Raw genomic sequence first — 72,089 nt, forward strand, 5'->3', positions numbered from 1 at the left:
GTCACAAATACTCAACATTGTCAACACAACACCTCCACTGCATACTAGAGGACTCAAAATGTTCAGCATATAGAACCTGGTCAATATTCTAACCTTAAGGCAGAAGCTTTTGCCATAAACAAAGAATGCAAGAGCTGAATAGACATAACTCTTGGTTTGACAATAGATATTGTGCAAAATGAGAAATTAGGTCTTACCTACAAATTTGCTTTTATTTAGTCACACTAGACCTTCAAGGGGGTTATGCACTCCTACTAGCAGATGGAGACTAAGAATACACTGATCTTTCAGCAGGCGTAGAAGTGGGCTGTGCAGTGCCCCTGTAAGTTAGTCTACAAATAGCAAAGCAGAACAGACCTATGAGACCACAAACAAGAGAAGGGAACAAGCCTAATAACTGAAACCCCAACCCCCAAAGAAGCTGCAATGACCAGGGCTAGGGTAACCACCCCACCGTCTTGCTATGCTGCTGCCAACGATTAGAACTATGCATTCAACAGAAAACAATACTGTGTTGTAATAGTTTCAATGGTTTTTAATTGTATGCATGTCACCTAAATCCCCGCGCACCAGAAAAAACAGAGACTAATTGACATGGAAGGGAGATACTACCTTAGGCAGATAGGAAGGGACCAATTGCAGCTTCACTTTACCCAGAAAAAAATAGAACTCAAGACAGCACCCGCACCACCATCTTTAATGTGAGATCCTTGAGAATAGCCCAGGACAATGGCTCAAAAGGTGCTGAGACCAGTGCTGACAGCACCATAAGTACATAAGTAATGTCACACTGGGAAAAGACCAAAGGTCCATCGAGCCCAGCATCCTGTCCACAACAGCGGCCAATCCAGGCCAAGGGCACCTGGCGAGCTTCCCAAACATACAAACATTCTATACATGTTATTCTCCGAGGATAGAGAATAGCATTAAGGTTCCAAGGTGGAATGGCTGGGTGGACAGGAAACAGAAGACGCACCCCGCACAGAAAGCACTGCACATCTGGCAGGACCGCCAGGGACTTTCCTCCAGAGATGGCCCTGAAAACAGGCGAGAGCTCCCACCCACACCTTGAGAGATGACCAAGCCAACCCCGACGAAAAACCAGCCTGCAAAGGATCCAGAATAGGAAAGGCCCTCAGGGGCACATCATGACCCAGACACCACCCATCGAAGGGCTGTGTCCTCTGGACAAAATTGACTGCACTGTTAACCAGTCGAACCCTTACCTGGATGATACCTGTGAGCCTCACAAAATTGGCTCCAACCTGACGAGGCTCAGACCCCTGAACGAAGCTTATCCTCCAGAAGACAGGGAACATTAGTGTCCCCCAAACTCTTGATCAGCTTATCCAGTTTGTCGCCAAACAAAAGTGATCCCTTAAAGGGGTAATTGCTCAGCTTGGACTTAGAAGTCACATCAGCCGACCAACCCCCATAGCCAAAGAGACACTGACAGCCATGGATTTAGTGGAGGCACAGAGCAGATCATACAAAGCATCAGGCAAATAGAAGTCCCCACCTTAATTTTGGCTACCTCCTGGTCCACGAGCAACCAGCCCGCCAAACCACGATCAAGCATACACTCAGCCCAGCAGAAGCAAGCCCAGGCTACTGAACCACCACAAACTGCAGCCTGCACTCCCAGGGCCACCACATCAAACCCCTGCTTGAGAAGGAGTTTCCATCCAATGGTCCCGTGGATACTGTAGCACTGTGCCATTAAAAAGAATAGTCTCAATAGACAGTAACTACAGAGACCACTGCATCCTCTTGAGGTGGACGCAAGGGCTCCTGATCCTCCTCAGGAAGAGCATATAGAAGCACCATAGAACTAGCCAAGCGAAAAGGGGCCTCCAGAGCTTTCTGCTGGGTGTGGATAACATCCCAAATATCCTGATGCATCAGGGAAAAAAGTAGAGGATGGGGTGTGTTTGTCTTGGGTGTGACGTGTCCTTTTCTATCCTTGAACTCTCTTTTTCTAGCAAATTCCTGTGTAATAATTTGGTTTGTTTCATCTGATGTATCCAGGTTACCCAAGAGGTGTGGATTCCTTTGAAGGCACAATTCTCAAAGATAGTCCTGTCTGACTACCCTTGTCAACTGCTCCCTTCAGGCCAACTAATCCCATCAGGTAGAGAGATATCCTATCAGACCAGGGAGAAGGTCAAGGCTGCTTGCAACATCTCCCCTTTAGCTGACATTCTAAGTAGGCTTTCAAGCCTAATTTAAGCTAACTTTCAGGTTAAGCTCTGAACGGATCATGACATCCACCACCTCCAAGTCCAAATCCACATGTCGCTTTCTAGAAGACAGGCTGATGACCCTGGGGCCTGCCCCTCTTGCTGAATCCCAGCAGCCACATCCTCTTGACGCTGACAGAAGGCCCTGTACATGGAATCTGGATGAAAATCCACTTTTGGTGGATCTGAACACGGCATCCCCACTGCAGCTAACTCCCTTGCAGCAATGGGATCTAGGCATCGTGGTAAACTGGGAGGCAGGAGAGGATCCAAAATGGAAACCACTAGTCCCACTGAGACACCCACCGCTGGTGAAGCACAGACATGGACGCCAAGGAAGAAGCTGCTTGCTCCCTCAGACAAAACCCACAGCTGCCAGTACCATCCAGAGCCCGGCTTTTAGGGTGCATCACCGTCACAGTGCTGCTGACTGCGTGAGGAAGGCACCACACACACCCACAAGTGCAGGCCCCGAGAAACAGCTGCTCAAGCAGTCTCTCTCAAAAATAGTGCTAAAATAACCCTAAAGCACACCTGCAAATTGAAGCATGGAAAGTAAGTACTGGACTGGCAAGGGATGACTGCAGGAAGACTCCTCTCACTCCTCCCTGTACCCAAGGGTAGCAAAGAAGGATGGAGGAACTAGATCCGGCAGGCCCACAAGGAGGAAGGAGGGGGAAGGGACTCGGCCACACGTGTGGCACCCCCTAGGGTGTAAGAGATCTCCCAAGGACTCAGCTCCTGTCCGGCAAGCAGAAAGTGATCCATCAGAAATTACTTTGTTTTTTGTCATGTTTTTAATTAAAGGATAAACAGCTTGCAACAGAATAAAAGAAAAACCCACACTACCTGCAGTGGTCTCAAGAAATAAAACACAATAGAAATAGCAGAAAGAAGGAAAACACGTCCTCCATTTTTTTTTAAGTACCACCAAAAGGGTCTGCACAGACTTACCATACCTACCATCTGCTGAATAAACTGACTTACAGAGGGACTCTGCACAGCCCACTTGAACGCCTATTGAAAGATCAGTGTATTCTCCGAGGACAAGCAGGCTGCTTGTTCTCACGACTGGGTTGACGTCCGCGGCAGCCCCCACCAACCGGAAGAAGCTTCGCGGGACGGTCGGCACGCAGGCCACGCCCACCGTGCATGCGCGGCCGCCTTCCCGCCCTGTGCGCGACCGCTCCCGCCAGTTACTTTTTTTCCGCGACTGAGAGAGTGGTGCGTTTGCCTCTCTCTCGGTTCAGCCGCCGGATTTTCGACCGCGTTTACGCGGATCGTCGCTTGGATTCCCGTTCGGTTTCCTCTGATTTTGTTTGTATTGTTTAAAGAAAAAAAAAAAAAAAGAAATTTTTTGCGCGTGTGGAGCACGCGCTCCCCTTTTTCCCTCGCTTTCTAGCGGGGACGCCACGTTGCGGCCTAGTGGCCGCTCGGTCGGTTGATTTTTTCGTGGTGTGATTTTAGCCACCATTGCCGACTTTGACTTCGCCGACGCGATTTTTCCGTCGATGTCCTCGAAGGTCCCGAGTGGATTTAAAAAGTGTGGTCGCTGCGGCCGGCCGATCTCGCAGACCGACACCCACGCTTCGTACCGGTATCGATGCCCGAGACATCGGCACCGATGGCAGCGACCCCAGGAGAACAGGTCCCGTCGGCCCGCCGGTGAGAGTGGGGTTGAGAGGCCGCGTGGGCAGTCGGCCCCGGTCACTCCCTCAACTCGTGAGCCACGGGACCGAACCCTGTCGGACCCGGTACCTCGAGACCGAGGGGGATCGACCTCCTCCTCCTCCATGCCCTCCGGCGCCGGTGACGTGCACCGGAAAAAAGATAAGAAGCGCCGTCACCGGGAGCCCTCGGTGCACCCTGAAGAGGAGTCGACGCCGAAGCGTCATCGCAGAGAGGAGAGATCTCCGTCGGTGGTGGAGGTACCGACGCGTCGGGGTTCCGGCACCTCGGTGCCGTCTCCTGGCCCCCAGCAGCTTCTGGCACCGACACCCTTACCGGCCCCACCGCCTTTCCCGGCAGCGGGCCTGGACGAGTGCCTCAGAGCCATCCTTCCGGGGATCCTGGAAGGGCTGATGCGCCAGGCTGTGCCGGCGTCGGGGGTGCTTGCGCCCCCGGCGCCGATGACTGTGGCGCCGGCGAGCTCTAGCCCGGCGCCGGGGCTGTCGACACCGCCGCCGCTTGCGGTGCCGGTCTCGACCGCCACGCAGGTGGAGTCCCCGTCGACGTCGATGGAGGGAGCTCCGTCCCCGCCGGCGCGGGAGTCCACCGCTCGACGACACCGAGACCTTGGTGCCTCGACGTCGAGCCGGGCCCGGTACCGGACTCAGCTACATGAGCTAATGTCCGATACCGAGGATGAGGACTCGTGGGGGGAAGAGGAGGACCCGAGATATTTCTCCTCAGAGGAGTCTACGGGCCTTCCCTCGGACCCCACGCCGTCACCGGAGAGGAAGCTCTCACCTCCTGAGAGTCTCTCCTTTGCCTCCTTTGTGCGGGATATGTCTATAAGCATTCCCTTTCCCGTGGTCTCTGTGGAAGAGCCGAGGGCCGAGATGCTCGAGGTCCTCGACTATCCATCACCACCTAGAGAGTCCTCCACGGTACCGCTGCACAATGTCCTGAAGGAGACGCTGCTTCGGAACTGGGTGCGACCACTAACTAACCCCACCATTCCCAAGAAAGCAGAGTCCCAGTACAGGATCCACTCTGACCCAGAGCTCATGCGGCCCCAGTTGCCCCATGACTCAGCGGTCGTAGATTCTGCTCTCAAGAGGGCACGGAGTTCGAGGGATACCGCCTCGGCGCCCCCGGGGCGGGAGTCTCGCACTCTGGACTCATTTGGGAGGAAGGCCTACCAATCCTCCATGCTCGTGACCCGCATCCAATCTTACCTGCTCTATATGAGCATCCACATGCGGACCAATGTGCAACAGCTGGCGGACCTGGTCGATAAGCTCCCGCCGGAGCAGTCCAGGCCTTATCAGGAGGTGGTCAGGCAGCTGAAGGCGTGCAGAAAGTTCCTGTCCAGGGGGATTTTTGACACCTGTGACGTGGCATCTCGTGCTGCGGCCCAAGGTATAGTGATGCGCAGGCTCTCATGGCTGCGTGCCTCTGACCTGGACAACCGCACCCAGCAGAGACTGGCTGACGTCCCTTGCCGGGGGGATAATATTTTTGGCGAGAAGGTCGAGCAGATGGTTGACCAACTGCATCAGCGGGAAACCGCTCTCGACAAGCTCTCCCACCGGGCGCCTTCAGCACCCGCCCCCGCGGGCGGGCGTTTTTCCCGGGCTCGGCAGGCTGCACCCTATTCTTTTGCGAAGCGTAGGTACAACCAGCCGGCCCGAAGGCCTCGTCAGGCACAGGGACAGCCCCAGCGCGCTCGTTCCCGTCAACAGCGTGCGCCTAAGCAGCCCCCTGCGCCTCCACAGCAAAAGCCGGGGACGGGCTTTTGACTGGATCCATGGGAACATAGCCGCCCTACAAGTGTCCGTACCGGACGACCTGCCGGTCGGAGGGAGGTTAAAATTCTTTCACCAAAGGTGGCCTCTCATAACCTCCGACCAGTGGGTTCTCCAAATAGTGCGGTACGGATACGCCCTGAATTTGGCCTCCCTGCCTCCAAATTGTCCTCCGGGAGCTCAGTCTTTCAGCTCCCATCACAAGCGGGTACTTGCAGAGGAACTCTCCGCCCTTCTCAGCGCCAATGCGGTCGAGCCCGTACCACCCGGGCAGGAAGGGCAGGGATTCTATTCCAGGTACTTCCTTGTGGAAAAGAAAACTGGGGGGATGCGTCCCATCCTAGACCTGAGAGGCCTGAACAAATTCCTGGTCAAAGAAAAGTTCAGGATGCTTTCCTTGGGCACCCTTCTGCCAATGATTCAGAAAAACGATTGGCTATGTTCCCTGGATTTAAAGGACGCATATACTCACATACCGATACTGCCAGCTCACAGACAGTATCTCAGATTCCGCCTGGGCGCACGCCACTTTCAGTATTGTGTGCTGCCATTGGGGCTCGCCTCTGCCCCACGAGTGTTTACCAAGTGCCTCGTGGTGGTAGCGGCCTACCTACGCAAGCTGGGAGTGCACGTGTTCCCATATCTCGACAATTGGCTGGTCAAGAACACCTCGGAGGCAGGAGCCCTCCGGTCCATGCAGTGCACTATTCAACTTCTGGAGCTGCTGGGGTTTGTGATAAATTACCCAAAGTCCCATCTCCAGCCAACTCAGTCTCTGGAATTCATAGGAGCGCTGCTGAATTCCCAGACGGCTCAGGCCTACCTTCCCGAAGCGAGGGCCACCAATCTCTTGGCCCTGGCTTCGCAGACCAGAGCGTCTCAGCAGATCACAGCTCGGCAGATGTTGAGACTTCTGGGTCATATGGCCTCCACAGTTCATGTGACTCCCATGGCTCGTCTTCACATGAGATGTGCTCAATGGACCCTAGCTTCCCAGTGGTTCCAAGCCACCGGGAATCTAGAGGATGTCATCCGCCTCTCCACCAGTTGCCGCACTTCACTGCTCTGGTGGACCATACGGACCAATTTGACCCTGGGACGTCCATTCCAAATTCCGCAGCCCACGAAAGTGCTGACGACGGATGCATCTCGCCTGGGGTGGGGAGCCCATGTCGATGGGCTTCACACCCAGGGTCTGTGGTCCCTCCAGGAAAAGGATCTGCAGATCAACCTCCTGGAGCTCCGAGCGATCTGGAACGCACTGAAGGCTTTCAGAGATCGGCTGTCCTGCCAAATTATCCAAATTCGGACAGACAATCAGGTTGCAATGTATTACGTCAACAAGCAGGGGGGCACCGGATCTCGCCCCCTGTGTCAGGAAGCCGTCGGTATGTGGCGTTGGGCGTGTCGGTTCGGCATGCTTCTCCAAGCCACGTACCTGGCAGGCGTAAACAACAGTCTGGCCGACAGACTGAGCAGAGTCATGCAACCGCACGAGTGGTCGCTCCATTCCAGAGTGGTACGCAAGATCTTCCGAGAGTGGGGCACCCCCTCGGTGGATCTTTTCGCCTCTCAGACCAACCACAAGCTGCCTCTGTTCTGTTCCAGACTTCAGACACACGGCAGGCTAGCGTCAGATGCCTTTCTCCTTCATTGGGGGACCGGCCTCCTGTATGCTTATCCTCCCATACCTTTGGTGGGGAAGACCTTACTGAAGCTCAAGCAAGACCGCGGCACCATGATTCTGATAGCGCCCTTTTGGCCCCGTCAGATCTGGTTCCCTCTTCTTCTGGAGTTGTCCTCCGAAGAACCGTGGAGATTGGAGTGCTTTCCGACTCTCATTTCGCAGAACGACGGAGCGTTGCTGCACCCCAACCTTCAATCCCTGGCTCTCACGGCCTGGATGTTGAGGGCGTAGACTTCGCTGCGTTGGGTCTGTCTGAGGGTGTCTCCCGGGTCTTGCTTGCCTCTAGGAAGGATTCCACTAAAAAGAGTTACTTTTTCAAGTGGAGGAGGTTTGTCGTTTGGTGTGAGAGCAAGGCCCTAGAACCTCGTTCTTGCCCTGCACAGAACCTGCTTGAATACCTTCTGCACTTATCAGAGTCTGGCCTCAAGACCAACTCAGTAAGGAATCACCTTAGGGCGATTAGTGCTTACCATTATCGTGTGGAAGGTAAAGCCATCTCTGGAGAGCCTTTAGTCGTTCGATTCATGAGAGGCTTGCTTTTGTCAAAGCCCCCTATCAAGCCTCCTACTGTGTCATGGGATCTCAACGTCGTCCTCACCCAGCTGATGAAACCTCCTTTTGAGCCACTGAATACCTGCCATCTGAAGTACTTGACCTGGAAGGTCATTTTCTTGGTGGCAGTTACTTCAGCTCGTAGGGTCAGTGAGCTTCAAGCCCTAGTAGCTCATGCTCCATATACTAAATTTCATCACAACAGAGTAGTGCTCCGCACTCACCCAAAGTTCCTGCCGAAGGTGGTGTCGGAGTTCCATCTTAACCAGTCAATTGTCTTGCCAACATTCTTCCCCAGGCCGCATACCCGCCCTGCTGAACGTCAGTTGCACACATTGGACTGCAAGAGAGCATTGGCCTTCTACTTGGAGCGGACACAGCCCAACAGACAGTCCGCCCAATTGTTTATTTCTTTCGACCCTAACAGGCTAGGGGTCGCTGTCGGGAAACGCACCATCTCCAATTGGCTAGCAGATTGCATTTCCTTCACTTACGCCCAGGCTGGGCTGGCTCTTGAGGGTCATGTCACGGCTCATAGTGTCAGAGCCATGGCAGCGTCGGTGGCCCACTTGAAGTCAGCCACTATTGAAGAGATTTGCAAGGCTGCGACGTGGTCATCTGTCCACACATTCACATCACATTACTGCCTCCAGCAGGATACCCGACGCGACAGTCGGTTCGGGCAGTCAGTGTTGCAGAATCTGTTTGGGGTGTAAATCCAACTCCACCCTCCAGGACCCGAATTTATTCTGGTCAGGCTGCACTCTCAGTTAGTTGTTCTTCGTAGGTCAATTTCTGTTGTACCCTCGCCGTTGCGAGGTTCAATTGACCTGGGTTATTGTTTTGAGTGAGCCTGAGAGCTAGGGATACCCCAGTCGTGAGAACAAGCAGCCTGCTTGTCCTCGGAGAAAGGGTATGATACATACCTGTAGCAGTTGTTCTCCGAGGACAGCAGGCTGATTGTTCTCACCTACCCTCCCTCCTCCCCTTTGGAGTTGTGTGTTTCATATTTTATTGCTTGTCATTCAACTGGCGGGAGCGGTCGCGCACGGGCGGGAAGGCGGCCGCGCATGCGCGGTGGGCGTGGCCTGCGTGCCGACCGTCCCGCGAAGCTTCTTCCGGTTGGTGGGGGCTGCCGCGGACGTCAACCCAGTCGTGAGAACAATCAGCCTGCTGTCCTCGGAGAACAACTGCTACAGGTATGTATCATACCCTTTCTCTGTCTCCATCTGTAGGTATAAGCACATAACCCATCTGTGACGGTCTAAAGGGACGCTATGGAACTATAGGATTTCTTAAAATACCCATCTCAATAGAATTAAAGTGACACCTCACTGCATACCAGGTTCTGTAATGGATGCTCATAGGACTACGTGCAGGATAAGTATAAAGCCCTGAAACAAAAAGCAACACTTTCCTCCCAAAAGATTCCAGAATCCTAGCATCCTACGCTGGGGGCGTTAATGCATGGGTTATGGTACCCTTGATCATTTGAGGGTGGATGCAATCACTATGGAATGGTGAGGAACCTTCTGGACTCAGTACGTAGAATCAACCTTCTTAGGTATAGTCTGCACAGCGAGGGGTCTCCCAATTCCAAAGGAACCCACCTCCCACAAGCAGTCCATCTCAGAGACTCAGCAAAATGCTTCTCCCAAAGAAGGCTGTGTCTGTGCCCACCTCAGACTACTAGACTCATGGATCAGATTCTGGATGAGAGCACAGGACAGGTCCCTTCCTGGACCTCCAGGGGAGCATTCTCCCCAAATGGGATGGAGAGGAGCACCGCTTCTTCCGACACTGGCATCAAAGAGCTGACTAATTTTAATTTGAGCATTTGTATTCCTTAACCAATAACAAGTCTAGGCCGATTACAACAAAAAAAGAAATACAATATACAAACAGTAACCAAAACAGAACATACAACATTTGAAAAATAAAAATGATTGAACCCAATTCAAAAATACTCTCTAAACAACCATGTTTTCACAGCACACCTAAAATTCATATAGTTCGTTAGGACTAATATATGATGGCAAAGAGTTCCACAATTCAGAGCCTTTTCCCAATAAAGCTGAATTAAAACTCTTCTTCGGTTGACAATATAGACTTCGGAGGGATTGTTAATCTAATATCGTTGAGTGACCTAAAGGTTCTTTTTGGTTGATAGAATTCAGAAGATAAGCAGGACCTTGACCATATAAAACCTTGAAAATCAAGGTCAGTAGGCTTGAACTCTACCCCAGCCTCACAAGGGAGCCAATGAAATTTCTTCAAATACGGTGTAGCAGGCTCAAACTGAGCAGCTTTGCAGCAGCATTTTGAACAAGCTACAATTTTTCAGTTGCCGACGTGGCAGTCCTAAATACACAATATTGCTGTAGTCTGACAGACATACGCAGCACTGTGTATATTATATGCAGACACCTTCTCTGGCCTTAGTGGGCTCACAAGCTAAGAGGAGGTTTTTTTTGTGCCTGGGGCAATAGAGGGTGAAATGACTTGCCCAGGGTCACAAACAGCTGCAGTGGGAACCAAACCCAGATCCCCAGGATTTCAGCCTGCTGCACTAACCCCTGGCAGTTAGGTTTTCAAGATATCCAAAATGAATACTCATGACAGAGATCTGCACGCACTGCTTCCTTGGTATGCAAATCAGTCTCATAAATATCCATTGTGGATATCATGAAAACCTGACTGGCTGGGGTGCCACCAGGACTAGATTTGGGAACTATTGCATTTCATAACACCATAGACTGGACAACCACCTGGAAGAGGAAAGGGGCCAAAAAATGCTTGATCAGCCACAACACTTTCAAGTTTAAAAAACTATTTACAGACCACGCTATTCACTAGTGTGGACATTGTTAATCCAGAATCAATCAGAACCCCCAATAATGTTATCTAATCCCTAATGGGAACCTCTTTCCCCAGCCACCTTAAATTACATTTGTGGTTGAGAATGGAGTCAGCATATCCAACTCAAAGAACATTTGTTTTATCAGGATTAATTTTTTTTAATTAAGCAAGTACATTCAAGTATATAAGACATCAAAAACTGTACTCATAAAATCATATGCTAAATCCACAACAGAAACAAATGAAAACATGGGCCTCCAGGCTCAGCTGGGGCCTTGATGCCCAGGTGTCACACTGAGCCAATATACAGAAGCTTAGCTGAAATTGGGTGGCGGAGCAGTTGGGGGGAAGAGGGGGTGGTGGTTGGGAGGCGAGAATAGGGGAGGGCAGACTTGTACGGTCTGTACCAGAGCCGGTGATGGGAGGCGGGAAATACTGCTGGGCAGACTTATATGGTCTGTGCCCTGAAAAGGACAGGTACAAATTCAAGGTAAGGTATACACATATTCCCCTTGTTTAAAATTGTACAGCGCTGCGTAACCCTAGCAGCGCTATAGTTATTTATTTATTTATTTAATTGCATTTGTATCCCACATTTTCCCACCTATTTGCGGGCTCAGTGTGGCTTACAATACATTGTAAATGATGGAAATACAGTTTGTTACATTACGATTATGGGTTACATTGTGAATAGTTAAGGAAGACAGAGTCAGATCAATCACCTTTGGGGCGTAGAAACTAAAGGATATGACGTTGGGGAATTACTACGCTGATCTACTAATAGCAAGAGAGCGATGGGGTAGACATTTTTTATCTGTGGGTAGATTGTTGAATGGGAGAGAGTACGGGGAAGTGGAGTACATGGGGTAATATCTTGAGGCGTTGTTATGGTGTATATGGGAAATGCTAAGTAGTAGTAGTAGTAGTAGAGTTTGTCTTGGGCAGACTGGATGGACCATGCAGGTCTTTTTCTGCAGTCATCTACTATGTTACAACTCCAAATCTTCCTACAATAGAACCCGGAGCCATTCTTCAGCAGCAGTCAAGGTGGGGCCGATGGTGTCCTTCCCCATGTTTAAACTTGTACAGCGCTGCCTAACCCTGGCAGCGCTATAGAAATGCTAAGTAGTAGTAGTAGTAGAAGACAGTGGAGCAGAATCGGAGGGCTGGTCTCAGCTTCGAGGAAGCTGTTGCATGGGCACTGTCTCCTCTTGGCACCGATATTTCTCAGGTACTAGCAATGCTAGTGTCTCAAAGCTTCTAGCATCGTGCTTTGAAGAGGTCCAATGTTGATGCTTCTTTATCTCCGCTCGATGTATGACACTGGGGTTCCTTATTGGTAGCATTGCCCCAGTGTCCAATGCAGCTACGTCAACCATGGGGATGTCTCTAATGCCGATGTCAATGGACCAGAATGTTTCTTTTTTTGTTTTGTTACATTTGTTCCCTGCACTTTCCCTCTCATCGCAGGCTCAATGCAGCTTACATATTGTATACAGGTACTTATTTGTACCTGGGGTAATGGAGGATTAAGTGACTTGCCCAGAGTCACAAGGAGCTGCCTGTGCCTGAAGTGGGAATCGAACTCAGTTCCTCAGTTCCCCAGGACCAAACTCCACCACCCTAACCACTAGGCCACTCCTCAAGGTCATTTTCTATATTTTAGGACAGAGAGTTTACAACTAGAGGCATTGTGATCAGGTTCTAGGCATGGTAAGCAGCAGTTGTGAGGGTCAGTCACAGTTATGACCTTGTGCACAGAGAACACTTTTAAAACCACTGGGAATTTTTAGGGACATGGGGCAAAAATAGCTGCAGCAAACTCAAAGCCCAACCAGGAAGCTCAGGTCTAAGTGAGTCACTGAGCCATAACAAAAAAATAAAGGATACTTGAAGGGTTGGCAAAAATAAGGAAAAACTAAAAAGGAGACATAAGGTCCTATGTACTCACACTGCAAGAAAGGAATAGCACATAACAAAAAATCATGCCGAGAGTGGAAAAAAAAATGTGACTTCTCTGCTCCATGGAAAGAGAAAGACTACAGGTTCTGCGAGATTAAGGCAGGCAGGAAGGCACCCATGCATATGTGCTACGGCTGCTAAAGGCTTCCGGTACAAGCAGAACCCTGACAAACGGCTGTGCCGGTACTTGTCCTCAGAGAATAGGGGGCAGAAAGTGGACAGTCCTGCGCTAATCAGTTAGTGGAGCTACATTACTACACGTTAACTGGTTGGCATACAGATAGCATGCGAGCCCTTACTGCCCATAAAATTGTGTAAATTGTTTAAATGGCAAACAGCGCATACCCATTAATAGAAAAATAACAAAAAAGGTGTGGTTAAAATGGCCTTAGTGAGTAAGGCCAGTCTAGATTTAACTGGCGTTAGGAGATAAGAGTTAATTGGCTTCGTAGAACCTGAGGAAATAGGTTGGGGCACTGGCAGTAATTCAGTCGACCAGCAAAACTGGAGGCCACAATATCATGTGCGGTAGACAAGTATTTGAATCTGACATAAGTCAACAGTGTTGATCCATTAACACAAGCTGATGCGCTCGGTTATTCTGTTGACATTGCTCAGAATAGTCCCCGATATCACTGCCTGCAAGCTCTTTCTCATCATCTGGAGTAGATGAATGTAAGATCCCAAAGTCAGCCTTTGTAGTTCAGATTCATTGTAAAGTAAGAATGTGCAAAGGTTACGGACACTTTATTTATAACAAGAAAAAGCTAATCAGTGGAATAGTAGAGCTACTTTAGAAAGAAATAGAGCATGATCAAGGTTAAAAAATTCAGCCAACAAGAAGCTGGTGCTGTTTCCAACTGAAATTACTGGACTGAAACACAGATGACTAAGAAAACACGAAGCAAGCAATAATACCAGATTATATACATGTGTTCTGCATTAGACCACAACTGAAAAAAGAGCAGCCTCCTCCTTCTGTGAATCGCTTTGGATAGCTCTGTAACATGCAACACGATAAATGATTGTCAGCTGGAAAGGACAGCACCACAGCACTTTAGAAGTCTCAGAATCACCTCATTTTAATGGAATCGTATCACAGCGAACAGAGGTCCTCAGATTCATGCAAGACTAAGAACGGAGATCTAACTGAAAAGAAGCTGCAATGTACTTCCTCACTGTTCCTTCTTCTCTGTACTCCTTGGGTGAAATTCCTTCAAATGAATCCAGATAATAGGAGCTGGAATCAATGAAGGAAGAAGGGCTTAAGTGAAAAGGGCTCCTGGGCTTGGTACTGACGTTAAAGGATGCCCAATAGTGGGATCAAGCAGGACATCTAACATTTGAGACAGAAGACACAGAGTAGAGGAGGTATGACGTCTCTCAGTAGGCTGTGACACAAAAGAGACGGGAGTGGGTACACGTGTCCTTGGAGTTAGCACTTGCCATCTTCAGTGTTTGAAATACATAACTTTCTTTCCATAGCGAACGTTATTCTTCATAATAGGGTCTCCAACTGGCATGCGCACTTTACACCACTTCAACCCTTTTTTCAGGATGGGTTTTACACTACTTACAGACCACCTTGTGAGGTACCTGGAAGAGAAGAGACCAAAACATCCTTTAAGTGGCATCAGAAAGGGATAAAACAGTGACAGTAACACATTTGGCCTATCTAGTCTGTCCAAGAACTTAAACACTAACCAAAGCGCCTTAAAATGACCCGAGACTTCACGGGCAACCAATGCAGACTCCAAATAAAGGACTTATATGGTCCAGTCGAGTTTTGCAAAATATTAACCTAGCAGCTGAGTTCTCAATCATTTGAATTTTAGAAAGTTGCTTAGAAGAAAGACTCAAATGTAACGAATTACCATAATGCCCATTTCCCCCTATTTGGCTGAAGTTGTCATCAGTTTAGGCACAGACTAAGGTAATTATGATACCTACACATAGCCCAAAGGTTCTATTTTTTTTATTTCTGGGCTCTAGGGCAGCAGGGGTCTGGAATTCAGCACCGTCAGATGACATCCCCATTGTGTGGCTCACTTTATCCTGCTGTTCATGGAGGAATACCCATTGGCAGGTAAGCAACTCTGCTTTACACACAGTGCATAATTCAGCCCTGGAATTTGTTGCAGGAGATGTGGTAAAAGCCGTTAGTGTATCTGGGTTTTAAAAAAGGTTTGGACAAATTCCTGGAGCACAAGTCCATAAGGCACTATTAAGAAGTGGTAGAGTTCCTCAATATCTCTGAAATATGCATCATGAATCTAGCTACTTTTTGGGATCCTGCCAGTTACTCCTGACCTGGATTTAGAAACAGGATACTAAGCTTGATGGCCTTTTGGTATGACCCATTATGGCCATGCATGACAAAATAAAAATTATTATTATTAGCTTTTGTATAGTGCTACCAGACACACGCAGCGCTAAACACCTGATACAAAGAGACAGTCCCTGCTCAAAAGAGCTTACAAAAAAATAGTTTTAAATCCTCTAGCAGTTGGCTTTATGGAATATCATCTATTCCTAGAAAGAGTAAATAAGCATTCCCTATTAACCTGCTCCATCTCGTGCATGATGCTGTAAACGTCCATCTTATCTCCTCTTGGTCATCTCTTCTTCAAGCTGAAGAGATTTAACCTGTTTAGCTTTTCATAAGGAAGCTGCTTCATCCCCTTTTTTGTTGTCTTCCTCCAACTCTCCATGAAATATAACCTCAGTGTGCACAGAAAGAACTCACTCACCTATTAAGTGGGAATGTCTGTTTCTTTGGCTTCTGTCCCTCAAGAAGAATGGGTCTATGGTTTGGCAGGAGACCTAAGGAAAGATTCAGAGGACACTCATAATTCTTTCAGAACCAATACCGAAGGGTAAGGGTAAGCATTTACGATGTCAAGGTAGTGCTTACCTAATAAATCACAGCAGAAAGCCTTTTAAAAAAGGGTCAAGCATGAGTATATGGAGGTTATCTGGAACTATAAAAATGATCTATATAATGCTCCTCAATTCACAGTACATACTGCATTTATGTTGAGGGAGGAAGCGACTCTTAGGCAGTTAAGAGGAATCTGAAAACATATTTCTTTCAACAAGCTTTTGGGTTAGCTGACTAGAGTAGATATCAACTTACGCCTGCAGGTTGGTGATATGAGTATTTGCTTTTGTTTGTGGAAGTGCGACTGTGGTCTGTCCTATTTTATACTGGAGTACTTTTCTAATTTTTATTATTATTATTTTTTTATTGAGAACCACTCTGACTAGTTACTTAGAAGAGTGGTATATCAAGTGAATTCTGGTTCTCTGAAGAGCTCCTCTCTTCATGAGCTTGGGATAATTCTTATATTGGTCCAATGGAAGGTAAGATACTTCTCCTCTCCTAAGCTTCCAGTCCCAGAAGTAGAACATTTGAAAGTCATATAAACACAGAATATCACAGCAGAAAAAGATCATACAGCCTATTCAATCTGCCCATCCAAATCAACAGCCCAATCTCTACAACTTCCTCTTCTCATCAGTGCTTGCCCCATGCTTTCTTACATTGATACTTATCTACCACATTCAATGGGAGGCTTATCCATGTATCCATTCCTTTTCAATAAAGAAATATTTCTCTAGGTTACTCTGGAGTCTGCCCCTTTTCACCCTCATCCTATGACCCTCATACCAGAGCTTCCAGTCAATTGAAAGAGGCCTGCCTCCTGTGAATTTATATCAAGAAAGTATTTAAATATCTCTACCATAACTCCCCTCTCCTGCTTTTCCCCCCAAAGTATACATGTGGAGGGGCATAATAGCCCAAGTTGTCATGAAGGCGTCCTCACAGGACGGCCTCGTAAAGGGGCGGGGTAACCCATATTATTGAAACAAGATGGGCGTCCATCTTTTGTTTCGATAACATGGTCGGGGACACCCAAATCATGAAATTTAGGTCGACCTTAGAGATGGTTGTCCTCAGGTCATTTTTGAGATGGTCGTCCCCGGTTTTTGGCGATAATGGAAAGGACACCCATCTCAAAAATGACCAAATCCAAGCTATTTGGTCGTGGGAGGAGCCAGTATTCGTAGTGCACTGGTCCCCCTCACATGCCAGGACAGCAACCGGGCACTCTAAGGGGCACTGCAGTGGACTTCATAAATTGCTCCCAGCTGCATAGCTCTCTTATCTTCTGTGCTGAGCCTTCCAAACCCTCCCCCAAACCCACTCCCAACAACTGTACACCACTACCATAGCCCTAAGGGGTGAAGGGGGCACCTACATGTTGGTACAGTGGGTTTTGGGGGGGGGGGGGTTGGAGGGCTCAACATTTACCACCACAAGTGTAAGAGGTAGGGGGGGATGGGCCTGGGTCCGCTTACCTGAAGTGCACTGCACCCACTAAAAACTGCTCCAGGGACCTGCATACTGCTGTGATGGAGCTGGGTATGACATTTGAGGCTGGCAAAAAATATTGTTAAAGTTTTTTTTAGGGTGGGAGGGGGTTAGTGACCACTGGGGGACTAAGGGGAGGTCATCCCCGATTCCCTCCGGTGGTCATCTGGTCAGTTTGGGCACCTTTTTGAGGCTTGGTTGCATGAAAAAAGGGACCAAGTAAAGTCGGCCAAATGCTTGTCAGGCACACCTTTCATTTTTCCATTATCGGCCGAGGATGCCCATGTGTTAAGCACGCCCCAGTTCCGCCTTCGCTATGCTTGCAACACGCCCCTGTGAACTTTGGTTGTCCCCGCGACGGTGGTCATCTGGTCAGTTCGGGCACCTTTTCAAGGCTTGGTCGTGAAAAAAATGGACCACGTAAAGTCGGCCAAATGCTTGTCTGGGATGCCCCTTTTTTCCCATTATTGGCCGAGGACGCCCATCTCTAAATCACGCCCCAGTCCCGCCTTCGGTACGGTGTCGACACGCCCCCGTGATTTTTGGTCGTCCCCGCAACGGACGCCCAAAATCGACTTTCGATTATGCCAATTTGGGCGACCTTGAGAGAAGGACGCCCATCTCCCGATTTGTGTTAGAAGATGGGCGTCCTTCTTTTTCGAAAATTCACCAGATAATCTGTCATCGTATGCTTTATGACCACTTTAATAGTCACCCTCTAGACTGACTCCATCCTCAAAGTAACTAAGATCCTCTCAAAGAGTAGCCCTAACCACAACTTCTCAAAAGGAAATCATGTGGTGTGACACCTGCCAACGAGCCTTCTCCGGAGTAGCCTGTCTGTGAAAGCTTAGTGCTTCTACCAAGCCTTTAATGGATGGGCAACCTCAATCCTCGAGGGCCACAATCCAGTCTGGTTTCCAGGATTTCCTCAATGACTATGCATGAGATTTATTTGTATGCATTGTAGGGTTGCCAACTAGATCCAGATTTGCCTGACAAAGTTGATCCAGTCCTGGGCTTACCCACTGCATTAAGAAAAGCAAGGCTGTAAGTTCCTGCATGCATTGGGGTAAGCTCAGGAGTGGATCAACCCTGTAGGACAAATCTGGATCTAGTTGACAACGCTATGTTAATAGTAGATGATGGCAGAAAAAGACCTGCACGGTCCATCCAGTCTGCCCAACAGGATAAACTCATATGTGCTACTTTTTGTGTATATCTTACCTTGATTTGTATCTGTCATTTTCAGGGCACGGACCATATAAGTCTGCCCAGCACTATCCCCGCCTCCCACCACCGGCTCTGGCACAGACCGTAGAAGTCTTGCCCAGCACTAGCCCCGCCTCCCCCTACCGGCTCTGCCACTCAATCTTGGCTAAGCTTCTGAGGATCCATTCCGTCTGAACAGGATTCCTTTATGTTTATCCCACGCATGTTTGAATTCTGTTACCGTTTTCATCTCCACCACCTCCCGCGGGAGGGCATTCCAAGTATCCACCAATCCATGAAAAAATACTTCCTGACATTTTTCTTGAGCCTGCCCCCCTTCAATCTCATTTCATGCCCTCTAGTTCTACCGCCTTCCCATCTACAAAAAAGGTTCATTTGCAGATTAATACCTTTCAAATATCTGAACGTCTGTATCATATCACCCGTTTCTCCTTTCCTCCAGGGTATACATGTTCAGGTCAGCAAGTTTCTCCTCACACGTCTTGTAACGCAAATCCCATACCATTCTCGTAGCTTTTCTTTGAACCATTTCAATTCTTTTTACATCCTTAGCAAGATACGGCCTCCAAAACTGAACACAATACTCCAGGTGGAGCCTCACCAACGACTCATACAGGGGCATCAAAACCTCCTTTCTTCTTCTGGTCACACCTCTCTCTATACAGCCTAGAAACCTTCTAGTTACGGCCACCGCCTTGTCACACTGTTTCGTCGCCTTCAGATCCTCAGATACTATCACCCCCAAGATCCCTCTCCCCGTCCGTATCAGACTCTCACCGCCTAACACATACGTCTCCCGTGGATTTCTACTCCGTAAGTGCATCACTTTGCATTTCTTCGCATTGAATTTTAATTGCTAAACCTTAGACCATTCTACTAGCTTCCGCAGATCCTTTTTCATGTTTTCCACTCCCTCCCGGGTGTCCACTCTGTTACAAATCTTAGTATCATCTGCAAAAAGGCAAACTTTACCTTCAAACCCTTCGGCAATGTCACTCACAAATATATTGAACAGAATCGGCCCCAGCACCAATCCCTGAGGCACTCCACTTACTCACCTTTCCCTCATCCGAGCGAATTCCATTAACCACCACCCTCTGGCATCTGTCCGTCAACCAGTTTTGAACGTGTGATCTCCAGAATTGCATACAGTACTGCAAATGACGTTTCACCAATCCATTGGGACTGTTCTTTCAGTCAGCAGTTTTTATCTGTGGTCTGATCCTGCTTTGCCAGTCTTCTATATATTAGGGCATTTTCCCTGTTTTTTTAAAAAGACCTGCAGTTACTGCTGTGTTCTCCTTATTTTTGGTAAGAGATTCACATCTACCCGTTCCACCCCACTCATTTTATAGACCTCCCCTCAGCTGTCTTTTCTCCATGCGGGTGAGCCCTAGCCGCTTTAGCCTATCCTCATAGGGAAGTCGTCCCATCCCCTTTATCATTTTTGTCGCCCTTCTCTGCAGCTTTTCTAATTCCACTATATCTTTTTTGAGATGCAGTGACCAGAACTGCACACAATATTCGAGGTACAGTCGTACCATGGAGCAATAATACAAAGGCATTAGAATGTCCTCATTTTTCTTTTCCATTCTTTTCCTAATAATTCCCAATGTTCTTTTTGCTTTCTTAGCCTCCATCGCACACTGAGCAGAGAGTTTCAACGTATCATCAATGATGACACCTAGATCCCTTTCCTGGTCAGTGACTCCTAATGTGGAACCTTGCATTACATAGCTATAGTTCGGGTTCCTCTTTCCCACATCCATCACTTTGCACTTGCTTCCATTAAATGTCATCTGCCATTTAGATGCCCAGTATCGTAAGGTCCTCTTGTAATTTTTCACAATCCTCTTGCGATTTAACCACTTTGAATAACTTTGTGTCGTTAGCAAATTTATTTACCTCACTAGTTACTCTCATCTCTAGATCATTTATAAATATGTTAAAAGCAGCAGTCCCAGCACAGACCCGAGGAACCCCACTATCTACCCTTCTCCATTAAGAATACTGACCATTTAACCCTACTCTCTGTTTTCTATCTTTTAACCAGTTTTTAATCCACAATAGAACACTACCTCCTATACCATGACTCTCCAATTTCCTCTGTGTCAGCCATTATCTACAAACGGAGAAGACCTGGAATAGCGGTGAATCTTTTCATGAGTGGCTAGCCTGTCAAAATTATTCCAAGAGCACAGTGAGTGCTCATCCAGGAAGTCACAAAACATTTCAGAAGAATATCTAAAGAACTGCCAGCCCCCTCTAGCCTTAGTGAAGGTCAGCATTCATGACTCCATAATAACAGACTAGGCAAAAATGGGAATCACAGGAGAGTAGCAAGATGGAAACACCTGTTATCCAGGAGTAACACTAATGCTCATCTCACATTTGCAAATATGGGATTCAGAAGGAGAGGAGCAAGATGGAAACACCTGCTATCCAACAATAACGTTCATGCTCATCTTACATTTGCAAAAACGCACCTGACGATCCCCAAACCTTTTGGGATAATGTTGTATGGACAGATGTCAAATGTGCACTCTTTGGACAGAATAGGTCCCATTATATCTGGTGTAAAAGAAATTTAGGGGTTCAGGTTGACTCAAAACACTTATACGGTCTGTGCCAGGGCTGGTGGTTGGGAGGCGGGGATAGTGCTGGGCAGACTTATACGGTCTGTGCCAGAGCTGGTGGTGGGAGGCGGGACTGGTAGTTGGGAGGCGGGGATCGTGCTGGGCAGACTTATACGGTCTGTGCCAGAGCCGGTGGTGGGAGGCGGGGCTGGTGGCTGGGAGGCGGGGATAGTGCTGAACAAGAAACCAAAAAGTCTTAATTGCGTAAGTTTTCCCAGCATATCAAAATTAATTCAGTTTCCAAAAGCTGCCACACACAAGCAAATAGGTTATGATTCAAGGGTCTTTTAAAAAGTGTGGTAAATTTTGCACTTACTGTACGGTTAGCGCTAAAATTACCATGCAGTAAACACAGGGGGCATGGCCACAATCTGCCTGGCATTTATCACAGAGGGCACACTGGTAACAGCATTGCATTCACATGGTGGCAGAATAGCGCAGAGTACCCCCCTATCCACACAGCATGCAATGTGGTGCAAGCCCAGGAAATAAACATGTACCACTGCTACGTCAGATGACCCACCCACCGTCTGATCCCCCACCCAACACTCCAATAGCACAGTGATGTCCCCTGATTTTCCTGCAACCCCTTCCCATAGTCACAAATACCTACTGATCCCCCCCACCTGTTCAAAATTCCCCAGGTAGCTTGCCCCCCCCCCCCCCACCTGATTCCCTCCCTGGAACCTACTGAGGGTCACCCTAGTGGTTCAGTGGTACCCTGGTAGCAGCCGAGCCCCTTTATGCTGCCTAGGATTGCACCAGGATCCAAAATGGCCATCAAGACTCCTGTTTGTACCAGCTATCGGACAGGCAGAGGATCGGCAGTTATTGTGACTGTGTGAGAGGGGAGGGCTCAGACTGTGCTGATGGATTCAGTGTGTTGCAATGATTGGGCCAATAGTGCACTTGCATTTACTTCCTCCTTTTGAGGTTGGCGTTAAGTTCAGCTGTGCTACTGGCAGATGTGACAGCTCACAACTGGCCACACCTCTGCCCACTCATGTCACAGCCAGATCCCACCCACTCCTGTGTTAGGCAGCTATGCTTGGAGTGGAGGAGTGGCCTAGTGGTTAGGGTGGCGGACTTTGGTCCTGGGGAACTGAGTTTGATTCCCAGTTCAGGCACAGGCAGCTCCTTGTGACTCTGGGCAAGTCACTTAACCCTCCATTGCCCCATGTAAGCCGCATTGAGCCTGCCATGAGTGGGAAAGCGCAGGGTACAAATGTAACAAAAATAAAATAGATACTATTGGAGATTCTACATGGAATGTTGCTATTCCACTAGCAACATTCCATGTAGAAGGCTGCGCAGGCTTCTGTTTCTGTGAGTCTGACGTCCTGCACGTCAGACATAGTAACATAGTAGAAGCAGAAGCCTGCGCGGCCACATTGGTGATCTGCAAGGGCCGACTTCTACATGGAATAGCAACATTCCATGTAGAATCTCAAATAGTAGCAACAGTGGAGGAGTGGCCTAGTGGTTAGGGTGGTGGACTTTGGTCCTGGGGAACTGAGTTTGATTCCCACTTCAGGCACAGGCAGCTCCTTCCCACTCTGGGCAAGTCACCTAACCCTCCATTGCCCCATGTAAGCCGCATTGAGCCTACCATGAGTGGGAAAGCGCAAGGTACAAATGTAAGAAAAATAAATAAATTTACTGCAGCAGCTGCCTTTTTAACGCAGGAGACAGTAACGCCGGTTTGCTTAGTAAAAGGGCCCCGTTTGTTGTCTTAAGAAGGGAGAATCTGAGAACTGGTATGCACTGTGTATAAACAGTACTATGTTTTTGATGGGCGTACTTTCCCAGCGGGCGTGTGGTGGAGCATGCAACTAGGCGCATAAATTATAATTCAACAATGTACCATTTGTATCAGCCATAGGGCAGGTGTCATGGACTCCGCCTTAAACGTAGGCATGTTTTACTAGTATTCAGTAGAAAGAACAGGCTTGAAATAGGCAGCTGCTTATCCTTTTATTCTAGGTGCCTGCCCTGTTATTCCATTACCCTATTTGTAATGAACAGAGAGAAGCTGCAGGAATATGAAGTTCACCTTTACCTGCTCTGTGTGCCATCTTGACACAGATTGCTATCTTCCTGTGTTCCTCAAAGCAGAGCTGTGTGACGCGTCGGGGGAGCATCCCTCCATCTGAACGGATGAACTGACTGAGGAGCAGGACATCCTAAAGAGAGCAGGAAAGTGTAGCAGTTGAGAGCAGATATGATGGATCCTAACATACTTCACCTGTACTCCACCTTGCTGCAATACCGTAGACCCTATAAGGTTCGTAAGCTTGTCTAAATACATTTTGGAGTCAACTGGACAAACCCCTACAATTAACATGTGCCCCCTTAGCTCAGAGGATTTATTTTGTCTCTTTATTCAGCTGGAAGGAAAAGAAAAGTGGCGATGAGGAAGGTCCTGATCTGCACTTTTACTTTTGCCGGTCAGTGCTGGCCAGACAAAGCTGACTATCAAGCTCATTTTCAAAGCACTTAGCCTCCCAAAGTTCCATAGAAACCTATGGAACTTAGCCTCCCAAAGTGCTTTGAAAATATGCCTCCAGGTATATCTGAAGAGCCAGCTAAAGTTCACTGGACGTAGCTGGCCCGATACTGACCTCTGTTATCTCCAATTTTTATTTTAAATTTCTCATTGCTCAAAAGCCTTTGGTCATGTCCCAGGCTGCTCTTATTGCCTCCTATCATTTCCATTGAGAGGCTGTTCTATGCCACCCTTCCCAAGAAAGAAAGTGTCCTTATGTTATTTCCAACTTGTTCAGCTACATATCACAAGCCCTTCCTTTAGAAACTGTTTATTTCTTACAAATTGCTTGCCTCGTGTACTGTTTCCACCACTAAGGTATATCTTTTTGACATATAGGATTAGATGCTATATATCACGCCTGAACAATTCGGCGCTGAAAAATGATACGCCAAGTGCCTGTCCGCGCAACTAAATTTAGTCACAGGTAGTTACGCCAAGTAAAATTTGGTGTAAAAGATGCCTAAATTAGATGCAGATCAAGTGTATTCTATAATAAAGCGCAATAGATTTTTGAAACGCCCACAACCCGCCCATTCTGTGCTCGTGGCCACGTCCCCTTTTCAGCTATGTGACTTAGAATTTATGCACACCACTTTACAGAATGCGGTTAGACAGTTGTATACAAACTAACTAATGCCAATTAGTTTCAATAATTGCTAGTGCACACGCAAATCCAGAATACGACTGGATTTGTATGAGCAACTTAAGTCACACTATATAGAATCTGGGGGGACAGCCTCTTTCTCCTGCTGTAAAAGAGTTAGGGTCTAGACCTCCAAGTGGCCTCCCCCCTTTTGTTTGTTTTGGCAGTTACACCTCTCATTATTCATCTGAACAGTCAACTGGCTCTCCCCACTGCAATCTCCCAGTTTGACCATCCTGAAGTTATCAGATACATCAATGTCAAAGATTTAAGCTCAACCGGATTGGTATATTACCCCCTTTGTCTGCACCAAAACAGGCTCCAATTTCCTGTAAAAAGGCAGAACTACATCTCCAAGAATGCAATGACTCGGCCCTTTGCATTCAATTTTTATTTATGACATTTGTACCCCACATTATCCCAAACGTTCGGGTTCAATGTGGCTCACAATCAAGTAGAACAACTGACAACGTGTCCAGATTACATTAGACATTCTTTCAGAAACTTGTGCGAATGCAATGTAACTAACAAAATAGAATGCAGTAGAATCAACAGGAACAGTACGTCTTGAAGACTATACAGTGAATCGGTTGCTTTTGTCAATGGGAGATGATCTTACCAAGTGAGTTTTTAGCAATTTGCAAATATGAAATAGTCAGTTGTTTTGACATAATCGACTGGGAAAGGAATTCCATCTTTCAGTACATTGGTAAGAGAATCCAGAATTGTTTTATATTGAAGTTTATTACAATTTGGGGAGTGGAGAACGAGAAAGTCTTTAGAATATTTCGATGCATTACGTTCTGGCAACTCAGTGAGGTTCTGCATATAAAATGGAGGACCATAAATAATTTGATAAGCAAATACACATATCGGAAGCCAGTATAATTTTAGTAATAAGGTAGTCACTTTAGAATAGCGGGGAGCCATCACAATGTGGGCTGCTGTGTTCTGGGCTGTTAGTTATTTTCTGAGTAGTGATATTTTTAGTCCAGCATAGATTGAATTACAGTAGTCAAATTTAGATAATACTAGTGATTGAATTAAGGATTTGAAGATTGAGCTTGAGGTCTCAGTCTTTTTAATTTCCATAGTGATTTGAAGACATTAGATACTACTTTGGTTGAAGTGATAGATGTTATCAATAGTTACTCCTAGGATTTTCATATTGGACTCTAGTGGGTATGTTATTTTATTGGCAAAGTTCTTGGTTTGTACTGGGTGAAAACTATTTGGGGAATTTAGTTTTTTTCCCCCCCTATTAAGTTTCAATTTGAAGTTATTGGCCCAGGTTTCCATTAGATCAAGACCAGATTTGATTTTTGTCAAGATTTCTTTGATGTTCTTGACAAAAGGGATAAAGATGGTAACATCATCAGCGTACATGATGATATTGAATAATATGGGGGAAAGAGGGGAACCCTGTGGAACACCACAATTGGGAGACCAAGGAGAGGAGATTAGGTCCGACTGTTTTACATGGTAATATCTTTACATGAGAAAACCCCTGATCCACTGGAGTATTTTGCTACATATCCCAAAGTGGTCCAGTATGTTTAGTAAAATATCATAATCAACTGTATCAAAAGCATTGGACAGGTCGGAACTGTAGGATGATAATTTTCCTACCCTTGCTTAATTCTGTTCTGAAATTTGCCATTAGAGTAGTTAACTTTTATTCACATATGTCTGATTTACAAAATGCGGGATTTCAAACACTAAAGTGGATAAAATATAAAATCCATACGATCCTCGGTCTCCTTTTTCACCTACTTATCAGCTTTCCACTTCCTCCCATCCCCACCCCTCTCTCATTCCTTCTCCATCCTCCTCTTGCCTGAATTTCACTCTTTCCAGTCTCCCATTTCCAGCCCCTGCTTCTCATCTCTTCCCCACCTCCAGTCCCTTTCTTCTATCTTACCCCCTTATTCAGGTTCCCATTCCTCCTTTTACCTCCTCTATTTCCACCCTCTCTCACCTATGCCACCTTCTTTTATCCCTCAAACACTCTTTCCCCTTTCCCCAGCAGCCACTGTCTCCATCTCTTCTCCCATAGTTCCTTCTCCATTTCCCCAGCATCCACTCACCTCCTCCAATAGTCTTCTACCCTATCTTTCTTCCACCTTAACCCCAGCATCCGTCTCCGCCTCTCCAACTTCACCTTCCCCTCTCACATGCCCACATTTCTTCCCCCCCCCCCACATCTGTCCTCCTTCTCCTTCTCTCACCCAAATGCCCTCCTCCTGTCTCCTGCATCAGTCCCATCTCCAAACCCCAGCTCTCACTTGCCCCCATGTTAACCCCCAACCCCAGCTTCAGACTGGGCTTAATCAGCCCCCTTCTCTTATCTGCCCAGCACCACTAAATCCACTACAGAGAAGGGAGCTGCTTTCTGTGAGAAGCTAGGACACACCAAATGGATGATGCTCATATACGAGACACACTGCATACATGACCCTCAGGGACCTTTGGTCAGACACAAGATAGCAGTTCTGATGAGTTAAATGTATCCATGCTCTGTAACCACAAAAGTCCAACCTCCCTCCACCAAATGCAGAGCATAACTAAGACATTTCTCCACAGAAGTCACAATACAATTATTCCGATTCCCATGTCACTGGAGTAATAGCAAAATAAATCTCCAACAGGCACATTGTGAAATGCAAAACCTAAGAAAATTCAAATCCAACATACATTTAGCAAACATGTGATAGAAAAGAAGAACTAATGCTATGATTTAAACAGCAAGAAACCTACATATTACTCCTGGGGAGATTTGGCGCAAACTAAAAAATTCTACACAAACATTTTGGAAATGCGGTGCACATTATTTAAAAACTAGCAAAAAAAGCCCGTTTTCATTGAAATGAAACAGGGGCTAGCAAGGTAATCACCCTGTGCCATTAATGTTTTTAAGAGAAGTTCCAGCGTCCCCCCTCCCTCCTAATTCCAGGGTCCCTCCCTCCCTCTTCCCTCCCAGTTCCAGGATCCCCCCTCCCTCCCTCCCAGTTCCAGGGTCGTCGTCTCTCCCTCCCAGTTCCAGGCCCCCCCCCCCCTCCGAATTTTAAAAGTCATTCTGACTTACCTCGTCGGGGTTATGGTGGCCGGTATCAATGGTAAAAAGTGTGCAGGCTCGGCACTTACTTCAGTTTTCCCTTCTCTGTCTCTCCTGTTTCCACAAGGGCGGGACCAGAGCTGAGAAACAGTGAAGGGAAAACTGAAGTGCCGAGCCTGCACGCTTTTTACCGCGCGAGGTAAGTCAGGATGAGTTTTAAAATTCGGAGGGAGGGGGCCTGGAACTGGAAGGGAGGGATGACGACCCTGGAATTGGGAGGGAGGGAGGGGGACCCTGGAATTGGGAGGGAGGGAGGACGGACGACGACCCTGGAAATCGGAGGGAGGGAACGAACTTCCGGTGGGTGAATATGCAGCCTTCCCTTCCCTCCCCTCCGAGGGCGGGGCACTGAGAGCGAGAGCGAGGCCTGTGGTTGGTCCCTGCTCCTTCTGACGTCGCGTTTCTTTCCCTGGCAATTATACAGAGTTCCCTCGAGGGCGGGGCAGTGATCGGGAGTGCGATTATGAACCCTACGAACACTACACGGCTTCACTGCCACGCTGCCATGGAGTCAGCTTCAGAACGTTGGAGGTGCAAATTATTATATTAGATTCTGCATCTTTATTTGTAATTTTTTTGTACAGAATTTTCCCCGTCGTAAGGCCTACCTACAGTTTCTTCCTACGCCAGTAATATTGCTCTTCAGATTCCAGGTTACCCAGATCTCTCACTCCGGCTTAGCTTCAGGTTCCACCCTCCCTACCCTGATGTAGCTTGAACCCTTTCCGTTCCCACAGCTTTCTCTGCCCACTAGTTCTTTCACTCCCCTTAGCGCCAACGTCTACCTCTCTGTATTCTTTCTCTCCTTGCCTCAACATTACCATGTTTTCCTCCTGGATAATGAACAAACAAGTAGCTGCACATCAGACCACTTCCTCCCCCTCTGTTGGCCTGAGCCCACTGTTTATTTGAACCATGTGGGACTCTGTACAGCAGTTGTGCTCAGACCAGCAGAGGAGGAGGAGGAGGAAGTGGTCTGATGCACAGCCGCTTGTTTCTTCTTTATGCCACATGATATGGAAAACAGGGTAAGCCAGTAGGGGAGGGGAGATTTGTACAAGCAGTCTGTGGGTGTAACATAGTAACACAGTAGATGACGGCAGAAAAAGACCTGCACGGTCCATCCAGTCTGCCCAAGAAGATAAATTCATATGTGCTACTTTTTTATTTGTACTGTCCTCTTCAGTGCACAGACCGTACAAGTCTGGCCAGCCCTATCCCCGCCTCCCAACCACCAGCTCTGGCACAGACCGTATAAGTCTGCCCAGCACTAGCCCCGCCTCCCAACCACCAGCTCTGGCACAGACCCTATAAGTCTGCCCAGCACTATCCCCGCCTCCCAACTACCAGTCCCGCCTCCCAACCACCAGCTCTGGCACAGACCATATAAGTCTGCCCAGCACTATCCCTGTCTCCCACCACAGACCGTATAAGTCTGCCCAGCACTAGCCCCGCCTCCCAACCACCAGCTCTGGCACCCATTCTAGGCTAAGCTCCTGAGGATCCCTTCCTTTTACACAGGATTCCTTTATGTTTATCCCACGCATGTTTGAATTCCGTTACCGTTTTCATCTCCACCACCTCCCGCGGGAGGGCATTCCAAGCATCCACCACCCTCTCCGTGAAAAAATACTTCCTGACATTCTTCTTGAGTCTGCCCCCCTTCAATCTCATTTCATGCCCTCTCGTTCTACCACCTTCCCATCTCCGGAAAAGGTTCGTTTGCGGATTAATACCTTTCAAATATTTGAACGTCTGTATCACATCACCCCTGTTCCTCCTTTCCTCCAGGGTATACATGTTCAGGGTGTGTGCTACAAGAGGAGGGGGATCAGAAACCAGACAATTTTTCCGACTTCTGTTGCTTCCTGTGCAAAATTCTGAAAGGCAAATATAGAATTCTGCGCAAATTCTGCATTGTATTGTGGTGCACAATTCCCCCCAGGAGTAACCTATGAATAGGCAGCACTACAAATATTACACTGGGCCCTAAAATACCAAAACGCCTACTACAAGTAAAACAGAAAAAGTAGGACTGTTACAGATCTTAACACATACGCAAAACACAAACAGACCCTCATCAAATACAGAACAAGGTATCCCAAATTACAGATAGAAATAGGAAGACAAAAATTGAAATGGGAACCCCCCAAAATTAAGCTCAGTATATACTGCAAGACTGGAGAAACAAAAACAAAATGTATTTTCTTTTGTACTGAACACAATACACCGACACACGCTTCCAAAAGTAGAATATTCTGCTTAATAAATTAAAAATAAAACACTTTTTTCTACCTTCGTGTCTGGGCATTTTATTTTTCTATCACATTGGTCCCAATTTCGATTTTCTGCTTTCCTGTCTTCTGCTAATTCTGTTTCCAGCAGCCACTGTCCATTTGTTATTTATCCTCTCTCCTCCTGTCTTGTTCCATTCCCTTAATATACCTGTCACAGACATATTGATCCTTCTTTAAAAGCTCTATCCTTTTTTTTTCCTTTTCTGCCTCTGTCCACTCAGATTTCTCCCTCTTAGAAAGTTGATAAGTAGATGAAAGGCGTAGACTATCTCCTTCTCTCATTCCATAGCCCTCTCATTTCCCATCCATCTATTTCCTTTTATCTTTCAACTGCTCCACATTACATTTTTACACTCTGCACTCACTATCTTCTTGTTACTCATCTCCTTGACAACCCTCCTATGGCCTCTCCCACATGGAAACACCATTCCTATCAACTCCCATCCCTACAGCGCAGGTACTTACCTGAAGCAGATGTTCTCCGAGGACAGCAGGCTTTATGTACTCACAAGTGGGTGACACTTACCCACTTCTCCCGGCCCAGAATTTACCAAAGAGTAACGAGAGCTTTGTGGAGCACGAGATATTCATGCATGCATGCACAAGTGCCTTCCCACCCACTGAGAGAACGCAGTCTCCTCAGTTTAATACTACAGCAAAAAATAAAGTAAAAAAAACTACAAAGGACACAACTCCAAGGGGAGGTGGGAGGGATTGTGAGAATATAAAGCCTGCAGTTCTCGGAGAACACCTGCGCTTTCTCCAAGGACAAGCAGGCTTATAATTCTCACAAGTGGGGAATCCCTAGCATCCAAGCTCACCAAAAACAATAAACACTGGTCAATTGGGCCTCACAACGGTGAGGACACAACACAGATTAACCTGAATAAGAGTACAGCCTGAAACAGAATTAAACAGGCCTAGGAGGGTGGAGTTGGATTCTAGAACAATCCAAGCTGTGCAACCTGTTTTCACCAGGATGGGAATGAGATCGGGGAAAGAATGTTGACAAGACAATCGACTGGTTCAGATGGAACTCCAACACCACTTTCGGCAGGAACTTAGGGTGCGTGCGGAGGACTACTCTGTTGTGATGAAACTTAGTATAAGGTACATTCACTACTAAGGCCTGAAGTTCACTGACCCTATGAGTTGAAGTAACAGCCACCAAGAAAATGACCTTCAAGGTCAAGAACTTCAGATGGCAGGAATTCAGTGGCTCAAAAGGCGCTTTCATCAGCTGGGTGAGAACAACGTTGAGATCCCATAACACCGGTGGACGTATAACTCAAGCTAAGCTTTAATAAACAACCCTTCCAGAGTGTTAGTCCTGCCAAAAGCTTCATTAGCCCTATGGATGTTAGTAGTAAGTAGAATAAGGATTGACTGCAAGTTTACTAAAGCAATGGCTAGCATCTATCAAGCCTAGAGAAATGACCTAACCTTATCTGCCAAGTTGGGAAAAACAGCTGGAGGAGGCTTGTTGGTGTAACAGATTTATGTGCACTAATTGAGAAAATATGTCCTGAGCAGGAATTAACAGCATGAAATACTAACACCCGAACGTTGTCAGGATTCAGCCCTGAAATCCAAACAGTAGCACCATACAGAAAGTCAAAAAGACGTTGGTATATAAAAAAAATTAAAACAAAACTCTGCATCAGGCAGAGAGGACATGAAAAAATGCCCAAACCTAAAGTAATTTCCCCATAGCACCGTAAGGCCCCACCTCCCCATTCCCTTGGGTGCAGCAGCACATGGGAGAAACAGGAAGAAGAGCACGTAGGGTCTCTGGTCATTACTCTTGGTATGTGCGCTGCCCTCCAATACCCAGCTCAAAGGTAGCAGGAGAACACACGCTCATGTCACTGCCTCTGTGCCATCGCAGAGTCCGGGCTTACCTGAAACATCCATCAGCGAAAGTGGTGATGGCTGATGCAGGAAGCTGCATCGCAACACAAGACCCGAAAGAGAGAAGATCCTGGAGCAAGCCTGTGACTACTACTACTACTACTAACTAGCATTTCTAAAGCGCTACTAGGGTTACGCAGCACTGTACAATTTAAACATAAACATAGAAGGACGGTCCCTGCTCAAAGAGCTTACAATCTAAAAGACAAGAGAACAATCTAAAGACAAGTGTACAATCTAGAGGACGAGTTAATCTGATAGGGTGGATAGATCGGGGCATTCTATATTTCTCAAGCGGTTAGGCGCCGAAGGCAGCATTGAAGAGGTGAGTTTTAAGCAGAGATTTGAAGATGGGTAGGGAGGGGGCATGGCGTATGGGTAAAGGAAGATTGTTCCAGGCATGGGGTGAGGCAAGGCAGAATGAGCGGAGCCTGGAGTTGGCAGTGGTGGAGAAGGGTACTGAGAGAAGGGCTTTGTCCTATGAGCGGAGGTTACGGGCGGGAACATAGGGGGAGATGAGGGTGGAGACGTAGTGAGGAGCCGCAGACTGAGTGCATTTGTAGGTAAGGAGGAGGAGCTTGAATTGTATGCGATAGCTGATCGGAAGCCAATGAAGTGATTTGTTGGCTCTGCTGACGGGAAGGAGGGAGGAAGGCAGGCACGGAGATGCTGGACCAGGAATGGTAACTGCAACTGTTTTGGAGGGGGGGGGGGGGGGGGGTGGTTAACCGCAGGAACAAAGCCTTTTACCGCTCCCGCATCCACGGTAAATGGCCAGATTATTTTTTCTTTTAGCATGGATTACTGTGGTTTACTGCAGCTCCCTGTCCCCACGTCATTCTCTAAATTTCTGTTTCTTTAACTGTTACTGCACTGCTTATAGATTCTGCCTTTCTTAGGTTTCCATTTCAGTTCTTGTCTGTCTGTTTCTAACTTATGGCATCTTATTCTGTTGGATGAGGATCTGTCCTTGGTGGATTTTGTTAGTGTGGAATTCATCTCTGTTGTCACCTGTGTAAATAAGGTATTTTCTAGAATGAGGATGGGGTTGAGATGGGGAACGGGGTGAAGCTAGGAGGCAGAGTGAGGACTGGGGGCATGTGCTAAGGTCTCAAAGATTGCTGCCACTTGGCGCCCCAGTTTCGAGAAGCCCTCATTTTCTCTCTCGATCTAGTGCATGTTTTTCAAATGTGGCCCCGAGATCACAGAACCAGTTGTTTCTTTTACAGAAAATGAAGAATTATACATCTGGAAACTTGATTCCTTGCTATGTCCAGACTTTCAAGCAGGTATTGCAGTTGGGACAATATATGAGAACATTTCAACTTAAATACAAATATTGCATATGAAACTATGAGACACCATTGTCAAACTTTTTCTATATGTGCAGTTCCAGTGAATGACCGAACCAGACTGTCAGTGGTGCATCTTAACATCCTTACAAACGGCCCTGGCATACTGAGATTCTTTGTTCCCTCTATCAAGTGCTTAATCCATGGTTTCCCAATAGGCTGCAGGAGTCAGACTGGTTGAGAAACTGCAAAACTGAAAAGAAAACTGAAGTTTCAAAAGTGTTTTTTCTCCCTTAAGTGTCTTTAGTGCTACAGCGGTTTAATCTGGCTGTCTTGAGCTGACCAGGCTTTCTTCATATAACCTAATTACGCTTAATTTATTGTTCTTTAAACGCCAGCTCCTCATCACAATATAAATCTCTATATACAAAGTTTCTTTGGGAAGGATACGGTGTCAGACTTGTGCAGTTCTTATAGGTCCCAGTGGAGCGCACTCAGAATGAATGCCATGTAAACAAACGAGTTTTTCCTGGAAAAAGGTTTTTTGGGCTGCTGCTGCGTGTACACAGTGCAGGAAGGGCTTCTAGACATGCACTGACCACCACTTGTACAGTTTGCCAGACATTTCTTGTAGGTCTGCTTTAATGGCCACTGAGCAACTGATACCCACCTATGGGTGTGGTGAGGCAATAAGAGGTATATTACGGGAAAGTAGCATTTCAACTAGATTTATCCGAGGGTAACATTTAATAGGTATTTTCCAGTTGCCATGGCACGATAGCTACATGCTGCAAAACATACTCTGAAATAGACTGACCATAAAAGACATACAAACTGAGGTAAGATATTGTGGAAAGGCCCCGTTCATTTCTGTATCTAAGCAGCATTTCAGTACCGCTAAAGGACAGGTGGGGTGATCTGCTAATTAGAGCAGTGAACTGAGAACCAAGGAAGCCAGGACTCCACTTCCAAATCTGTTAGCAATGTGCCTTACAGCTAACTTCACACCCTCAAATCACCTTAGGTACAAATTTAAGATTGTAAGCCCTTTGAGAGAAGGAAATACCAACTGTGCCTGAATTGCAACTCACTTTTAGCTTGGATTTGGAAAGGCAAGTAATCAAACTCAAACCTATTAGTGCAGGTTTACAAACTGGAGGTAACACAACCTAATACTCCTTTCATGAGGTCAGTGAGAATGAACCAGCACTGTAAACAAACTGTAAACTAAAAACGGAATATGGAAGGAAAGATGTTCACAAAGGTGAGGGGAACAGCACACTTTACAGTCACAGAAGTCTGGTTTCTCAATCCTTAGGAAACAAAGAAGTGTGTTTTCAAAGCACAAAGTTATATAGTAAACCTTTGTAAGTCTAAGTGTTTTGGAAAATGAGCCCCAAAGTCTATAAGTCCTGTTGTGTTTGTTACTCGGTGATCATGGGATTTCTGGGAAGTTTCAGTCCCCTTTGGTATCCTGATCATAAATTTACCAATCTCACCTGGAAACTGTGCCTCGGCAGTCACAGGACCTCCTTGTTCTCGGCGATGCATTCTTTTAACTGTCATATTTTCTGTATTCAATGGCATATACCATGACTGTTCCTCCATGAGCACTAAGGCTTTAGGGAGGTTATGTGCCCTCCCCTTGTCCCTTTTCACCCATTACGTCCCTCACCCATAACTGTCTTGTCTGTCTGTATTATTTAGATTGTAAGCTCTTTTGAGCAGGGACTGTCTCTTTGTATCAGGTGTTCAGCGCTGCCTGCGTCTGGTAGCGCTATACAAATGCTAATAATGTGCAGGCCTCCTATGTATTACATTTACCCAGTCAATATCGGGGTAATTGAAATCACCCATTATTATTGTGTTGCCCAGTTTGTTTGCATCCCTAATTTCCTTTAACATTTCTGCATCCAGGCGGACGGTAGTACACTCCTATCACTATCCTTTTCCCCTTGACACATGCGACAGTGGGTTTGGCCAGTTGATCCTCCAGAACCTCTTTGGGGGTTAGAATCCAACTCCATCCCCCTAGGGCCATTTCTTTTCTGTTCTAGGTTACCTTCCAAAAATAACAATATATTTTAAAAAAGGCTTCTTGTTGGCAGCATCTTGTTCTCTGTTTTCTCCTGGTTTTTTTTTTTTCTGTTAAAGGTGTTCTCTAACTAGTGAGGTCCCATTGCTGTCCAACTTGTCCTGAAAGAAAAGAGTTGTTTACTGGTGGCGTGTGTTTTCTGTGGATAACAGGATACAAGTTCTCGCTTTTCCACTCGCCTTCTCAGAAGCTATAGTCTACTCAAGCAGAATTGGTAGACTGAGTTAAAGTAAGTAACTTATTTCTCTGCCCTATGTAGTTCTTGCTTGGGTTTTCTACAGGTTACAGGGAAATAAGAGCTACATTGAAGATTCCCCCATACCTGTGGACAATAGGTGTACAATCAGTAGTGCAGTTCATTTAGATACCAGTTACTACTTGTTAGCTATTTGTTACTATTTGTGGAGTGGAGGAGTGGCCTAGTGGTTAGGGTGGTGGACTTTGGTCCTGGGGAACTGAGGAACTGAGTTCAATTCCCACTTCAGGCACAGGCAGCTCCTTGTGACTCTGGGCAAGTCACTTAACCCTCCATTGCCCCATGTAAGCCGCATTGAGCCTGCCATGAGTGGGAAAGCGCAGGGTACAAATGTAACAAAAATAAAATAGATACTATTGGAGACTCTACATGGAATGTTGCTACTATTGGAGATTCTACATGGAATGTTGCTATTCCACTAGCAACATTCCATGTAGAAGCCTGCGCGGCCACATTGGTGATCTGCAAGGGCCGACTTCTACATGGAATGTAGTGGAATAGCAAAATTCCATGTAGAATCTCAAATAGTAGCAACAGTGGAGGAGTGGCCTAGTGGTTAGGGTGGTGGACTTTAGTCCTGAGGAACTGAGTTCAATTCCCACTTCAGGCACAGGCAGCTCCTTGTGACTCTGGGCAAGTCACTTAACCCTCCATTGCCCCATGTAAGCCGCATTGAGCCTGCCATGAGTGGGAAAGCGCAGGGTACAAATGTAACAAAAATAAAATAGATGCTATTGATCTGGATCCAAGATGGCGACGTCGTGAATTCAATCACCAGACGTGCTACAACCTACCTCCGTTAGAGCTGAGGAAGGTGTTTTGCCGGTCGATTGCGATGGGCAAACGGAGAGGCAGAGTCAGGGAGGTTCCCTCTACCCCTGGCGAAACCCCCCAACTTCAGCAAGCAACGCTGGAACGGTATGGAATCGCGTTGGGTCCCGAGATGGTGTCAACTCCTGCTGCCGGAGCTAGCGCGTTGACGCTAGCCAACAGTATAGACGGGGCTTCCTTGAGCCCCGTCGAACGTGCGGCTCCCCCGCAACCCGGACGAGAAAGTACTCCATCAAGTCCTGCCACACTACTCCCAGGAGGAGAACGGAGTGAACGGAGAGGGAACTTGCTGGAGACAGAAGGAAAACTGGACGATAACAACCTGGGTGAACCAGCTTTTAATTTCAGCCCTGTAGTAAGATCTAAAACAGTGAGTACCTTGGACCAGGTTGTTAAAGCTCCCCTCCCGGATTTTCTAACGGGACAAACGGAAAAACCAGCTGTAGTGACCCTAGAGTCACTGTGGGACTTAACTTCCAACATGCACTCCTCACTACAAACTTTAGTTAAAAAAAATACTGAGACAATTAAGATTCTGGCTGAGACTGCGTTGGCACAATTGCAAACTAATGATCTCCATACCATTGAAGTTAAAGCTCTGACTGAAAGAAATGAGAAAGTTGAGCTTATGGGTCAAGCTTTTTTAAAGGATAAGATCTTTACTTCAAGGCGATTGGAGTATTTAGAAAATCACTCTAAAAGATTGAACTTACGTTTCATAAATTTTCCCAAATCACCGCTTGTTACTCCATTGCAAATGGTTAGGAAATACTTGATTGAGATATTAGGTATGTCTGAGAATTCATTGCCTCCAATAACTCGGGCTTTTTATTTGCAACCAAACACTAAAGATGTAAAGGAAAATTCGCAAGCCCAGAAGGAGGAGGCAATGAATCTCACTACTTTTCTTGAATCATCACTTGAGGTGATAACTCAAAGAATAACCTTGTTAACTACCTTTGCACTGGAATTAGATAGAGACGCAGTGCTCAGACTCTCTCTTAGACATCTAGATTCTTTATTTTTGGGTTCAAAGATACGAGTGTACCCGGATTTATCTAGGGATACACAAAAGAGACGCAAGATATTTTTAACCTTGCGCCCTAGGGTGCTTGCAATAGGTGCTAATTTCCTGTTAAGATTTCCCTGTATAAGTAGAGTATTGCACCAGTCTAAATCTTACCAGTTCTTTGAACCCAGTCAGTTGGAGGATTTCCTGATAAGTAGAGAGGAGGTTAATGTGGTAATATAGTCACATATGTAATACTGTATGACAGCTTAGAGTGACCACTTGGGACAAGATGTTTTCTTTAATTAGTTTTACCTCTGTTTAATTTCTCTTTCTTGGATCGTTTCTTTAATAGTATTGTGGACGATAAAAATGAAACCTTAGATTTGAATTTATCTTTATTCTTTATTGTATTACTTATTTGTGTAAACACTCATAAGAGTTATTATGATTGTTAAAAATTAATAAAGAGAAATAAAAAAAAAAAAATAGATGCTATTGGAGATTCTACATGGAATGTTGCTACTATTGGAGATTCTACATGGAATGTTGCTACTATTGGAGATTCTACATGGATTGTTGCTACTATTGGAGATTCTACATGGATTGTTGCTATTCCACTAGCAACATTCCATGTAGAAGGCTGCGCAGGCTTCTGTTTCTGTGAGTCTGACGTCCTGCACGTACATGCAGGACGTCAGACTCACAGAAGCAGAAGCCTGCGCGGCCACATTGGTGATCTGCAAGGGCCGACTTCTACATGGAATGTTGCTAGTGGGACTCTGGGCAAGTCACTTAACCCTCCATTGCCCCATGTAAGCCGCATTGAGCCTGCCATGAGTGGGAAAGCGCAGGGTACAAATGTAAGAAAAAAAAAAAACGATTTTTGAAAGAATCAAGGCTTGGATCAGTTTTTGCAGGTCATCAATAGAAAAATATGATCACACATGGCACGAAAATCTAAGATTAAGATAAATAGATGTCAATTTCTTAATATGAATATCACCATTTAAATAAAGAGTCTAATCAGACTCCTAAGCTCTTTACAGTCTTCTGAACAGTTTAATGTTCTAATGTAGGAATAACAGTATTTTATAGACCTCTATCATATTTCCCCTCAGTCATCTTCTCCAAGCTGAAGAGAACCAGCTGCTTTAGACTTTCCTCATAGAGAAGTTGTCCCATCCCTTTATCATTTTCATCACCCTTCTCTGTTCCTTTTCTATTCCGCTATATCTCCGAGATGCGGTGACCAGAATTTCACACAATATTTCAGGTGTAGTCGCACCATGGAACGATACATAGTAACATAGTAGATGACGGCAGAAAAAGACCTGCATGGTCCATCCAGTCTGCCCAACAAGACAAACTCATATGTGCTACTTTTTGTGTATACCCTACTTTGATTTGTACCTGTGCTCTTCAGGGCACAGACCATATAAGTCTGCCCAGCACTATCCCTGCCTCCCACCACCGGCTCTGGCACAGACCGTATAAGTCTGCCCAGCACTATCCCCGCCTTCCAACCACCAGCCCTGCCTCCCACCACCGGCTCTGGCACAGACCGTATAAGTCTGCCCTGCACTATCCCCGCCTCCCAACCATGGCTCTGGCACAGGCACAGACCGTATAAGTCTGCCCAGCACTATACTCACCTCCCAGCCCTGCCTCCCAACCCCGGCTCTGGCACAGACCGTACAAGTCTGTCCAGCATTATCCCCGCCTCCCAACCACCAGTCCCGCTTCCCACCACTGGCTCTGGCACAGACCGTATAAGTCTGCCAAGCACTATCCCCGCCTCCCAAACACTGGCTCTGGCACAGACCGTGTAAGTCTGCCCAGCACTATCCCCGCCTCCCAACCACCAGCCCTGCCTCCCACCACCGGCTCTGGCACAGACCGTATAAGTCTGCCCTGCACTATCCCCGCTTCCCAACCTCCAGTCCTGCCTCCCACCACCGGCTCTGGCACAGACCGTATAAGTCTGCCCTGCACTATCCCCGCCTCCCAACCATGGCTCTGGCACAGGCACAGACCGTATAAGTCTGCCCAGCACTATCCTCACCTCCCAGCCCTGCCTCCCAACCCCGGCTCTGGCACAGACCGTACAAGTCTGTCCAGCATTATCCCCGCCTCCCAACCACCAGTCCCGCTTCCCACCACTGGCTCTGGCACAGACCGTATAAGTCTGCCCAGCACTATCCCCGCCTCCCAAACACTGGCTCTGGCACAGACCGTGTAAGTCTGCCCAGCACTATCCCCGCCTCCCAACCACCAGCCCCGCCTCCCGATCTTGACTAAGCTCCTGAGGATCCATTCCTTCGGCACAGGATTCCTTTAAGCTTATCCCACGCATGTTTGAATTCCGTTGTAACATTCTCATTTTTATTTTCCATTCCTTTCCTAATAATTCCTAACATTCTGTTTGCTCTTTTAGCAGCTGCTGCTTCACACTGAGCAGAGGGTTTCAAAGTATCATCAACGATGACACCTAGATCCTTTTCCTAGGCAGTTACTCCTAACGTGGAACTTTGCATCACGTAGCTACGGTTTGGGTTCCTCTTTGTACACACAGAAGAAACAAATCTCCGCAAAAGTATACAGTACGAAGCAAAACTGCGAAGATGACTCAAAAACAATGGACAACGCTTCAGCTAAGAAAAACTGTTCAAGGATGGTGGAGACTCAACAGCTGTGTTTTGGTCAGCTAGGCCTGCATCAGGAGTCTCTTGCTCATAAACTGCAGGTTCATTCTCAAAGTTTTGTTTTGTATTTTTATCTAGAATAGATTTTGTTTAGGCGCACCAGGAGTATCAATTTGTTGTTTAAATACACAGACAACGAAAAATATCTTCATTGGATGATCTTACTTGATACAAGAGACTCCTGATTCAGATCTAGCTGGTTGAAACACAGCTATGTCGAGTCTCCACCATGCTTAATAAACAGCTTTTCTTATCTGAAGAGTTGTCCGTCGTTTTTGAGTCATCTTCATTGTTTTGCTTCATATTGGGTTCCTCTTTCCCACATGCATCACTTTGCACTTGCTCACATTAAATGTCTTCTGCCATTTGGATGCCCAGTCTCCTAGTCTCATAAGGTCCTCTTACAATTCTTCACAATCCTCTTATGATTTAACAACTTGAATAACTGTGTCTAAATTAATCAGCTCACTTGTTGGTCCCATTTCTAGATCATTTATAAATGTGTTAAAAAGCAACGGTCCCAGCACAGACCCCTGGGGAACCCCGCTATCTACCCTTCTCCACTGAGAATACTGAACATTTAACCCTACTCTCTGTTTTCTATCCTTTAATCAATACACAATAGGACACTGTCTCCTATCTCATTTTTTAAATTTCATTTATATCCCACTTATCATCTGAGTTACAGATACAACAATAAAAAAAAAGAAACCAAATATAATTAACACTAATTCCAACTTAAATTCAGAACCACATTAAGTATAGGCCTGTGCAAACAACTGTTTCTTAAAATTAGATATTGATACCATACGAAGATGTTCTAATTTTCTCAGGAGACGTTCATGAGGTGCTTTGTCAAATAAACAGGGAAAAAAGGAAATAGATTCCCTCATAGAAAATGTCAGTAAGACAAGAAGTAGGGAAGGACCAATGGACAACCAATATGCGAACAGCGTCCCAGAGGTAAAATATCAAACTTTATTGATATGTACAAAGAGGCACTTGAAGTTAGACAACATGAATCTTTGTTGCCTCTACCTTTCAAAAAGGTCACATATATTGCGTCATACAGAAGGTCTACGGTACACACTTAACTGCTGAGAGAGTTGCGTAATATCCCTCTGGAGGGATGGTCTCCAGCACCAGACAATATTACACCTGTTTCACTAATGTGTGTCTTTCTACTAGTTATGCTTGTCCCTGTGCATCTTAGCATCTCTCAAGCATGCTGCACTTTTAACATGTTTGCAAACGTTCAAAAATAGATGGGTCTGAATTGTATGGCTGGAATCATAGGAGCCAACTTTTCTAAATTATTGGGGATGCTATCCCCAACGGAAATTAACCCTCCCCGGACAGAATCAAGGAGTTTGTTCAATATTGGGGTTATTCAAGCACCCTCAGAGCCAGCTCCTATGGCTGTGATGAGGCAGTGCAGAATTCTGCAGAAATCACCTTGGCTCCCAAGTCTCTTTTCATTCTTTTCCTTTGCATGTATGCTTTCAGAAAGCAATTCAGGGTACGCTAGCTGCTGTATGCTTCAATCTTTTCCATTCTGACTGCAGAGTCAACAACCAGACTAGAATTTCCCCCATCTCCTCTGACAGGCCCTGTGCCTGCAATAACACTTACTGAGTAATCGTATTTATGTTTCAGATTCCAGCGGCAGATCGGACACTGGCCTGAAGGATTGGGAGGAAGAACAGGAATCTTTACATCCTCTTTAATTCTGCCTTCAATCTAGGAAATAAAGAAAGATCAAACTGCATTATCGGTTGCACAGGATAAACAACAGTATAAAAAAAGCTAGGAGAGGACGCAACCCACATTCTAGAGTATAAAACTTAGGGGACAGTACTGCCCATTGTCCCTGACCTTAGCCTGTAGGTGGGCTTTTGAAGTTACTACTTGAATTTTCCTGTTTGAATAAATATTTTTCATGTTGTTAAAACCTCTTGTCAACCACTATGTTATCCAAGTCTATCAATGAGGCTGTCTCTTCCTATAATACTATATTCTCCTTTGCTCTGGATACTCTCGCTTCTCCCACTTCCAGTTCTGTAAGGCATACCAAACCCCTGCCTTGGCTAACCACTACAATCCACTACCTACGTTTCTGTGCCCGAGCTGCCGAACACCTTTGGCTGAAATCCAGTGCCCATTGCTGACTTCATAAATTTCAAATCCTTGCTGACTTCCTTCCAGTCTGCTCTTTCACTTGCCAAACAGGACTTCTCCTTCCCTCAGTCCATTCTCTCAACCCCTGCCTCCTTTTGGAGTGGAGGAGTAGCCTAGTGGTTAGTGCAGTGGACTTTGATCCTAGGGAACTGAGTTCAATTCCCACTGCAGCTCCTTGTGACTCTGGACAAGTCACTTAACCCTCCATTGCCCCTGGTACAAAATAAGTACCTGAATATATGTAAACCGCTTTGAATGTAGTTGCAAAAACCTCAGAAAGGCAGTATATCAAGTCCCATTTCCTTTTTCTTCCTCACCTGAAATCATTGAAGAGAAAACTGCAGATTTTCTTTCCTCCTCTCCTGTTATCCATTCTGTCATAGCCTCAGTCTTTCACTTTCCACTGCAACTATTCCTGATGCCTTTAAACATGCTGTAGTTACAGCACTCCTCAAAAAAAACCTTCATTGGGCCCTACCTGTTCTTTTTTTTTTTTTTTGTTACATTTGTACCCCGCGCTTTCCCACTCATGGCAGGCTCAATGCGGCTTACATGGGGCAATGGAGGGTTAAGTGACTTGCCCAGAGTCACAAGGAGCTGCCTGTGCCTGAAGTGGGAATCAAACTCAATTCCCCAGGACCAAAGTCCACCACCCTAACCACTAGGCCACTCCTCCACTGTTGCTACTATTTGAGAATCTATTCCATTAGCAACATTCCATGTAGAAGTCGGCCCTTGCAGATCACCAATGTGGCCGCGCAGGCTTCTGCTTCTGTGAGTCTGACGTCCTGCACATACATGCAGGACGTCAGACTCACAGAAACAGAAGCCTGCGCAGCCTTCTACATGGAATGTTGCTAGTGGAATAGCAACATTCCATGTAGAATCTCCAATAGTATCTATTTTATTTTTGTTACATTTGTACCCTGCGCTTTCCCACTCATGGCAGGCTCAATGCGGCTTACATGGGGCAATGGAGGGTTAAGTGACTTGCCCAGAGTCACAAGGAGCTGCCTGTGCCTAAAGTGGGAATCAAACTCAGTTCCTCAGTTCCCCAGGACCAAAGTCCACCACCCTAACCACTAGGCCACTCCTCCACTGTTGCTACTATTTGAGATTCTACAAGGAATGTTGCTACTATTGGAGATTCTACATGGAATGTTGCCACTAGTGGAGATTCTACATGGAATGTTGCTATTCCACTAGCAACATTCCATGTAGAAGTTGGCCCTTGCAGATCACCAATGTGGCCGCGCAGGCTTCTGCTTCTGTGAGTCTGACGTCCTGCACGTCAGACTCACAGAAACAGAAGCCTGCGCAGCCTTCTACATGGAATGTTGCTAGTGGAATAGCAACATTCCATGTAGAATCTCCAATAGAAGCAACATTCCATGTAGAATCTCCAATAGTATCTATTTTATTTTTGTTACATTTGTACCCCACGCTTTCCCACTCATGGCAGGCTCAATGCGGCTTACATGGGGTAATGGAGGGTTAAGTGACTTGCCCAGAGTCACAAGGAGCTGCCTGTGCCTGAAGTGGGAATCAAACTCAATTCCCCAGGACCAAAGTCCACCACCCTAACCACTAGGCCACTCCTCCACTTCTTCCAACTATCGCCCCATCTCCCTCCTCCCTTTTCTATCCAAAATACTGGAACGTGTTGTTCACTGCTATTGTCTTCACTTTCTTTCATTTCAAGCAATTCTTGATCCACTTCAATCTGGCTTTTGCCCTCTTCATTCAACTGAAACAGCACTTGCTAAAGTCTCCAATAACCTGTTCCTGGCCAGTTGCAAAGGTCTCTATCCTCATCCTTCTCTACCTGCTGCTATTGACACTGTTGATCACCGCCTACTCCTTGATACGCTGTCCTCACTTGGATTTCAGGGCTCTGTTCTTTCCTGGTTTTCTTCTTATCTCTCCCATCGCACTTTTAGTGTATACTCTGGCAGACCCTCCTCCACTTCTATCCCACTATCGTTGGTGTACCTCAGGGCTCTGTCTTGGGACCTCTTCTTTTAAGAAACATGACGGCAGATAAAGGCCATATGACCCATCCAGTCTGCCCATCCTCTGCAACCCCTAATTCTTCCTGCTCCTAAGTGATCCCACATGCTTATTCCATGCCTTTTAAAATTCTGGAACAGTCCTCAAGTCCACCACCTCCGCCGGGAGGCCATCCCACGCCTCTCCACCACCCTTTCTGTGAAATAAAACTTCCTTTGGTTACTCCTAAGCCTATTCCCTCTTAACTTCATCATTTGCTGTAATATATGGGATTGAAGGTCAGCTGGGGATGGAATGAGTGGAATGTTTTGGCTGTAATTATGTGTTGATATTCTCTGTTATGGGAAACAGGCTAGTTGTTTAAGGGATGCCAGCACCTCTGGGAAAGGCACCTTCAACCTGTGCAGGTCTGGGGGAGTTATTCTCTGTTATGGTGGTTGTTTAAGGGATGCCAGCACATCTGGGAAAGGCACCTTCAACCTGTGCAAGTCTGGGGGAGTTATTCTCTGTTATGGGAAACAGGCTGGTTGTTTAAGGGATGCCAGCTCGTGCAAGTCTGGGAAAGGCACCTTTGTTTCACACTATAAAAGAGGGGGGAGCATGGGACCTTCTTTAGAAGCTTGCCTGAACATAGGGACGCCTTGTTCAGTGAAGGGTATTTCCCTGCAATCTCTGAGGAAGAGCTAGTGCTTCCCTGGTGGTCTTCCCAGATGCTGACTGAATTGCAGGTGCTGTAAGTATCTTGGTGTATGTGTTCACATATGTATCACCAATAAAAGCGATATACCGCATATTGTGTCTGGTGGCTTTTGTGTTGTCATAAGCACAGCGCCCCCTAGTGTTACATATGCCCCCTCATTCCAGAGCTCTCCTTCATTTGAAAAAGGCTCTCTTTCTGTACATAAATGCCCTTGAGATATTTAAACGTTTCTATCATGTCTCCTCTCTCCCTCCTCTCTTCCAGCGTATACATGTTGAGGTTCATAAGCCTGTCCCTATAATTTTTGCATTCAAGATCGCTTACTAATTTCGTAGCTGCTTCTTCCTTTGGTACTTGATCTCAACCCATGGTGTTCAGTACTATGCTGATGACTGCCAGATCTACCTCTCCACACCAGAAATTCCAGCAGGAATCCAGGCCCACGTATCAGCCTAACAAAACTGTTATCACCCCTCACTTAAGACTACTGCAACTTGCTTCTCACAGTTCTCCCACTAAGCCATCTATCTCCCCTTCAATCTGTTCAAAATTCTGCTGCACGACTTATATTCCGTCAGTGTCATTATGCTCATATTAGCCCTTTCTTCAAGTCACTTCATTGGCTCTCTATCTGTTTCTTCATACACTTCAAACGCCTCTTATTGACTTACAAGTGCATTCACTCTGCAGCTTCTCAGTACCTCTCCACTCTCATCTCTCCCTACATTCCTCCCCGGGAACTCCGTTCACTGGGTAAATCTCTCTTATCTGCAACCTTCTCCTCCACTGCTAACTCCAGACTCCGTTCCTTTTATCTTGCTGCTCAATATCCCTGGAATAGGCTTCCTGAGCCAGTATGTCAAGCTCCAGCTCTGGCCGTCTTCAAATCCAGGCAAAAAGCCCACTTTTTTGATGCTGCTTTTAAACCCCTATTCACGTGTACAGTACCCATGTATGTTTTATCATTCCCACCTTAGAAATTCCCTTATCCATTATTTGTCCTGTTTGTCTGTCCTAATTAGATTGTAAGCTCTTTTGAGTAGGGACTGTCTCTTCATGTTCAAGCGTACAGCACTGCATACGTCAAGTCACACTACAGAAATGATAAACAGTAGTAGCCTGGTGTGAGAGGAAGGGATGGAGGTAGGTGTTGAAAGGAGGGAGGAGTTTAGGTTGTCTACATGGGAGAAGTTTGTTCTGGGGTTGCGGGGTTTGAGGGTGGGCGGTAATTTGGACCCAATACTTCTATCTTGTGTTAAGCACCAACGTCATGGTTTGTTGCCGTTGGCTTATACTTTAGTTTGAAAGAGTTTGGAGAAAGGGGTTGCCAGTTATAGGCCCATATCTAATTTGGGTATGCTAGTCAAGCTGGCAGTTGGTGGATTTTCTGGATAATGTGGGGGCATTAAGCCCCTATCAGTCTGGTTTTTGCGAAGAGTATGGGACTGAGACAGTGTTAGTTCAGTTTTTACGTGATGTTCGTGCTCAGCTGGATAAGGGTAAGGTTGCCTTGACGGTGTCATTGAACCTTACTGTTGCATTTGATGTGTTAGATCCTGTTACTTTTGCAGTGATTGGTTGACCTGGGGTTAGATGGTTTTCTTCTTTTCCCCAGAATCATTTTGTTCAACTGTCCACGAGTTGCAGTGTGGAGTGCCCCAAGACTCTGCTTTATCCCCAGTGCTGTTTAATTTGTTTTTGGCTCCCTTGGTGCAAGTAATTCAGCAATTGGTTGTAAGTGTTTATGTGTAAGTTGATGATGTATTGCACTGGAGGAATGTGGAGAAAACTACAGCATGTTGGCTGACTGGGCATTTGCCAAGCCCTGGGGTTCTGCCACAATTCTTGCAGGATAAGGTGCAGGTACCTGGGAGTTTGGATTGTAACATAGTAGATGACGGCAGAAAAAAGACCTGCACGGTCCATCCAGTCTGCCCAACAAGATAAACTCACATGTGCTACTTTTTGTGTATACCTTACCTTGATTTGTACCTGCCATATCAGGGCACAGACCGTATAAGTCTGCCCAGCACTATCCCCACCTCCCAACCACCAGCCCCGCCTCTCACCACCGGTTCTGGCACAGACCGTATAAGTCTGCCCAGCACTATCCCCGCCTCCAAACCACCAGTCCCGCCTCCCACCACCGGTTCTGGCACAGACCGTCTAAGTCTGCCCAGCACCATCCCCTTCTAGCTAGGGCCACCGCCTTGTCACACTGTTTTGTCGCCTTCAAATCCTCAGATACTATCACCCCAAGATCCCTCTCCCCATCTGTACCTATCAGACTCTCCCCACCTAACACATACGTCTCCCGTGGATTTGTACTCCCTAAGTGCATCACTTTGCATTTCTTCACATTGAATTTTAATTGCCAAACCTTAGACCATTCTTCTACCTTCCGTAGGTCCTTTTTCATGTTTTCCACTCCCTTCGGGGTGTCCACTCTGTTACAGATCTTAGTATCATCACCCTGGTTTATTATTTGAATGAGACGTTTCAGGGGTGGTGCGATCAGGGTTTTCCTCATTGAGGTGGTTGAAAGCTGTACGTCCTTACTTTGAGGAGCCTATGCTGCAAGCATTTCTACATTCTTTTGTTTCTAAACTAAATTACGGTAATATGGTTTACATGGGCGTGCCTCATTAGGTGTTGCGATGGTTAGATACAGTTCAGAATGAAGGAATTGTGTTAAATTTCATTGGCTTCCCGTGGAATATAGGCCAGGGTTTATTTGACTTCCTTGCTCCAGTCTTATGATCCCTTCTAGGGATGCATGCATTACTTGCTCTCTCGCCCCAGGCGCAAGCTTGCCTTTTTGTGGAATCAATTACCATTCGAAATTCGGAAGGAACAATCTCAAACAACGTAAGGTCAAGTTGAAAATCTTTTTTCTAAATTGCTAGGATTGTGAGTCCATCTGGGACAGAAAATTACCTGCAAAAACAGTACATGTAAACCGCCTTGACTGTATTTACAGAAAGGTGGTATATCACGTGTAGAATAAACAAACATAATTGCACTCAGAGAATAGTCAGTCTGTAATTTTTGTGTACTTTTGTCAACCTTGTGTGTTCAGAAATGTGTTAATGCTGAATGTTCTTGTGAGAAAATGCTATCCTATTTTAAATGGTTTTCTTTTTCACCAGTTTATTTTATTCTACACCACTGACTTGTTTTTGACAAAACGGGTGGTATATCAAATGTCTTAAACTATTGAACTACTTATTCTTTCTGTTAACTTTCCTTCAATGTGCATTTTCTATTCCCGTTACTGCAGCACAGTATTATCAGTGCTTCAGACAATCAATATGTTTTCATGTGTTTTGGACCTCCAGAAGCCCCTTGTGAACTGTCTTCCAGAAGTATTCACTTGTAATAGGATACAAGTTCCCCAATTATGAGCCCACCATTACATTGCACAGTCTTTGGCCGTTTTCAAGTCCAAACTTAAAGCCCACCTCTTTACCACTGCTTCTGACTCCTAACCACTACTCACTTGCCCTGTCCTTATCCTCACCTCCTTATTCCCTTGCCCTTAATCATTCTGTCTGTTTACCTGTCTTAACTAGATTGTAAGCTCTTTGAGCAGGGACTGTCTTTTTGTGTATGGTGTACAGCGCTGCGTATGCCTTGTAGCGCTATAGAAATTATAAATAGTAGTAGTAGTGTGTTAACATCAAACAGGAGGTTTCATGCAGCTGTGAAATCCCCTTACAGAGATAAGGTGGTCCGATGTACAAGCGTTTAAACGAGAAGCCCCAATCTAATTGGTTATGAGTCTGATAATAGTCCCATGTAATCTTAAATTCATTAGCAGGAAAGTGCTGGGTCGAGTACGAATCACAGTCACAGCTATCTGAATGGATGTGCTATATTTCTCTGTATTCCCTTGTACTGGAATTCCTGTGGGAATTTCTGGTATAGAGAGGTAAATCTGGGAGTCATCAGCATAAAAGTGATACTGAAAACCATGGGATGAGATCAAGGGACACGCAAGACAGCAAGACCATGGCTTTCTACAGCAGAAGCATGGATTAGATTTCAACTGGCTTTCAACCCTCAATCCCCCAGCAGTCTTTGGAAAGCCACAAAAGATCTGTCTTTATGGGGGCTCTCTTTGCATATGTACTTTGCAGTCTAGGACTGCAGTAAGATGGAATGAATGAAGTGTTACTAACACAATAATTACAATGTTTACCTGCCAGCTCCTTATACATCACTCCCTGACCCCTCAGTCAATCCCCCACACCATTACCTTTAAACAGGAATGCCTTATGAGAGAGTAAACAGACAAACATTCCAGCCATACCAATAGAACACTCATGTAAACATATCCCACCACTGCCGAAAAACACAGCGAAAACAACAGCGGAGAAGCAGAAATGCATATGGAGATGCTTGCACAGAGCTCAAGAGTACACCTGTAGCTCTTTTTCCCTTCAGATGGCCTGATTTACTCAAAGCAGCTTCAGCATTAGAAAAATCTGTTTGGGAATAAGATGTAAGATTCAGCAACACTTGGGTCCCCTGAATGTCATGATCATTGCTCTCCATCCTCTGAAAGGCAGGAAACACTCGCTGCATGGAAGTCACTTATTTGACCAAGTCTGAGAGTTATCACTGGTAAGACACATACTCTGTCCCAGTGGTGTAGGAAGGGGGGCGGTGGGGCAGTCCGCCCCGGGTGCACGCCACTGGGGGAGGGGGTGTCGGCTCCGCTGGTTCCCTGCTCCCTCTGCCCCGGAACAGGTTACTTCCTGTTCCGGGGCAGAGAGAGCAAGGAACCAGTGGAGCCCACGCAGCTCCCAGCGACGTGCACTCGGAGGCGGATCGGCCCTCTCGCCCGCCCCTCGCTTCCTAATTAAAGTAAGAATGCGCTCCGGAGAAGGGAGGGTGCATGCCGAGGGGTGTGTGCGTGCAGCGGTGACCCGCCCTGGGTGTCAGCTGCCCTCGCTACGGCACTGCTCTGTCCCACTTCATAACCGATCTATGGTTGTACACTGGTCTCGCCTAGCATTCCACACATATTTGGTGTAACAGCCATGGGATCTCATTCTGCTCATGGGTGCTAACTCCCTTTTTCTCTCTTTCTAGAGCCATCTGGTATTTATTATGTCTGATCCCTTGTCTAGGATCTCAGCAGGACCTCTCTAAGGCAGAGGTTTTCAACCCAGTCTTCAGGACATACCAAATCTTTCAGGACATCCGCAGTGAATATACACGAGATAGATTTGCATACAATGCAGGTTGTACATGCAAATTTATCATATGCATACTCATTATGGGTATCCTGAAATCCTGATTGGCTAGGTCTGCCCCAAGGACTGGTGCTGATGTAGGGCTCACAGATCGTCTGTAAGAAGTTCCACGTCATAAAGAACCAGTTGAAACCTGGACTGGCTCAACTCATTACATCTATTCATTTGCAGCTAGGGTTTGTCTAGGACACAAAAGACTGTAAATTATAGAGACTGTGTTGTGGGCAGGAACCTTCTGAAAGCTCAGGATTGGCAGCAATCTAATAGCCTCAGAGAGAATGAGATGGGGACAAACAGGGAAAGTCGCTCAGGGAGAGCAGGAGTCTGGTAGGAATACGTACAACTGTTGTCTTCCCTTCTGTAACTTCCACAACTGTGGGGGGGAAAAAAGAGAGAGAAAACATCAATATTCTGGTCTTTCTTGCACCCTCCCCTTTTCAAGTAACTAGTAGCTTTAGAGGGAGCAATAGGTGCAGAGCTGCCAAGTTACCCATTCCAGGATTTCTGCCAACCTCATCCTGGTGCATTATGGGACCTGCAGCACTGATTTCAATGGACTACAAGTCCCACACTGCTTTGGGATGTAAGTTTAAAACAAAAAGTCTCCCTCCTGGAATGGGTAACTGAGCCCGAGCTAAAGAGCTGGATTCCTCGTCCACCCTGCAACATCCATAGCTGAACCAGTGCAAGGACGAGACCCCTTCAGCCCCTCCCCGAACAATCTCTTGAAATGGCTGCCTCGCCTGCCTGCTGCGATTAGACCCCCCTTCCCCCTTCCTCACCCTCTCTCAGCCCACGCGCCGCCGTCACTCTCACGCCGCTGCTCGCTAGGAGCCCTGGAAAAAAACGGCGCCAAGAGAAGCAGAGCCCAAGGCGCGCCGCCATCTTGCAACCGCCGCTACTGCTTCCGCTTCCGGCGCCGGCCCGGAAGTGAGCGAGCCTAGAGCGATGCAGCGCCGCCATCTTGGATTCGGGCACAGGAGACTTTCAGGCTTTCAGGGAAGAACCAACCCAGTGCTTACTGAGAAGAAAGGGCTGGGGCAACAGCATAACCAGAACCTCCCGTGCTGCCCCGTCGCTCCCACAACACACACCAGAGAGTAGCAACAACACCATACCGAAGAGATGGCCCTGTACCCCCAAGAAGCAACATCCTACCCCAAATGACAGTCCTCTACCTCCAGGAAGCAACATCCTACCCGAAAATGTGGTTCTCCACTCCCAGGAAGCAACATCCTGCCTAAGAGATCAGCCCTATACCCCAAGAAGCAACATCCGACCCCAAATGACAACCCTCTACCTCCAAGAAGCAACATCCTACTCAAAAATGTGGTTCTCCACTCCCAGGAAGCAACATCCTACCCTAAATGACAGTCCTCTACCTCCAGGAAGCAACATCCTACCCAAAAATGTGGTTCTCCACTGCCAGGAAGCAACATCCTACCCGAAAATGTGGTTCTCCACTCCCAGGAAGCAACATCCTGCCTAAGAGATCAGCCCTATACCCCAAGAAGCAACATCCGACCCCAAATGACAACCCTCTACCTCCAAGAAGCAACATCCTACTCAAAAATGTGGTTCTCCACTCCCAGGAAGCAACATCCTACCCTAAATGACAGTCCTCTACCTCCAGGAAGCAACATCCTACCCCAAAAATGTGGTTCTCCACTGCCAGGAAGCAACATCCTACCCGAAAATGTGGTTCTCCACTCCCAGGAAGCAACATCCTGCCTAAGAGATCAGCCCTATACCCCAAGAAGCAACATCCGACCCCAAATGACAACCCTCTACCTCCAAGAAGCAACATCCTACTCAAAAATGTGGTTCTCCACTCCCAGGAAGCAACATCCTACCCAAAAATGTGGTTCTCCACTGCCAGGAAGCAACATCCTACCCGAAAATGTGGTTCTCCACTCCCAGGAAGCAACATCCTGCCTAAGAGATCAGCCCTATACCCCAAGAAGCAACATCCGACCCCAAATGACAACCCTCTACCTCCAAGAAGCAACATCCTACTCAAAAATGTGGTTCTCCACTGCCAGGAAGCAACATCCTGGCTAAAGAGATCAGCCCTATACCCCTAAAAAGCAACATCCTATCCCAAATGACAACTCTCTACCTCTAGGAAGCAATATCTTACTCAAAATTAAATATGGGTCTCTTACCTCTATCTTGCCTCTATCTTGGAGGCCGTACCTTGCGAAGGATGTAAAAAGAATTGAAGCGGTGCAAAGAAAAGCTACGAGAATGGTAAGGGATTTGCGTTACAAGACGTATGAGGAGAGACTGGATGACCTGAACATGTATACTCTGGAAGAAAGGAGAAACAGGGGTGATATGATACAGACTTTCAAATATTTGAAAAGTATTAATCTGCAAACGAACCTTTTCCGGAGGTGCGAAGGCAGTAGAACGAGAGGACATGAAATGAGATTGAAGGGGGGCAGACTCAAGAAAAATGTCAGGAAGTATTTTTTCACGGAGAGAGTAGTGGATGCTTGGAATGCCCTCCCGCGGGAGGTGGTGGAAATGAAAACGGTAACAGAATTCAAACACGTGTGGGATAAACATAAAGGAATCCTATTCAGAAGGAATGGATCCTAAGGAGCTTAGCCGAGATTGGGTGGCAGAGCCAGCCGGTGGTGGGAGGCGAGGATAGTGCTGGGCAGACTTATACGGTCTGTGCCAGAGCCAGTGGTGGGAGGCGGGGCTGGTGGTTGGGAGGCGGGGATAGTGCTGGACAGACTTACACGGTCTGTGCCCTGAAGAGGACAGGTCCAAATCAAAGTAGGGTATACACAAAAAGTAGCACATATGAGTTTGTCTTGTTGGGCAGACTGGATGGACCATGCAGGTCTTTTTCTGCCGTCATTTACTATGTTACTATCTTGTTGATAATAAAAGGAACACTATCTGCCCTAAAAAGTTGTTTTGTGGCTCTACATGAGGAATTGTGATATTGAACCCACTTTGGGTTCAGATCTGCCCAAAATTGTGGCATCATCTGCTGCTGTGGCTGGCAGGGGTCCCCAAGCCAGTGGAAGATGTCTTCTGGTAGAGGTTTGGCAGTTGGTATGTTCCATAGGATGCCACCGAGTTGGCCCTCTCCCCATGCATGATTGTTTTTTGCACATGCACAAAAACTGGCAGGTCGATGCTCAAAAGTCATCGTCAACAGCCGTTTGTGTTTATCGCTGCGGCTGAACTTACCAAACGAGGAATAGCAGTTGATGATCAAAGGAAATTGCACGCAAATGAAATGAGCAGAAAGTGTGTGTGCAGTTCATAGGGAAAGCTCTTAGCACATGTTCAGAACAGTCTCACTGTAAGCATCAATGTTCTGTACATGCCCAGGAAATGGAAATGGCAACAGCTGCGTCATAGGCGTACGTCATAGGTATCAATTGTAAAATCATGCCGTATGGTGTTCAAGTGTAGCTCCTCGATAGCCGTTCTGGTCAAGTGATAATCATCCTCCACTTTTTGGTCCACCATATCTTTTAAGGACATCCGTGTGCGATGCACACGTTGCTGAGGACAGACATCCAGAGGCCTTATTAGTGGCTGCTGTACCTCCCTCCTTTCCTCGTTGTCCTCTCTCCTCAGCTCACCATATTCATACTCCTGTAGAAAGCGCAGGATAAAACTTCCATTCATGTCTAGTTGCAGCAGGATGCATGCACAAGGTACATATGCAAGACAAATATACAAGATACACAGACTTGTATGAACGGGTTTCTCTTGCAGCAAAGTTTTATAGTGAGAGAAGCCAATCTCAAAGATCTTTGTGGTAGTCTGGGAACCTCGAGAGAGATCCTGCCATAAAGCAAACCATTTTTTGCATGCGTCATTGACAGACATCATCCAGCTTATTTTTGAAGGAGAAAGACGCCCATATTTCAACCCAAATCGGGAGATGGGCACTTTTCTCTCATGGGCGCCCAAATTGGTATAATCGAAAGCCAATTTTGGGTGCCTCCAACTGCAGTCTGTCGCAGAAATGGACAAAGTTGACGGGGGCATGTCGGAGGCGTGGTGAAGGCAGGACTGGGGCGTGTTTATCGGCCGAGGAGAGATGGGCGCGCTTGGCCGATAATGGAAAAAATAAGGCGGCAGAAGCGAGAATTTGGGCCACTTTTTTGGGCCCTTTTTTTTCACGAACAAGTCCCCCAAAAGTGCCCCAACTGCCCAGATGACCACCGGAGGGAATCGGGGATGACCTCCCCTGACTCTCCCAGTGGTCACTAACCCCCTCCCACCAAAAAAACAACAACTTTAAAATCTTTTTTTTCCAGCCTGTATGCCAGCCTCAAATGTCATACCCAGCTCCATCACAGCAGTATGCAGGTCCCTGGAGCAGTTGTTAGTAGGTGCAGTGGACTTCAGGCAGGTGGACCCAGGCCCATCCCCCCCCCCCCACCTGTTACACTTGTGCTGCTAAATGAGAGCACTCCAAACCGCCCCCAAAACCCACTGTACCCACATCTAGGTGCCCCCCTTCAGCCATAAGTGCTATGGTAATGGTGTAGAGTTGTGGGGAGTGGGTTTTGGGGGGCTCAGCACCCAAGGTAAGGGAGCTATGGACTTGGGAGGTATTTTAATTTTATTTTTTAATTGTTACAAGTGCCCCCTAGGGTGCCCGGTTGGTGTCCTGGCATGTGAGAGGGACCAGTGCACTACAAATCCTGGCCCCTCCCACGACCAAATGCTTTGGATTTGTTCGTTTTTGAGCTGGGCGCCTTCAGTTCCCATTATCGCTGAAAACCGATACCGCCCAGTTTTCAAATTGTTATGAAAAGAATGATACAGATCCAAAGAACACAGGACAGATGGGAGAGAACCAAAAAATGGGGAGCTTGATAAATAACAAGTTAACGTTTATGTCTAAGTCCTGAAAAAGAAGGTAGAAACAAGTGAAATGGATCTCTAGTTCTGTTAGCAGTAGGACATAAAAAAGAACTAAGAATAAAAGCCAGAACAAAACAATCAAACATTTTGCATATTATGCAAGACAATTTAAACAGACCACGGGCATGAAATGGCAGCCAATGAATGAAGGGAAATAAGTGTACTATATATGTGTAAATTCGGTGTAATTCCCCTAGTCTACAGGGTTATTCTTATTGTACCCCGCTTAGAATCTGAATTAGAATTTATCAATTTATAAGAACTACATAGCATAGAATAGCATAGGGATTAGAGCGAGAGCCTGGAATACAGGTTGGTGTGGGGGGGGGGGGGTGGAGGGGGGAGATGAGAGCAAATACCTAGGATTGTGCTGTGGAGGTGGGGGAAGGAAGAGGAAAAGACAAATGGCCCAGGGATCAAGCTGTAGTAAAGGAGAGAGAACCAGGGATCATGCTGGGGGCGGGAGAGGGACAGAAGCTGGTACCATGCTGGGGGGAGGGGGGGGAGAAGAGAGAACCGGAGACTGTGTTAAAGCGAGGGTAAGGAAAAAGGCCCACAATTGAAAGACAGGGAGGGTGGCAGCATCATAGACTGAGGGGAGGAGGGGGAACATGGATCAAATTGGGTAGCACCAATAAAGTAACATAGTAGATGACGGCAGAAAAAGACCTGTACGATCCACCCAGTCTGCCCAACAAGATAAACTCACATGTGCCATTTTTTGTGTATACCTTACCTTGATTTGTACCTGTCTTTTTCAGGGCACAGACCGTATAAGTCTGCCCAGCACTATCCCCGCCTCCCAACCACCAGCCCTGCCTCCCACCACCGGCTCTGGCACAGACCATATAAGTCTGCCCAGCACTATCCCCGCCTCCCAACCACCAGCCCCGCCTCCCACCACCGGCTCTGGCACAGACCATATAAGTCTGCCCAGCACTATCCCCGCCTCCCAACCACCAGCCCCGCCTCCCACCACCGGCTCTGGCACAGACCGTATAAGTCTGCCCAGCACTATCCCCACCTCCCAACCACCAGCCCTGCCTCCCACCACCGGCTAAGCTTCTGGGGATCCCTTCCTTCTAAGCAGGATTCCTTTATGTGTATAATTTCAAAAACTGATATACATAAATATAGAGGCTTCATTTATATATACTGGAAGTTTTAGGAGTAGCCTATTGGTTAGTGCAGTGGACTTTGATCCTGGGGAACTGAGTTCAATTCCCACTGCAGCTCCTTGTGACTCTGGGCAAGTCACTTAACCCTCCATTGCCCCTGGTACAAAATAAGTACCTGAATATATGTAAACCGCTTTGAATGTAGTTGCAAAAACCTCAGAAAGGCGGTATATCAACCCCATTTCCCTTTCCCCCTTTCCCTTATGACATCACAATATCAGAAGTGAGCCAAGTATCGGGCGATCAAGCCATTGTGACATCACTGATGAGGTTGGCTCTTATTGGTGGAATGAGTGGAGGAGTAGCCTAGTGGTTAGTGCAGCGGACTCTGATTCTGGGGAACTGGGTTCAATTCCCACTGCAGCTCCTTGTGACTCTGGGTAAGTCACTTAACCCTCCATTGCCCCTGGTACAAAATAAGTACCTGAATATATGTAAATCGCTTTGAATGTAGTTGCAAAATACCACAGAAAGGCAGTATATCAAGTCCCATTTCCCCAGTGGCGTACCTAGGGTAGTTGACACCCGGGGCCGGTCATTTTTTAACACCCCCCCTCCAAAATCTAGTACTAGGCATGCCGAGAATACAAAACACTCAGGACCTATAGAGCAATTCTAGCATACCATAAGCAGTAATTTCTACAAGTCACACAAGGAAAAGGAAAGCATCTTAAACACTACAGTGAGCACTAGAACATCAATTCACCTACTGTAAAACGAAACCAGGCAGAATAACACAGATCGTCCATCTTACACAGTCAATGCCAACCGAAAGCCGTGTCTTTTTCACAAACACAGATACACCCTAATCCACTATAGAATAAGCAATAATAACCTTTCTATTTAGACAAAAATTAAACTGAACCCCCAAGATGCCAGACTCTGCATACAATGCAACACCACAGAAACAGAAAATGTCCCCTAGTACTGTGCAAAATATAAAGACAGCAGATGTAAATTTGAAAAAACTAACAAGTACCAATCACCACTTTACAAATTAACAAATAGAAATAAAACAAATATAGAAAATAAAATAATACCATTTTATTGGACTAATACATTTAGCTTTCAGAGGCCAAAACATCCTTCCTCAGGTCAATACAGTATAGTGCTGTTACAATATCCTATCCGGACCTGCGGAAGGGGGTTTTGTTCTCCGAAAGTTAGCCAAAATGTATTAAAATTAGTCCAATAAAAAGATTATAAGTACATAAGTACATAAGTAGTGCCATACTGGGAAAGACCAAAGGTCCATCTAGCCCAGCATCCTGTCACCGACAGTGGCCAATCCAGGTCAAGGGCACCTGGCACGCTCCCTAAACGTAAAAACATTCCAGACAAGATTATACCTAAAAATGAGGAATTTTTCCAGTCCATTTAATAGCGGTCTATGGACTTGTCCTTTAGGAATCTATCTAACCCCTTTTTAAACTCCGTCAAGCTAACCGCCCGTACCACGTTCTCCGGCAATGAATTCCAGAGTCTAATTACACGTTGGGTGAAGAAAAATTTTCTCCGATTCGTTTTAAATTTACCACACTGTAGCTTCAACTCATGCCCTCTAGTCCTAGTATTTTTGGATAGCGTGAACAGTCGCTTCACATCCACCCGATCCATTCCACTCATTATTTTATACACTTCTATCATATCTCCCCTCAGCCGTCTCTTCTCCAAGCTGAAAAGCCCTAGCCTTCTCAGCCTCTCTTCATAGGAAAGTCGTCCCATCCCCACTATCATTTTCGTCGCCCTTCGCTGTACCTTTTCCAATTCTACTATATCTTTTTTGAGATACGGAGACCAGTACTGAACACAATACTCCAGGTGCGGTCGCACCATGGAGCGATACAACGGCATTATAACATCCGCACACCTGGACTCCATACCCTTCTTAATAACACCCAACATTCTATTCGCTTTCCTAGCCGCAGCAGCACACTGAGCAGAAGGTTTCAGCGTATTACCTTATTTACATGTTCTATTATAAACATTAACACAGCTACAATACTACTTTATCCTAAAGCAAAAAAAAAATAAAAATATATATTACAGTTTGTTGTCTCTGGTTTCTGCTTTCCTCATCTTCTTTTCACTGTCTTCCTTCCATCCAGCATCTGTCTTTGTTCTCTCTCTGCCATCCAGTGTCTGCCCTCTCTCCCTGCCCCTTCCATCTACATCTGCCCTCTATCTCTGCCCCTTCCATCCACCATCTGCCCCTGTCTGCCCTCTCTCTCCCCCTTCCATCCACTGTCTGCCCTTTCCCTTCCATCCACTGTCTGCCCTTTCTCTCTGCCCCTTCAAACCATCATTTGCCCTCCCTCTCCCATCCATCCAGGGTCTGCCCTCCCTCTCCTCCCCCTTCCATCCAGGATCTGTCCCCTCTCTCTGCCCCTTTTTTTCAGCCCCCAGTTCTAGCCCCACTATCCCACCAGTCCCCAGTTTCAGCCCCAGTCCTTTTCTCCCACCAGTCCCGAGCTTTAGCCCCCAGCCACTTCTCCCTGTCCTCTTTTTATCCCCCAGTTTCAACCCCAGCCCTTTTCTCTCACCAGTCCTGAGCTTCAGCCCCAGCCACTTCTCCCTGTCTCCTTTTCAGCCCCCAGTCCCCACAATTTCAGCCCCTGCCGCCTTTCAGCCCCCAGTCCCAGTATTAGCCCCCTTATCCCACCTACCCTCCTTTCAGCCCCCAGTTTCAGCCCCCTTCATCCACATGCCTTGCCCCCCTATTCAGCCCGGACCCATTCTCCCACCTGACCCAGGCATGCCCCATTTTCCGTCATGACCCCTTCTCAGACCCCAGGTTCTAGCCTCCTCCCATTTGATAACTCCCCACCCCATCTGAGAACCCCCACTCCAGTCCCTTCTCCCATCTGAGAACCCCCACCCCACCCCAGTCCTTCTCCATTTGAGAATCCCCAGAACACCCCCTCTCCTCTCCATCTGAGAACCCCCCTCCCCACCCCAGTCCCCTTCTCCCATCGGAAACCCCTTCCCCACGTCCCCTTCTCCATCTGAAACCCCCTCCCCATCTAAGAACCCCACAACACCCCTCTCCCAATCTGAGAACCCCCTCCCTACCCCAGTCCCCCTTCTCCCATATAAAACCCCCTCCCCTCCCCATCTGAGAACCCCCACACACCCCTTCCCCTTGAGAACCCCCTCCCCACTCAGTCCTTTTCTCCCATCTGAAACCCCCTCCCCTCCCCATGTGAGAACCCCCACAACACCCCTCTCCCATCTGAGAACCCCCTCCCCACTCAGTCCCCTTCTCCCATATGAAAACCCCCTCCCCTCCCCATGTGAGAACCCCACAACACCCCTCTACCATCTGAGAACCCCCTCCCCACTCAGTCCCCTTCTCCCATATGAAAACCCCCTCCCCTCCCCTCCCCATGTGAGAACCCCCCACAACACCCCTCTCCCATCTGAGAACCCCCTCCCCACTCAGTCCCCTTCTCCCATATGAAAACCCCCTCCCCTCCCCATGTGAGAACCCCCACAACACCCCTCTCCCATCTGAAAACCCCCCTCCCCACTCAGTCCCCTTCTCCCATATGAAACCCCCCACAACACGCCCATCTGAGAACCCCCTCCCCACTCAGTCCCCTTCTCCCATATGAAAACCCCCTCCCCTCCCATGTGAGAACCCCCACAACACCCCTCTCCCATCTGAGAACCCCCTCCCCACTCAGTCCCCTTCTCCCATCTGAAAACCCCCTCCCCTCCCCATCCCATGTGAGAACCCCCACCCCTCTCCCATCTGAGGAGCCCACCCCGACCCGACTCTCCTGCTCCCACCCTACCTTTAAAAAAAATTTTTTTTTGAAGCGTCGTTGCAGGCAGCGCCTTGCGTCTGCCCTGCTTGTTGTAAAAGAAGTAAATCTCTTTGCTTCGTCGTCGTCGGGCCTCATTATGTCCCGCCCTCCTCTGAGGTAATTCCGCAAGGGCGGGACATAGTGAGGCCCGACAACGACGAAGCAAAGAGATTTACTTCTTTTACAACAAGCAGGGCAGACGCAAGGCGCTGCCTGCAACGACGCTTCAAAATAGTTTTTAAAAGGTAAAGTGGGAGCAGCGGGAGCAAAGCGGATCACCCCCCACTCACTGACACCCGGGGCGGACCGCCCCCCACCGCCCCCCCCCCCCCCCTTGGTACGCCACTGCATTTCCCTTCCCTTTTAAAGACAGCAATTAAAATACATCCTGGCTTGGAGAACTGTAGGGGCTGAGAAGAGAACAAGGAAGCTATGAAGCCAAATAAGTCCAAAGCTAATTAAAACAATCCCTTAACAAATTGTTACCTGGAAGAGTACCGTAATCTTAACAGGGACCTGCCACTGTATATAGTGCTCAGTCACAGGTTTTTGGTCGCTTGTTAGCCTGATGTTTCTGCCAGGTTTGAGCTATAAGCTGTAGATGATCCTTTCTGGGGGTTTTGGCTGAGATTGGGAACCTAGACAAGACGAGAGGGTTAGTACCCTACCCTGCCACCGAAACCATTACTGTTAAACAGGAAAGAATATTTCTATTCAAGCAAGAAAAGAAAATCCCTGCAATTTCTGTCTCTTTGGAAGGTGAATCCACTGGAGGATCTCTAGGATGGTTGGACCAGCACATTTGCACAGAACTTATAAAAGCCATAGAATGTTATTGAATGGACGAGGGGAATACAATATTTCTAGGATGGGTGGGACAAATTGCTTGTTCTTTGGCCGCTGTCGGTGACAGGGTGCTGGGCTCGATGGACCCTTGGTTTGGCCCAGCATGGCGATGCTTATGTACTTATAAAACCCGTTTTCAGTGTGTTTCACTTTGATCACTAGGATAAAAAAGACCTGTGGAGAAGGGATAGATCAGGTCTTGAATGTTCTCAGATCATTTGTCTTAATTACAGCCTGCAAAGTGCTCGGAAAGGGCTGGACTGTGGTGGTCTGTAGCTCTAGAAGCCTCATACCTGCCTTGGTAGAATAAGTATCACTGCCTGGAAGACCCAGATCCATCCCCTTCTTCTGCCCTCAGTTCTCTCAGCAGCAATTTATTTTGAAACAGATGAGTCAGGAACATACAGCACATCTGTGGAGGCATTCAATCAGAAATAACATTTTTGGAGTTCAGAATGAGCTGTGTATCTAAATTTGGCAGTTTTCTTGGCTGGAAGCCAACCCTCTGTGTTCAAAGGAAAAGAATAGGTTTAGGAAGTGTTAAACAAATCTCTAAACTGGGGTCAACTGGCACTCTGAATCTATAATACGCTTTTACAAACTGGACCCCAGGCCGTGTGCTCAGAGAAATCCCTGGCTTTATGATGAGCAGCTGAATTGAACAAGGCAGTAGAAACCGTGAAAGATGAAAATATGGTTCCAGTAGGAACTTATTCTGCACTATTTCCAGTAAAGCCTAATTTCCCAATAGACTTGTTCATGTGAGGTGTGGAAGAAATCATGCGCAGGTACAGCCCAGCACCTGCAATCTGCTTTCACCAGCCAAGACTCACACCTGAGCAGGAGATCCTTTATGAGCACATGTGCTTCTCCTTGCAGTGTGGGAATTAGTGGGTGACCTGTAGGACATGGATAGCCCGCATTCTGTTCCCTGGAGTGCAAACTCCTTTCTCTGCCTCAGTCTCCTCTGTCTAATCCTGTGGCTTGAGTGAGATGGGGAGGCTGCACAGGGCACTAGATGTACCTTATTTTGGGAACAGCAGGAGCGGAAGAGCTCCGGTAGACACATCTGGCAACCAAAGTAGCTACCAGAGGGGTTGATGCAGACACCCGTGCAGTAGAGCTGTGTGACAATGTATGTGGGATTCTACCAGCGGCGTAGCCAGACCTTGACAGGAGGGGGGACCAGAGCCCAAAGTGTGTGTGTGTGGGGGGGGGGGGGGGGGCACATTTTGGTCCCCTGCCGCCACTGCCCCTTGCCGCCACCAGTGCCATAGCATGATGATGCCTTGGCTGGCGGGGATCCCCAACCCCCACCTGCTGAAGCGTTTGTCCCGCATTAGTCTCACATTGCTTGCCCTACTCTGTTCTCAGTCATGCCTTGCACACTTGTATTAATAAAACTGAGCATGCACAGAGTTTCACTCATGCTCAGTTTCACTAAAACGAGCGTGCAGAGCGTGATTGAGAAGAGCAGGGTAGGCAATGCAGCAAGACCAGCTCAGGACAAACACATTAGCTGGCGGAGGTTGGGGGCCCCACCAGCCACACCAGGGGCCCCAGAGACAATTTGGTGGGGCCCAGGTCCCTGTGGCCCCCCCCCGTAGTTATGCCACTGGCTTCTACTGCAAGGATTTCTGACCAGTGATACAGTAAACTAAACAGATGCAAATTCAAAGCTCAGAGAAACTTGTGCACTAATCAGGGAAGCTGTAATGTATTGAAACCTCTCTAGGAATGATGCACCACCAAACCCTGCCAGACACAGGAGCGCAAAAGTTCTGCAGTAAGGGTGGCTTCAGTATGCTCATATCGTAAGAACATAAGAAGATAAGAATAGCCATACTGGGTAAGACCAATGGTCCATCCATCCCAGAATCCTGCTGCCAACAGTGGCCAATCCAGGTCACAAGTATTTTATTTATTTATAGCATTTATACCCCGCTCTTTCCCACTTGATAGCAGGTTCAGTGCAGCTTACAAAATAGGGTACAAAGTATCATAGAGATATCACAAGGAATGGTACAAAGTATCACTGTGATAATACAGTTATGTAGAATAGGACAATAGGAAGAGAGGTGGGGGAAAGGATTGGAGCATGGGTAGTGTTAGTGGTGTGGATTAGGTTCGAGAGTTAAGTTGGGTCGTTTGGGTAGGCTTGTTTGAAGAGGTAAGTTTCAGCAGTTTTCGGAAGAGTAGGTGTTCATTGGTTGTTCGGATGTGTCGTGGTATGGCGTTCCAGAGTTGGCTGCCTATAACGGAGAAATTGGATGCGTAGTAGGTCTTGTATTTGAGGCCTTTGCAATTGGGAAGATGAAGATTGAGATATGTTAGAGAGGATTTTGGACCTGGCAGAAACCCAATTAGTAGCAACATTCCATGTAGAACTCCAACGAATAGCCAAGATTCTGGAATCCCAAAGAATAACAAGGTTTCCATGCAGAATCTCAAAGAATCGCAAGATTCCGGAATCCCAAAGAGTAACAAGATTCCATGCAGAATCTGAAAGAATAGCAAGATTCCGGAATCCCAAGAGTAACTCTGTAAGGGTTCATCTCAGTGCAATTAATCATTATTATCTCCGTGTAGGAAGTAAGCCCATCTCTACAGCCTCTAGTTGTTCGCTTCATGAGAGGTTTGATGTTGACAAGGCCCCCCATCAAGCCTCCAACTGTGCCATGTGATCTCAAAGTTGTCATCACTCAGCTGATGAAAGCACCTTTTGAGCCATTTGATTCCTGTCATCTGAAGTATTTGGACCTGGTAAGTTGTGGTTTGAGTGGCAGTCACTTGAGCTCAGAGAGTCAGTGAGCTTCAGGCCCTAGTAGCTGATCCACCTTACAGTAAATTTCACCACAATAGTTCTTCGCATGCCCCTAAGTTCTTTCTAAGGTAGTGTCGGTGTTCCATCTTAATCAATTAATCATTCTGCCAACATTTTTCCCAGAACCAATGCCCATCCTCATAAAAGTGTACTGCATACTTTAGATTGCAAGCCTTAACCTTCTATCTGGAGCAAATTAAAGCCAGTCCCACCCAGCTTTTTGCTTCTTTTGACCCAAACTGGATGGGGGTAGCCATCGCAATGCACGATTTCTAATTGGCCAGCAGTTTGCATTTCCTTCACTTATGCCCATTCTGGGTTGACTGTAGAGGGTCATGTCAAGACGGTCTGTGCCCTGAAAAAGACAGGTACAAATCAAGGTAAGGTACACACATATGAATTTATCTTGTTGGGCAGACTGGATGGACCATGCAGGTCTTTTTCTGCCGTCATCTACTATGTTACTATGTTACTATGTTACTCATAATGTCAGAGCCATGGTGACGTCAGTAGCTCACATGAAGTTAGTCTCCATAGAGGAGATTTGCAAAGCAGCGATGTCTTCTGTCGATGTATTCAGTAGATCATTACTACATTGAGCAAGATACCCGACATGACAACCAGTTTGGTCAGACAATCCTAAAGAATTCATTTGGTGTCTAGAATTCAACTCCACCCCCCTAGGCCTAGTTTTACCTCTCCACTCTCATCTCTCCCTACATTTCTCCCCGGGAACTCTGTTCACTGGGTAAATCTCTCTTATCTGTACCCTTCTTCTCCACCGCTAACTCCAGACTCCGTTCCTTTTATCTTGCTGCACCATATGCCTGGAATAGACTTCCTGAGCTCCATCTCTGGCCGTCTTCAAATCTAAGCTAAAAGCCCACCTTTTTGATGCTGCTTTTAACTCCTAACACTTATTCACTTGTTCAGAACCCTTATTTTATCATCCTCACTTTAATATTCCCGTATCTCTTGTTTCGTCTGTCCTAATTAGATGTAAGCTCTGTCAAGCAGGGACTGTCTCTTCATGTTCAGTGTACAGTGCTGCGTACGTCTAGTAGCGCTTAGAAATGATAAGTAGTAGTAACAAGATTCCATGCAGAATCTCAAAGAGTAGCGACATTCCATGCAAACCAATCCGAGGACAGCAGTGGCTTCCCAATGTCCACATCTCAATATTGACATTTCCTCCAGGAACTTGTCGAGAACTTTTTTAACCCAGATACGGTAACCACTGTGCCACATTTCCTCCTGTTTGTTTTCAAGTATTTTCCATGTCATTTCATTGAATGTCCCCTTAGTCTTTGTTCTTTTCAAAGAGTAAAAAATTGATTCACTTTTACTCATTTTACACCACTCAGGATTTTATAGAACCTCAACCATATCCCCCCTCAGCTTGTCTCTTTTCCAAGCTGAAGAGCCTTAACCTCTTTAGCCTTTCCTCATATGAGAGCAGTTTCATCCCCTTTAAGATTGTGGTCGCTCTTTTTTGGATCTTTTCTAATTCCGCTATATCTTTTTTTTTTATATACGGTGAACAGAATTGATTGAAATACTCAAAGTGAGGTCACACCATGGAACGATACAGAGACATTGTAATATTCTTGGTCTTATTTTGCATCCCCTTTCCTAATAATTCCTAGCATCCTGTTTACTTTTTTGGCCGCTGCTGCACACTGAGCAGAAGATTTCAGCTGTATTATCTACAACAACACCCAGATCTTTTTCTTGAGCACTGACTCCCAAGGTGGTCCCTAGCATCAGGTAACTATGATTCGGATTATTCTTCCCAATGTGCATCACCTTGCATTTGTCCACATTAAATTTCATCTGCCCAGTCTTCCAGTTTCCTAAGGTCTTCCTGCAATTTTTCACAATCCACATGTGTTTTGACAACTTTGAATAGTTTTGTGTCATCTGCAGGTTTAATCAGCTCACTCGTCGTTCCATTTTCCAGATCATTTAGAAATATGTGGCAGCACACATCTATGCATGTTAAACATAAGAACATAAGAATAGCCATACTGGAGCAGATCAGTGGTCCATCTAGCCCAGTGTTCCTGCTTCCAACAGTGGCCAGTCCAGGTCAGGAGTATCTGATAGAATGCCAAAGAGCAGCAAGATTCCGGAACCCCAAAAGTAGTCCAAAAAGTAGCAAAGATTCTAGAATCCCAAAGAGTGGTAACATTCCGGAACCCCAAAGAGTAGCAAGATTCCATGTTATCGATCACAGGGACACAGTGGCTTTCCACATTTCTTTTTTTCATTTCTTAACTTTTATTTTTATAATTTCAAACTATACAATCACATCATAAAATGTAACTGAGTGAAAAAGAAAATATGGCAGTGTGTTATATCCGGAGTATTACCAGAGGAATACCAGACTGCAGTGTATCACATCCAGAGCATTACCACAGGAACACCAGTGTACTGTTCTAGGCAAAGTATAGTGTACCTTAAACAGCCAGCTTAAACCAGCCCCAAGATAAGCTTTACCAGTAGACTCTCAATTCTTAAGCAAATCTTCTTTATTGCAGTGGCGTAGCCAGACCTGACATTTTGGGTGGGCCAGAACTAATATGGGTGGGCACTAGGTGTGAGTAGTGTTTCCTTTTTTTTTTTTTTTTTTATAAATTTTTTATTAAATTTTAATAACAGGGGTAGGAAATACAAATTACAAGAAATAATTAGGTAATCACACCAAAGAATATCAAAGGACAGGTAATAGAGGGAGGAAAAGGAGGGAGGGAGGAGGGAGGGTAGGGGGGGAAACAATTGTGAATGCTTTCAAAGCAAAACCTGCAATTTACACTTGAGTAATATGAAGACCCCATCTGAGCTCCCCTCCCTGACCCAGTCCCCATCTTCCTACCAGCTCCGTCGATGGAGGGCCCGACCGACCTCTTCTGCCACGGTACCCAGCCTTAAAAGAAGAATCGGTGAAGTGCCTCGTGTCTGCTGCTCTCTCTGCCCTGCTCTGCGCTGCTGCAGCTGTAAAGCGATTTGCTCGTCGGCCCTTCCTTCACTGTGTCCGCCCTGCGGAAATAGGAAGTTACATCAGAGGGCGGGACACAGTGAAGGAAGGGCCAACGAGCAAATCGCTTTACAGCTGCAGCAGAGCAGAGCAGGGCAGAGAGAGCAGCAGACGCGAGGCACTTCACGATTCTTCTTTTAAGGTTGGGTTCCGGGTGACAGAAGAGGGTCGGTCTGTTCCTCAACAGAGCTGGTGGGCAGGTGGGACTGCGATGCCGGCGGAGCGGATCGCCCCGCCTTGGTACGAGGATGTTGGGGCGGGCCTGGAGGGAAAGTGGCTGGGCCTGGGCCCATCCAGGCCCGCCCGTGGCTACGCCCCTGCTTTATTGTAGTACTCATAATAAATTTAGGAAACCCAACTTACAGTTCAGGTGCTTAGAAGAGAATTGTTGCCTTCTGCACATAGGTTTCCCTTTTCTTAAAGAAATGGCTGTTCAGCAAGTGAACCACTTGCTGTGCGGCCATTTCAGGAGGGGGGACAGATATCGTCACCCACTGAGGTGGCGGTAAGTGTTCCTGCGCTAATCCAGTGGTAACCAGGCAGAGCGTGGCACTGCCTGATTGCTGCTGGGTACACACCGGTGCTACAAAAATTGAAATATTTTGGAATCACCGGAAATGGCGCGTGCTGCAGCAGCCCGGTGGTACTTCTCTTTTAGTGAATGTAAGCCCATGTTGGGCTTACTGCCGCTTCATAAAAGGGCCCCGTGGAGTTTGTATCTAGCCACCCCAGAGGCAGGGAGATGGCCAGAACCTCAGCCCGGAAATAAGGGGGAGAAATTCAGGATAAATAAATGGGGAATGACTTGGGGAGATGGTGAAAATCTTGATGGAATTCCAGTAGATTAAGGAGGGATCAGCCCTAGAACAGCTGCTGATCACAAAGCGTGCTAGCAAGACCGGGCTCTCTCACACAGCCCACAGGGGTAGAGAGGGAGGGCTGGGCCTAGCTCAGACCTATGAGCAATAGGGAAATCTCACAAGGAGTCAATCACAGGATACTGCAAACTATAGGAAAAGCAGTCCTAATACACAGTGCTATTATTACACAGGCAATGCAATTAAATACAGATAATACTCATACTAAACATACATCACAATATACCCTGCTTCTATGAATATGGGGGAAAACACTCCCTGGCTGGAATTGGTAGATACCACTATTACTCCTCAAATTATAAACATTATAAACATGCAAAAGTCAATTTATATCTGGATTTTAAACTTGGCAACTTCTTGCTTGTCTTTGGTTACTGTTGCTCTGGTGACTTCTCTGAAACGAGAGACAGATGACACAAACACACAAACAACACAAAGAAAAGAGAAAAGTCTCTGAATCTTTGGAGTGGACAATGGTCCACAGAGTCCTCATCTGTCATGTCCCTTACCTCAACGCAAGCGGTGTCCTCGGGCTGTGCGGGTTCCATCGACACACACACTTGACTGGCACAGCCCTGAGCCATGTGTCTGTGTGGGTTTGTTCAGAGAGACGGTGGTTGCAGGCTCCTTGATTGCTTTGCTCCCATGCACCTGTGTCTGCTCTCCCTCTGCCTGGCTTCCCTTGCTTCTCTCCTATTGGTCTTCCGGTTCCAACTCCCCCTGCTCTTGTCCTATGGCTGTGCTCCTTCTCCATGCTGGTTCCTGCTGATGTCAGACGCCAGCACTTTATCAGCTGAGCTCTTCCTGGACTCCATGCTTTGGCTTCTACTTTGGTAGGTGTTACTTGCTTAGTAGTTTGCTTCTTCTCTACTTGTCCCTCGTTTCTGACTTGCCTGTACCTGGATTACTCTCTTGCCTTCTGCCTGCCTATTGACTTTACCTGTGCCTGGATTACTCTCTTGCCTGCTGCCTGCCTACTGACTTTGCCTGTACCTGGATTACTCTCTTGACCTGCTGCCTGCCTACTGACTTTGCCTGTACCTGGATTACTCTCTTGACCTGCTGCCTGCCTGGCCAATACGTTCACCACCCTGCTTTCAGCTCCGTCTCGTAAGTCCTGCAGGCCACCCGCACCTAGGGGCTCAACCTCTGGGGGTCGGCGGTCAGCACAAGTGAAACCTGGGTTGTCTGGCCGCCAAGCAGAACCTGGTCTGAGTACTGGGCTCAGCAGCACTCTACTTGGTATAAGAACTCACAAGTCTGACATCATCTCTTTGTGGTATGGATCACTGGCTCAGTGATGGCTCTATTGAATAAGTTCCTTATCTTCCAGGGAAGTCTTCTGTCAAAGTTTCCAGGTGGTTCCAAGTTGGCATGGATGATCTGTAGCTCTGTGACTCTGATGGCACTTTGATGATAGGTGTCCATTCTTTCATCAACTGATTGATGAAGTGAAGACACAATTTCTTTGTGAAAGGCACTACAGAATGTTGCAGGGATGTAAGTGGGATGTGCAGTTGTTCAAGAATCTTTAGAGAATATTTCCATTTCTCCTATTCTTGTCGCATTCCTGGTGGTAGCGGAAATCCCACTCATCAATATTTTGGGAATGTTCAGTAGGGATCTTCCTTAATGGTGACTGGAGCCACAAACCCCAGTGGGTCATAGAAACTATTGACTGTAGATCAGACACCTCTGCGTGTATATGTTTCTCTTGGATGAAGACTTGAAAGGTAAAAACATCTCTTTTTAGATCCAGTCGAAGGCTTCTCTAAAGTGGAGAGGTGTCTACTCTTAGATCTAGGTCCTTTAAATCTTTGGCATGATTCTCTGCAGGAAATGCTCTCATTACTGCTGGACTGTTAGAGGTGATTTTTTAAAGTCTCAGATTGGCCTTTGCCAGCATTCCTTGTGTTCTCTTTAGCAAGTCAGTAGCTTCTCCTTCAGTTGGTAAGGACTTCAAACCATTGTCTACATAAAAGTCTCTCACAATGAAGCATCTGGCATTGGTGCCATATTCTCTTTCTCCCTTTTGGACTGTCCTAAGCCCTTAGGTTGCTACTTCAGTTGATGGACTATTAGCAAAGACATGAACTCTCATTCTGTATTCCCTGGTTTCCTGGTTGATGTCATTGTCACAGTACCACAGGAATCTCAAGTAATTTCTGAAGACTGGGTGTACAACAATGCAATAGAACATTTTCTGGATATCTGCTGTTAGGGCTATAGGGTCCTTTCTGAAATGAATCAAGACTTCCAATAGACTGTTAATCAAGACAAGCCCAGAAAGCAGCACATTGTTGAGTGAGATTCCTTGAAATTGAGCACTGGAATCAAACACAATCCTGATCTGGCCTAGTTTTTGTGGATGATACACACCAAAGCTGCTTCTTTTTCTCTCTGGAGCAGCTTCAAGGCAATGTCTAAGTCTGCCTTCTTGCATTCAGTGGCAGCAGCAATGGTGGTGTCAGCGGCTACCGCTGTGGCAGCATTGGTCTTAGCAGAGGCAGCAGCAGTGGCCTTGCTTCAGCCTTGGCTTTAGCAGCATTAGCAGCAGCCTCAGCCACTGCTTTCCTTCCCTCATCTTCTAATTTAAGTTTCCCAATTTCTATGGCTGCTTCTTGTTTACTATAAAGAAACTTTTGATTTAGCAGGCCTTAGCTCGGACTCGAACCACTGCTGCACTGGTTGCAGACTGACTGGAATGGCTTACTCTATGTGCTTTTAAGGACCTGGAACCTTGTGAATTTCTAGAACTGTGTCTGGAGTAGTCTGAATGTTGAGACTGATTTCCCCTGCAGGGGCAGCATGTGCCTCTGTGCCTTTCATTTCTACTGCCACCATAGCCTGGCATGTTAGGTCAGTGGCCTGTTGTCTCTCTCTTTGGGCCAGATTGTCTGATGTATCTTTCCTGCTTAGAAATTGGCAATATTCATCTGATTTTTGTTGATATTGGTTATATGCTATTTGTAGCTGCTCAGTATTGAGGCCTCCAGTTTTCTTGCTCTACTTTGAACCAGAGTTTGTCCAGAAGAAAGACATATTTTTCTACTTCAGTTTCATTCATCCTCTTTGGCTTTATATGTAAGCACATGTGTTCTTCTGGATCTTGAACCCTTCTCACTACAAGGTTGCTCAGTTTTTCTTTGTCTGAATCAATACAACTTGCTATGGCTTGCACAGGTAAAATTAAACCCCATTTTCTGTGTGTGTGTGTGTGTGGGGGGGGGGTTCTCTTAGAACACCTTTCAGAGTGAACCTTGGCTTTGTTCCAAATGTTGCCTTGCAGAAACAGCAGGGGGGTGGGGTGGGGGGAGAGGATGCAAGCAACTGTCTATTCTCCTGTTGCACACAGCAGCTTAATTAGGAAGCCCTAATATGGAAACTCCTTTCTTTCCCTTTGTATCTTGCAGGCAGTTGGGTGGGGGAAGGAATAGAGCTTCTTGAACTGTGCAAAGCAACTGTTTCAGCTAATTGATATTGTAGGCAGTGTTGCCAATTACCCAGTCCCCAAACCCACCCAAAAAGTTTACACCCCGCCCCTGCCGTCATCAACCCCGCCCCCCGATGTCATCAACCCCACCCCCGCCATCATCAGCTCCACCCCCGCCGTCATCAGCTCCACCCCCGCCATCATCAACCCCGCCCAAAACATCATTAGCCCCGCCCCCACAGCCCGAAAAACTGCACAAAAAACAGCACAAAACCCCCCAAAATAGCTCAAAAACCGCGACCTGCAGCGGACAAAAATTCCCTGCAGTGGGTCACGGAAAAACCGCCCACCTGGCAACCTTGATTGTAGGTCTGTCTTTCTTTGCAGGAAAGCTGGCACCACACTGTCCGGAAGGCTTATGAAATCTGTACAAATCCTTTGCTTATACACTTGAATGCAAGCTCCACAATTCTCAGTTTATTCAAGCAGACCAGTCTGTCACTGAAATTCACAGTAAATTCCAAGCCATTCAATGTTTTTTTTAGCTTACTAGCTCCCTCAGAGAGAGTGTTTCCTTGAATACACTAGAACTGGTCCTGGTCAATCAGTGGATACCACAGGAATACCAGTCTGCAGAGTATCACATCCAGAGCATTGACACATGAATACCAGACTGCAGTGTATCACATCTATATAATTCTCCAGCAGCAAATGTTATCAAGCTTTTTACTTTAACAGTTCAGATTTCCCCTCAAACTGACACCACAAATACGTTAAGCAATGCAGTTTACTTTAACAACTTTTACTTGCTCTGCTATGAGATAGAGCTGAGGCTCAGGGCTTTCACACTGCATAGTTTCTTCTGCAGAATCATTTAATTTTCACTTGAGATCACACATTAGAAGCTTTTAAGCAATGCACTTGTAACTCTGTTCTTTCTTTCACATTGAGGAATGCGTATAATTACTCTGTATACATATGTCCACTAAAATCTTTGTCAGTAGAATCCACTGAGTGACCAGGATTTTTCATTCCTCCTGAGATTTTTACTATAGTGTCCAATATTTTTTTTACTTTACTGTTCTAGGCAAAGTATAGTGTAGCTTAAACAGCCAGCTTAAACCATCCCCACGCAGAACAACCAGATTGCAGTGTATCATATCTAGAGCATTACCACAGGAATACCGGAGTGCAGTGTCTCACATCCACAGTATTAGCACAGGAATATCAGACTGCACTGTATCACATGCAGAGCACTATGACAGGAATAGCAGGCTGCAGTGTAACACATGCAGTGCATTTCACCAGGAA

At 46.7% G+C, this 72,089-nt stretch overlaps 1 protein-coding gene across 1 annotated transcript; it reads right to left on the reverse strand.

Moving 5' to 3' along the window:
* Positions 1–13,501: 13,501 nt before the first annotated feature.
* Positions 13,502–50,828, reverse strand: MRPS18A (mitochondrial ribosomal protein S18A). The gene is made up of 6 exons (XM_030199246.1): positions 50,648–50,828; positions 50,207–50,238; positions 41,349–41,456; positions 23,074–23,197; positions 15,521–15,593; positions 13,502–14,366 (listed from the first exon to the last, which is right to left on the reverse strand). Exons 1-6 carry the CDS (start codon positions 50,826–50,828, stop codon positions 14,222–14,224), a joined length of 663 nt encoding a protein of 220 aa, XP_030055106.1. The 3' UTR covers positions 13,502–14,221.
* Positions 50,829–72,089: the final 21,261 nt, after the last annotated feature.

This window comes from Microcaecilia unicolor, chromosome 3 (assembly GCF_901765095.1).
Source record: "Microcaecilia unicolor chromosome 3, aMicUni1.1, whole genome shotgun sequence".
NCBI classification, from domain to species: Eukaryota; Metazoa; Chordata; class Amphibia; order Gymnophiona; family Siphonopidae; genus Microcaecilia; species Microcaecilia unicolor.

Coding starts and splice junctions, on each gene's coding strand:
- MRPS18A (XM_030199246.1), bottom strand. CDS start 50,828: ATGGCGGCGCTGCATCGCTCTAGGCTCGCTCACTTCCGGGCCGGCGCC. Junction 41,457..50,206: donor CAGAAGGGAAGACAACAGTT/GTACGTATTCCT, acceptor TTTATTTCCTAG/ATTGAAGGCAGAATTAAAGA. Junction 23,198..41,348: donor AACATAAATACGATTACTCA/GTAAGTGTTATT, acceptor TGCTCTCTTTAG/GATGTCCTGCTCCTCAGTCA.